We start from the raw sequence: 72,089 nt of genomic DNA on the forward strand, positions 1-72,089 counted from the left end.
ATATCATCTCACACCAGTCAGAATGGCCATCATCAAGAAATCTAGAAACAATAAATGCTGGAGAGGGTGTGGAGAAAAGGGAACACTCTTGCACTGCTGGTGGGAATGTGAATTGGTACAGCCACTATGGAGAACAGTATGGAGGTTCCTTAAAAAACTACAAATAGAACTACCGTATGACCCAGCAATCCCACTACTAGGCATATACCCTGAGAAAACCATAATTCAAAAAGAGACATGTACCAAAATGTTTATTGCTGCTCTATTCACAATAGCCCGGAGCTGGAAGCAACCTAAGTGTCCATCATCGTATGAATGGATAAAGAAGATGTGGCACATATATACAATGGAATATTACTCAGCCATAAAAAGAAACGAAACTGAGCTATTTGTAATGAGGTGGATAGACCTAGAGTGTGTCATACAGAGTGAAGTAAGTCAGAAAGAGAAAGACAAATACCGTATGCTAACACATATATATGGAATTAAAAAAAAAATGTCATGAAGAACCAAGGGTGAAAACGGGAATAAGGACACAGACCTACTTGAGAATGGACTTGAGGATATGGGGAGGGGGAAGGGTAAGCTGTAACAAAGCGAAAGAGAGGCATGGACATATATACACTACCAAACGTAAGGTAGATAGATAGTGGGAAGCAGCTGCAGAGCACAGGGAGATCAGCTCGGTGCTTTGTGACCGCCTGGAGTGGTGGGATGGGGAGGGTGGGAGGGAGGGAGATGCATGAGGGAAGGGATGTGGGAACAGATGTATATGTATGACTGATTCATTTTTTTATAAAGCAGAAACTAATAAAAAAATATATATATAGAGAAAAATAAATAAATAAATAAATAAATAAAAATTAAAAACAAAGAAAATTTGAAGACATGAGAAAAGACGTATCAGCATCATATGTTAGTTCAAAAGGGATGATGAAAAATACATACACAATATGATGCCAAATTAGGATTAAAAATTAGAAATACTGAAGACTTAAAATATAGACCAAAATATCAACTACTGGTTTTCTGAAGGTGGCACTATTATAGATGATTACTTTCTGTTTTTTACGTATTTGCATTTTTCTAATGTTGTACAATGAACATACATTACTTATGTAATCAGAAAGCAACCCTAGTGAATGTCACTACAATAAAAAGAAAGAGTGAGAGCAAAAAAATTAAAAAATAAAAAAAAATAAAACTATGTTCAATGACCATTGTTTTTATCCTTTTACTTCAAAAGTGTCCAAGTATTCGAATTATTTATTAATTAACTTGATTTAATATTGGTCCAAAGTCTTAATTGACTAAAGATCTAAATATTCAATTTCAGTATAGCATTTATAATATTCACAGTATTAAACACTTCAAAAAGTTACCCATTATTTTACATTTAGTCAGTTAAACCTAATTTGATGTTTTTGTAATAATCTCTGGAAATGATGTTAACACCATAGAACTGGATTAGTTTAAAAATATAAATTACGAGAAGTTAAACTGAAGTCTTCTATTAACTAACTAAAATATTGTGATAACATTACAGTAGCATGGTGATAAAATTAGTGAAATATCATAGAGTTAATTTAAAGCTAATAACACCCTAATCTTTCCAGAGTCATCTATTTATCAAAGATAAAACATGAAAAGTTTTAAAATAAATAAACATTTCTATTCATATATCAGAAATTATGATCAGGTAATCTCGAAATTTTCCCAGGAGTAAGGAAAATTGGAATGGGATGAATGACAGTAGATGTGAGATGGATTTCAGACAGATAGGAAATTATCACTATAATTTAATTATCTTTCCTGTATAAGGAAGTGCTTAGATGCAGAAAAACACATTTCCACATGCATATATGCGAGAGGGAGAGAGTCATGATAGCTGGTACAAAATATAATTTATTCTCTTGACAATTCCATCAAGTCATATGAGTATAAAGCTAGTGTTCTTTAATCCACAAAATATGGAAATAAGATTTTCTCACATTTAAAAGAATGATCTCTCAGATAATATAGAGTATTTCCTCGTGAGGGTTTTTTCTTTCATTTCTAAAGCATTATTTCTTAAAAACATCCACCTTCATTGGGTGGTGGTTAATAAAAAACAATATGGGTTTTTCTCATTTTGTACTCTTATTCTAAGTTTGCTCAGTACTAGTTGATTCCCCATTAAGAAAAATGAGAGAAAGTGAAAGCTCTCACGTTGGCTTGCTTATAAGGGTCAAAATATCCTGAACCCTCTCTTACTTATTCCCTCTTGGTTCTCTCCACCTCAGTCTCATGAACTTTATGTCATGAATTCAGCGAGGGCCTGTTTTTGTTTTGGCTTTTCCTTTTGACGTTTGCTTTTCCTTCAAATTTATAAATGGCTTACTCTCTTCCTTCTTAAAAGTCTTTGCTCAATCAGCACCTTCTCTGTGAGGCTACCCAGAACAGTCTCTCATCCCCACCCATCCATCCATCACCACCTGCAATTAGTCCCTTTGTGCCTTTTCTCCTTTATTTCACTCTGGGGAACTTGTCATTTCTAACATACCATAAAATTTACTAATTTGTTTTGTTCATTGTCTTTATCTGCTCTCCCAGCCCCCAAACACAAGAATGAAAGCTACTTAAAGTCAATGATCTCAACTGTATTCCCTGTAAAAAAGGGTCCTCTGCATAGCAGGTGCTAATTAACCTTTATTAAGTTAATGAATTGAAGAGCACACTTAATTTTCCCCATACCACACAAGTATAAAGGGTGAGGCGTATGCTTATAATTCATCCCCTGTTACTGTACATTTTTGCTCTGAAATAATAATTCCCACAATTTTTCCTTACTTGTATATTTGAGAACATTTACTATTTATAACAATTTTAATCAATCATTTATTTTAAATAATTAAATATTCTGGATTCTAGAGTTCTTTATTTTTGGGTTAGCAGAATTTAGTCCACTAGTTTTTCTCCTAAAAATCTTACCGTATTTTATCTACTTATTTTTTCATGTTCCAGAAAGACAGTATGGTCAGATATAAAATTTTGGAGTCATGCCCTTTATAAGAAAACATGGTGGGGAGTTCCCTGGTGGTCTAGTGGTTAGGATTCGGTGCTTTCACTGCCATGGCCCAGGTTCAGTCCCTGGTCAGGGAACTGAAATCCCACAAGCCTCACAGTGTGGCCAAAAAACAAATAACCAAAATCAGTTGTGGTTATGTCAATTATACCTCAATAAAAAATAAATACATAAAAAGAAAAGAACGTGAATAGTGCAGCACTGTCTCTTAGCTTAGCTCTCTTTGTTTTTCATTGCAAAAATCTGAAGAAAAACTGTTTCTCCTTTTCTTTTTTTGATGTCTGATCTTATTTATTTGTTACATGTATAATATCTCATTTTTCACTGGACTCCATTTCTCCTATTTTTTTCTTACTAATTTTCTTTTCTTTCCCAGAAGCTATGCATTCCTTCTTTAAGATAACTAATATCATAAGGAAAATTCTTGGTGTTAATCTTTCTACATTAATTTGTCTTTTTATAAGGTGTGCTCTTACAGTCTTCAGATTCATATCTGTTTTAGAATAATTATCTTTCATTTTTTTCACTTCATCATGCTTTTCTGTCTCATTTTTTCTCTTATCTCATGATTATTATTTATGCACATTTGGATCTTCCTTTGACATATTTATCATTTTCTCTAATACTGAGTTTACATCTTTGTCCTTTCCAATTTATTTATTTATATTTTTCAACTTACTCAATTTCTACTCCATGCTCACTAAATTTTTGGGTGTATTGCTAATTATACTGGACTATTGTTTCTAATATGCCTTATTTTTATTGTATTTTCCCATAATTTTATTTTCTAAGTTCTGTAAGCTCTATTTTTAAATTGCATCTGTCTCCTAATATTTATTTTAGACACTTCAGTATATTTTTTCTGCAATCTCCTTTATTAAATGGAAATTACATCAATCATGATTTGTGACCACTCTGGTGCACTATTAGTGTAAATATTTTCTTTGTTTCCTGGATAATTTTTTCTGCATTATTACTCCTTCCTGTTTCTGTGGGTAGGTGTTACGAGCAGAAGGTCCTCCCACTTAAACATTGTACAATCAAAGAGAAATGGGGAAAGTGAACAATTAGTCATCATCCTCAGTTGGATTGAATAGTGTGACTTCATCAATATTATCATTTTATTTTGTGGCAGACGTTAAGATAGCCTGACCCAGGTATTCCGTTAAGCATTCTTTTTTGTTTTCACTCCTTCCTCCTACTCCTTTGGGCCATCAACATTTATTGCCTCAGAAAATGTTTGAAACAGTCAAAAGGAGTTTAAAATTTACCCAATATAACTGAATATCAAATAATCTCCTGAGTATAAGAGAGAAGAGGAGGAGAGTGGGAGAGAGCTCCAATCTGAAGATTTACCCAAAAGAGATTTCCAAACTGGAAAAGACTGAGTTACTAGAGTTTTTGCATGGCCAGATAGGCACACAATGGAGAAAACATGGTGAATCTGATGGTCAAGTTATGTTAAGTTACAGAGAAGTGAAGAAGATTACAGTTGTATATTCATGAGGCTTTTGACCTGTAATGTTTACACCTTTGCCCTGTTTTCACATTTTCTCTTATTTATCTGCACCCAGCAGTTGGGTGGCACCTAACAGAAAGTAAATGACATGTGGAAATGCATCCTCCTTCCCTGCCCCTCACTGCATCCCTGTGGGCTACTTTGGGCAGGATTCAGGGCTATGGATTTATTAACATAGCCAGTCATCCTGCTTCCCCTTCTACTTCTTGCGTTGGTCATTACTTGGTGATGATTTGGTTTTCTATAGGAACATTCTCCTTCTCCAGACCCACCCAGCCTCCTGGACTTCATTGCTGTAACCAAAGAGGTCATGGAAAGGCCATCTAGTACTTAAACTGTAGTTTAACTGAGGGGAGATCTAAGAGTTTAGGATTCCTCCCCAGGTTTGACAAAGACTAGATGATATTTGACTGGCATGCTTCAGTGGTGTGGTTTGGTATTACAACCAGTTTCCTTTTTCATTGAAATTGATCTGTAGTTTTCAATGTGATTATATTTTCTCAGACAATTTTGAGAAAAAAGAATAAGGGGAAAAATATATACTGACATCTTGAAACTGAATTCTTGTAAAATTATATAAGGTCTCCTTCCCAATTCTTTCATCTTACCTCTTATCACTACCCTTTTTACTTTTTTTTGTGTGTGTGGTATACGGGCCTCTCACTGCTGTGGCCTCTCCCATTGCGGAGCACAGGCTCCAGACGTGCAGGCTCAGCGGCCATGGCTCACAGGCACAGCAGCTCCGTGGCATGTGGGATCTTCCCGGACCGGGGCACGAACCCATGTCCCCCGCATCGGTAGGCGGACTCTCAATGACTGTGTCACCAGGGAAGCCCCCTTTTTAATTTTGATTAACACTGAGTACTCTCTGTGGTAATTGCCACTTCTGCTACTGCTCTTATTCCTCTTCCACTTTCACCCTCTTCCATCATACTTCTAATATCTGTACTCAGTTTGCAGTATTTCATATTTTGTGTCATGATAGTATTTCGTTTGTTTTGATTTTATGATCTATTTCATTCACTTCAAGTTGGAAATTATTTAGAATAATTTATCTAGCTCTGAGGAAACTATTGTATTTGGGAAAAATACTAGTATCTATAACTAGTCTCCAGTCAGGTGTAATACAAGAGACTGAAAATGCAAACAGATAATGGCTGAACCGGATATGACAATAGAACTCTGACCTACATTGTCTGCAGCACCAGCCAACAAGCCAACCCACAGTCTTTACAGCAATTCACCCAGAAGAGTCAGAACCTGATCAGTGACTGCCAGATTCCCAATTTTTACCCTTGCTTATAACTCAGGACCAAACAGAGCGGGCCAAATCTGCTTCCAGACAAATCATGTAAGATACCTCACTTCTATTTACCCTCCCTCCAGCTTCCCCCTCCCAACCCCTTCCATTCAGAGCATGTCAAAGCCTTTTTCTATCCTCACTGTAAAGTTCTCAAACCCTCCTGCCAGCCAAAAGCAGGTGATGGTTGCTGACTCTCTTTCTCTTGCAAGCTCTGAATAAAGAGCTTTTGCTTGTTCTCATGGGGGTAGTCTTTGTTTATTTCTACAAATAGAAAACAGGGAGACTGAAAAACAAAACAAACCTATGTTTTGCACAGTTTCTTGACACTGAAGAACTTCTCTAAGTACATGACACAAATAGCTGTTTTTAATTCTTTATTACCTACTTAAGTGTGTTTCAACTTTCTTTGATCATATGCTGATTTATCTTCTTAGAGGCTGTCAGTATACATCTGTCCTTTTCAAACTTTAGTCTTCTAAATAAATTGTACTCAGCAATGAGCACAAAAAGACTCATTGAGGTATGTCTGAGCTATCAAAATATTACTGCAAAACTGTTTAATGATATTTCTAAGAAAAATGAGAGATTAAGATATTTAGTATCTTTTATAATTTAATTTAACATTATTTTATATATTCTAATATTATTCATGTGTGATTATTTGTACAACTGTAAGCACTTGAAGCATCTTACATAAATACAACTTATAAATTTTTTCTGTGGTTATACCGTTTACTTATTTACATAGAACTTTGCCAAGAGCAACTTTTCTTGTCAAATTTAAAGACAAAGTTATTCCCACATAAACCTAAAAATGAAACTTTACAAATGATATTGTACATGTATAACATTTACGATATCATGAAGCAAAAACTATATTTTTTCATGTACACACTTGATTTCTGTTTTTCTTGTAAACTTTCCACAATTTTTCTAGGAGAAATTCAAGAAATACAAAATATGTGGTAAAATGTGTTAATTTACAATAGTTAGACAATTAAAATTGCTGCTAATTTTGAATGCTAAACATGTCTGTATTCAGTCAATTTCCAATTATCTTTCCTGAGAAAGGTCAAGGTGACACTGCAAACCAAAGCAACCTATAATCAGATAATCACTTACAATGCACTTTTGGAGAGTATGTTATTGTGTAATATATATCACTACATTTTATTACAGTTTTATCTAGGCAAATATTAAGGCTACTGTTTACCCTGACTGATGAGACTAAATCCCCAAAGCGGGGGGCGCTGTATATCTCTCAGAATATACAAATGATCTGTTTATCAAAAATATTTACTAAACATGCTCAGGTTTTTCTATGAAGCAGGAAGAAATCCAACCTGGAATAATATGAAAATAAGACACTATTGTATTATATAAAATAAAATAAATACATGATTAACTAGGCAGAAATTAAGTTAGGAAGAATAAGGAGATTGGACATTATGATAACTGGAGTCCAAAATTTAAGTAAAAACCCATCTATAGTTGTTACAAAGATGAATCCCCTTACCTAAAATTTTCCTGTGTGAAAGTTAGAAGTAAACTTAACACGTGCATAATTCAGTTTCCTGGTGCTCAGGAAATCAATACATGAAAAATGATGAAAATTTTAAATATACTCAGTTTACCAAAACCTTTTTAGACTAAAAATAAAGCACTGACTATACCTAAGTATTATAAGAAAAAATTAGACAGGTTTTATAATGTTAATTCTCTGTAGAACCCAAGCCAGCAGGAAGTATTAAAAAAAATAAAATATTGTATATAACTTCGGTCTACATTAAACCTGCATATATACTTAAATTTACAAAGAGTTGTCCCATGTAAATAAAATAAATATTACTTTGAAGTCCTTTGATAATTTTGTGAAAGGATCTACTTGCTTTCCCTTAAAATACCTCAAAATGTTAAGGGTACCTCACAACTTAGCATTTTGTGGTCCCCAAAGTATTCTTAGTTTGAGAAGAGCTGAATTATAGAAGAGCTGAAATGTGTTGAGTGCTCAATATGTACAAGGTGTTGAGCTGTGCCTTTTTCATGCTCTCATTACTCACTTACAGGAATTCTATGAAGTTAGAAATGTTAAATGATTTTATGAATATGGAAAAGCACAGCATAGACAGTAAAGCAATTTGCCCAGAATCAGGCAGCTACTGAATTGCAGGTTTAGAATTTGACCTCAAACTCCAGACTGTTAATCACTAAGTAACTTGCAGTCTGCATCTATGCTCTTACTTACCTTCCTCTTGAACTAATATTTATACAGTGTGTTCATGATAGCCTTACTCCATCCACTTGGACTTAAAGGTATTTTGTTATCATATCTCCATTTTCTCTTTTTCTTTATTACTTGATTATTTACCTAAAGTGTTCTCAACTCTTTACACTAAAGCTGAATGGTGAAACTGAAATAAACCTGTACCTGGAGTTCGAGAACTAAACCATGGCATTTTCAGGGTCTCTTATTCTGGAAATTCACATGTAATCTCTTTGGCTATGACCTATAAGAAAAAGGAAATATTTAAAATTCATTACCATTGAGGTCCATGAACATGCCATGATTTCTAGTAGTGATATACCAGAATGATTGACATTAATTTATAGTCTTTTGATCATAAAAACTAGCCTGGGGGGATGTTTGCATATTATGAGTCCAAATTATTATCTATCAAAAATATTGATCTATCAGTCTTTAGCAGGAAGTAATTATTGCATCACTACTTAAAGTTCTCTCAGATAAGTTCGAGCATACAGAAAAAGACGTTTGCAGTTTGCATATGGAAACAACATTCTAGTATTCTCCTTAGACATTTTAGAGACATTGAATCTATTTGTGGAGAAGATAACATGAATGTTAGAATACAAAGAAGACCCATTAAAGCATTAAAGAAAGCCTAAATAAAAATTAAAACTTTTTATTTCCAGAGTAAGCATGGTTTGTTTTGTCTTGAATGCTTTGTTTTTAGCTGTAGAGTTTCATATTATTTCAAAAACAAATTACCATGACATTTCCACCCAGAGCTTTATAACTTCAATTAACTTTCAGAAAAACTGTGATTTTTTTTGTGGGGGGAATCTAAGGCATAACTACAAGTAAAAATATAAGAATCATAGAAGGATGTGGGAAAGTATTTTTTGTCCGGAACTAGGATGTAATTTGTATTATGGATGCATTACAAGCTATTTGTGAATTACATAAGCCAACACACAGGTCATAGAATATCAGCAATCCAAAACTTTGAGCTCTTACAAAAGACTATTTTTACAAAGAAATAATTCTTAATGATGCAATTACCTATTTAAAATATTTAAGTAGAAATAATTTCTTTATTTAGACTTGACAGTTTTGATACTTTACTGTTAAAACATTCAGTACCCAGTACTAGCCATATGATCATGGCCAATTTACTAAAATCTGCTATCTCATCATCTTTAAAAATAAATATAATGTTATCTTTTAGAGTCGTTTGTTTATTTTCCAGAGTAGGTGTAGAATACTATTAGCTAAACTTGGGAGATATGGAGTCAGTATTTAGTAATGCAAATTATCCTTTCAAGAGGTAATGTTGAGATATAAATGTATGGAAAACAGTTTGCCACTGAAATTAACTTATGAAAGTTAAAACTACTTTTAGTTTGTTACATTACTTTGGCATATAGATGCCACTTAATAAATATTTCTATGAGAAGTTATGTTTTCAGACAACGTCTTCCTCTCTCAATGATGTCTTAGATTTACGTAAATGTGATTTTTATTTAGAAATTATGAACAGCTAATTTTATTATTTCCCTTTCAAGTAATAATTTTAATTTAGCAAAGTACATTCAAACATACATACATGCACACACAGCATATCGACTGCCTATATCCCATCAACGGCAAACATTTAAATTCTAAATCCAGCATACATGTTGTTTGTTTTGAGTATTTTAGGGAAGAAATAGTTTTGATAGATGGCAAGCCATCAGAAAGGTATCTCATAATGTTTGTGATACCATCCTTTTCTCTAAATTTTGAAAGCTTCCATGATGAAGTAAGATTCAAAGGATCCAAATTCCCTGCACGTGACACCATGCTTAACATAGTGAAAGACTGGCTCACCTTGTCAGAAGAAATGTCTTAAAAGGATACATGAAAATGCTTCAAGTGGTTCATCTCGAGCGAAAGCATTTTTAACAGGATTGTACTATTGTACATGTGTATGTATAGACCTAGTTAAAACACTATTACAGACTTCAATATTTTAAGCCGTACATAGGTATTTAAATACAGATAAAAGTATTTTCAATGTCTATCAAATGTTTAGAATCGCATTAATTATTTTATAGCTCTAGGATATGTCTTTTGAAATTATACTAACATGTTGAAATTTGAAAAGGATAAAAATATCTTTTCTCTGAAACAAAATATATGACATTTTTAGAAGTGCAAGGTATAAAAGAGAAATGGCATCCATGGAAATGACAGGCAGGACAGCCAATCAGCCCATGAGAGATATGCCATTGCTAAATGCAATGTCAGACTCACTGAAGAGCTTGAGTAGAGGGCTACAGTATCTCATGTGAGGATTGACGTTAGAATCTTGAATTGAGGTTGAAGAAATCTATGAAAATTAAACAAGTTTTATTTATGTTTATGCTATCAAAATCTGAAATGTTGTCATGTGATTTAAAATATTGCACAATATTTAATAAAATAGTACATATATGATACAATTCATAATTCCATGCTCATAACTGTCTAATATATAATTGAAACAAATAATGCAAACATTGTGAAGTTTCCTTAGGATATATATTTCCACACTTTGAAATTAAATAAGCCTTTTGATATCCTGTGGCTACATAATGATCTTAGATATAATGAACTTCCAAATGCTAAAATCTAATAATTTATGAACATGAAGAGAGTATAACTAAGTATATATCTATATCTATATCTCTATATTTATTTCTATATCTATCTCTCTATATATATAGATAGAGTTATATACTTTGTTTTCTAAAATAATTACATTTCTTATCACCCATAAAACAAATGTTACTGATCTAGCCCTATGATGCCAATATTTCTCCCCAAGAAATTGTAAATAAATTCTTAAACCTATTAATATGGTTGAAAAATATTTATGTGCATCAGGAATCACAGTATAGGAAACAGAAAACTCTGTGTTTTGCATTTATTTTAAGAATGGATGAACAAACAGGAAATTCGGTGTATCCACATCCCTGGAAGGTTAGAGGAGAAAACTCAGGCCTGCTATGGGAATGCAATACTTGGTTTCCGGGCCCTGCTACCACAATGAGGATCCAGAGGTTTGGAAAACAGCAGTGGTTTCAGCCAGTGGTGCCTCTGCAGCAGCTGCCTGCCGCTCAGAGCTCCTGCACCGTCAGAATGTGGGTTTGAGCCCTGCAAGGAGTCCTGTCTGTTGCAGCTTGGCCCTTGGCTGCAGCCACTCCAAGAAGAGCATCCTCTGCCTCCTTGGCATCCCTGCAGGTTTCCTGTCAATGAAGCTCATGAAGAAAAAACACATTTTGTCTAGAATCCAAGTAACAGAATCTAGCAATGCAGTTCTTAGCTTTCTAGTCTCTGAGATACTAAAGTTAACTAGAAGGGATTGAAAAGGTTGCCAAAATCTAGTAGACAACATCTAGTACAATCCACCTCTTTACTATTAAAATCAATACACACCCCTTTGATATATATTTAAATGTGAAAATAGAAACAGGAAAAACAACACGTTCCCATTTAATGCAATGAAGTTTCATGCATGTTAATAAGAACATACTAATCCCTTGTCAAAAAAAACTGATATCAAATCCATCAGTTGCTTTTTTAACTCTAGATAACATTCATTCTCATTCTAATTTGATCACCATACCACTTTAATAACCATACACCTGAACATTAAATCATAAAGATGTTTACTCTCACAAAAGGCAAACAAGATGGAGTAAAATTTATGTAAAATAAATGTAAAAGTGTAGATGTAATATATAATATTATTTATATTTAATATATAAGTGAAGCATATACTGTTGTATAGTCTTTGTTTCAGCCATTGTTTACAAGACCAGAGTTAGTATTTATAACTTATTTATTCACCTTTCCATATCATATTCCTTTTGCTCTTGGATATCATTAAACTTTTCCAGGATATTTGACTTGATGAAATGACTGAGAACTTCAGTCTTGAAGATCAGGGTCCTTATTAGTCTTATCTGTTTTAGGTTTATCTAGTTTTCCATTCATACTTACAATAAGACCTGAGTCAATCCCATAGGTTCCAGGAACATTCTTCTCTGTACTCACGATGGTACGGCAATGTACTTTCCCCTTGATAATCAGGAACACTCAGCCAAAACAGCAAACCCCTTGGTCTGTAGGTTCAGTGGCAAGAGGACTCTGAATGGCCCAGTGGAGCCTATTGCATCACTTCCTTTGATTAAGACTCTTTCATGTGTGTTGCCAGTAAAACTTATAGTAGTATTTTACTACTTACTAGAAAACGCTATAGAGCAGTATTTTTTTCATATACTTTCTCTGTGTGCCATGAAATTACTACTTCATTTCTTATATTAACAATAGCATCTCTTCCCTACAACATATCACATTTTTGTTTCCACAACTTATCCTCAATTAATCTCTGAAAACATAAAGAGATGTATTTAAACAGAAAGCAAAGTAAATTTTTCCATCAGTAAACCTGAAAAGCCAGATAGATTCAGCATCATATCACATTACTTCTATAGATAGACATAGATAGAAGAATTGAAAGAGGGGGCATACAAATTAAAAAAAAAAACAAATCTTGAGAGGTTGAATTGATTTGAAATAGAAATTAATTAGTTGGGTGAACTTTGTTTATAAAAACATATATACATAAGAATACGTACATTTAAATGCACACACTATATACACACATGCAGACCATTTACACATTTATTTTTCACCATCATTTAAAAGATTTTAGACTTCCATATAATGTATTTTTAAAAACACTGTAAATCATATTTGTCACATTACTTTGCATTACATTATGAGAAGTAATAAGAAATCATTGATCAGCTTTGTATTTATCACTAAGGTAAATTTAAAATGTATTGCAATAAAGATATTATACATATATATTATAGATAGATGCTTGTTTCTTGAAATTTAACATACTAAGCAACACTTAAAATAGAAATTCTAATCTATAATATTTGAATACCCACTCTACAAATTGTCACTATTCATGGAAATAGTAAGCAATTTCAGGTAATATGTGCGTGGTGTTAGTATTTGTATATGTGAGTTTGAAAAGAAAATTTAGTAAATAAGATTGCAATAAAATATGAAAATATAAGCATTTGGAACTAACAAAACATGAAAGATCAAATTCATGAAGATGATTAAATTTTTTAATTTATAAATCTCACTTTGACCAACATAGAAGAAATTTGACTAGTATGATAAATTTTGTCCTTCAAAAATATTAGCCATGTATACCCAAAGTCATGTGCATTGATTTTTGGTGTGATACAGTTGATGCAATAATTTAGAGAATATTAAAAGGAAGAAACAAGTAAGTGCATTATCAAGAAACATTTTTAAACTGATATAATCATTCTCTCAAAACTCACAGAACCAGATTTTGAAACTACTAATGCTGTGCATGTACTAACAGTGTGTTTATATGTGAGTTAGGAGAATTCAAAGAAAATAAAACCTTGGTTATCATAATGGAAATAATATTATATGGTACCCATCTTTTAAAATGTTCTGTATTTTTAAAGATTTTCTGATAATAAACAATGAGTTTCTTCATGTTTATATAATTTTTAATTTCTTTTTAAAATATAAAGTATTGCTATTCCATTAGAGTAATTTTGTCATCAAGATGTCAGACAGTTCTTGGCATTTCCTAATAAGTTATGTGGAGTAATTGGATCAGAGATATAACAAAGACTGGATCTATTTGAAAATCTTTCTGTATGTTGGGATTTCTGAAATTAGAAATTGTGTTTTATAGCACAAAAAATATAAATATTTACCTCTTGTCAATTAGATAGGATGCTTTCAGTTATTATTTGATTTTGTTAATTTCATATTGAAACTGTGAATTTTAAAAATAGAATATATTCTACAAGTAGTTATTTTATTAACAAAAAGTGAAAGTGGTCTAGCGGTTAGGACTCACACTTTCACTGCCGTGGCCTCTGTTCAATCCCTGGTCAGGTAACTAGTTCCCGCAAGCCACATGGTGCGGCCAAAAAAAAAAAAAAAAAAAAAAAGAATCACTTCTTTCAATTAGTAATATTTATAATTGAAGTGTCCTTTTGTAGAGGAAGGTGGACTCTCTAAGTCCTCAAATTGATAAAACCAAGGAACAGCATATTTTAATTAAATAACAAAATAATAAAAATACTTGTTATTAATTTAAACGTATTTGAATATACATCCTTAATGTTTAATGAGTATTTACTGTGTCAACACTCTTTGGCACCCAGTCTCATTGATCTTGGCCCTATGCCTACATGATGGTTTAAGCAATCTACTGACCTTTATTTTTGGCTCCATGCAATGTCACTTCTATGTTCCCGTCCTTATTGGGATTTAAATTGTGCCCAGTGTCATATTCAGGAAAGATAACTGGCCTTCTGCCCCTTTTGTTAGAAATGAGTTAATTATTTGAATGACAAGCAATCATTACACACATGTCATCTTGAATGGAAGGCTCACAGAATAAAAATTTTATTAACTCAAGCCACCAGTCAACCTTAAAACACTGGTATAGTAGTAGTGACAGACTGAGAAGAGAGTCAGGAAAGAGAAAATGAGAGAGATAGAAATTAACAGCTGGGGGTCACAAAGTGCCTGAGGCTTGAAATAAAGGAGATAATGAAATAGACCAGATACTGCTAACAAGTGGGTAGAAACACTCATTTCCTTCCACCTATCCCTTTTAGCTTCCAGTGGACTGTTTGCCATGTGTCAGAATCACACCTTAGCAACAGTCTCCCATTTGAAATCTGTCCATCATTTGATCCTTTCAAAGGTTTATCTTACTGTTTTTTCCCAGTAGGGGAATTCTGTTCCCTAAGGTTTCTAACTGCACCCTCCCTCCCTCTAAAAGCAATCCACTGGACACTAGCGGAAAAACTACTATAACATCCCTAAACTACTGTAACTACAATAAAATGAAATATAAAGCAGAAGCAAACACAGGGAAAGTTAAACAATCAGTTTGTAAGCTAATATATTTGAAAATCTCTGTGAATAGAATGATATGAATTTAAAAACAGTGATTAAGAAATAGAAAACTTAAACAAAATGGTAATCTTGAAATATAAATTTAAATTGCTAAAACATTTCTATGCAGACAGATGCCTAGTAATAGTTTTACATTAAAGTTATTTAATTAAAAAATCTCAATCAATAGAAGCTTTTAATGTGAGAAAAAGAGAACTTTACAATTTATGTAATATTATTATTATAATACCATAAGAAGCTATAAAATGGCAGCACAGAATATTCTAAATGTGTAATATGGTTGCAGAAATCCTTATTATAATAATAGAAAATCAAGTGTTTCTTAAAAGAATATAAAAAGTACATTTAATAGCTATAATAATTGGAATCCATTCCTTGGAAATGAAGAACTCCAAGTCAATTCGTTTAAGCAAAACTGGATCATATAATCCAGAAATACAGTTCTAAACTAAGCTCCAAGTATTGCTGAAATCAATTGTTCAAAATCTTCTTAAAAATATGACTAGTCTACTTTATATTCTGTTTTCCTTTATGTTGTTTTTTTCAGGCAGTTTTTCCATGTGGTGACAGTGATGGCCAACATCAGTCTAAAAATTGCCTTCTGTTAAATAAATAAGTCCAGTGAACATAGGTCAGCTCAGTAAAATTTATAGGGTGGGAACTAATTGACCTGACATGGTAACATGCTGAACTCTCAACTAATCACTGTGTTCAGTAGAATGTGCATATTTTTAAGGCCAGTCACTAGTAACATCCTTACTGATAGGAACAGAATTTGAGATTTCAAGTCTGTTTAAATTACACGGACTAAAAGTGGGTCAAGAATTTCTCTCGAAAGGAAATTTAGAATTCTGTTAGCAGAAAGTAGCTGAGATTACTTATTAGTTGACACTTCTCATGGTATTCTTCTAAAGTATTCTCCTGAGAGACATGTGATTTGCGGACAGCTGGAATCATTATGACGACTTGCATGACTCCAGATACATCTAAATTTTCTTAGTGGTCTATGTGATGTTCAGTACTTCAACCATCCTAATGGTTATATAAGCTTCTAATACTCTGTATTAAATATATTTCTGTCTGAAATACCCATTATATGTCCTTTTTTTCCTGTTTGTACCTTGAATAATATAATAGGCAAAAGCTAAAGATATTCACTAGAACAGGGGAAAACTAGAGGCAATCTTAGGAAAAATAAAGAGGTTTATTCTCATTGTGCTTATATATAATTATTATATAAATTTACATTATTATCTACCTAGACTATTCAAATTAGAAAATTGAAAACCTTTTAGAACTTACAATTACAACAAATACACAACACATACCCTCCAAAATCAATAACTTTCCTACGTAAAGCAGTGGAAATTCTAATACAAAAAAAGTTACCAAGGGCTTCCCTGGTGGCGCAGTGGTTGAGAGTCCACCTGCCGATGCAGGGGACACGGGTTCGTGCCCCGGTCCAGGAAGATCCCTCATGCCGTGGAGCGTCTGGGCCCGTGAGCCATGGCTGCTGAGCCTGCGTGTCCAAAGCCTGTGCGCCGCAAAGGGAGAGGCCACAACAGTGAGAGGCCCTCATACCACAAAAAAAAAAAAAAAAGGTATCAAAATATGTGTTCATGAATATATCTTATACCAATTGGATCATATCACTTCTCTGCCTAAAGCCTGTTATCATTCACTTTCCTTACTCCTGTTATAAACACTGAAACCCTTATCTTGACTGATGAAGGCTGGAATCATCTAGTCTCCATTTCCCCTCCAGAGTCATCTCAATCAGTGATTGTCTAATGCAGGGGTCCCCAGCCCCTGGGCTGCAGACCTGTACTGGTCCGCGGCCTGTTAGAAGCCGGGCCGCACGGCAGGAGGTGAGTGGCGGGAGAGTGAGTAAAGCTTCATCTGCCGCCCCCATCGCTCCCATTACTGCCTCAACCATCCCCCCCCAGTCCCCCATTCATGGACAAATCATCTTCCATGAAACTGGTCCCTGGTGCCAAAAAGGTTGGGGACCGCTGGTCTAATGCTTGTCCTCCTCCTAGACATCAACTATCTGTGGTCCAGGAGGGTGTCAGTCCTGCTCTTGTTTCTATTCATCCACTCCCCTGACAAAGGCCTGGCACATCATAGGAACTCGATAAATGTTTGGTGCATCTTTGATGACACAGGCATGGATTCTTACACAATGCAACTCTAAAATCTAATACAGGAACTGTTTTTTTTTTTTTTTTGTATTCAATATAAAATATTGCAAAAATCTTCAGTCTTACTGAATTATTTTACACATTAGAATATAATCAGAATCTTCATGGATTTTGTTTTAATTTTGCAAAAATGATAAAATGATATAGAAGTTCTCCTGTAAATATATATATGTGTATATATATATATATATATATATATATGTACTATATATTATATAGAGATACATGTATACGAATATTCATAGGAAAATATGATGATGACTTCTCATGCTAGCTATTCAAACGTACTGAGAAGTATGTCACTTAAGCTAATGTGGTCCTGCTGTAAGAACAAATAGAGCACAATAAATGGGAATAAAAATCCAAAAAAATACACTTTAGTATAACTGACTGAGTCTTCATCAGAGATAATTTTGTTGCAAACAAAATAATACATAGTGTTCAGTGAAAAAGAATAATTTATTGGAATGACAAAAGGGTACCTCTCAGCAAACACTGCATCTCCTCTCAATAAATTACAAATGTCCTGAACATCCACCAGGAGCCATAGCAGCTGCTTTCCCTGATTTACTTTCTCTCCTTGAGGCATAAAATCTGTCACCACTCCTTTTAGACATTTATTTTATTCTTTTATTTTTCTCTCTGTAGGTCAACCTCTTCATGTAGAAAATGATTTCTCCAGTCCTATGGTTTCAAGACCAATATTAAATGAATTGACTAAGTCTCCAAAAGCCAGTTCCTAAGTTCCAGGAATAAGAATTGATTGACCAGCAAAGGCCAGGTGCAGGGTACCATGTATACTTCCCTCTCAGAAAGACAAAGAAAACTAAATCTCTAAGAAATAAGTTAGCAAGAATCAGGTATCAGCTTAGAAAAAGTGATTGGAATTCCTAGTGGAGATAAAATTGCCAACAGTAACTAAAATTTATTAACGATTAGAGCTGGAAGAGTTACTTAAACCTACTTAGATCCAAAATATTAGCTCTTGGTCTAATATTTCAAAGGTAAACACGTTCTGGTTGGAACAAAGAAATAAATGTAAAAGTCATAAGAATACTAGAAGGAAATATAATTATTTCAATCTTGTTTTAGCATTAAGAAGATTTTTCTAAGCACAAAAATAAGATACCAAAAAGATCTGGCTAAATAAAAATTAAATTCTCCATTTCATAAATTGGCATGGGTGACAATTAAAGCACAACAATGCTTTTACAAACTTGGAGGATGAAAAGATTAACAAATTATGTGGCAAGCCAAAAGATACTATTCTTAGTATTAAACAGCATTTACAAATCATCAAAGTTTGAGACAAATAAAACAAAAAAAGGAACAGCACATTACAAAAGCAGGAAAGAACATAAATGGCATATAATCTTATGCATGATGTTTCCTCTCACTATTGATCTGAAACAAGTAAGTTTATCTGATATTGAGATGCTATTATCAAAATTATCAAGTACAAACACAATTCCAGCAAAAATAAGTAATAATACCTAGTTGTGGGACAAATTATAGAAAATAAGAAATCATGAACTGTTCTTGAAACTGGCAACTGATGCATTTTAGGTGACACTTTAGGAATTTATTTAGAAAGCCAGAGAGACATGCATTGACTGATAAAATGAATTTTAATTGTATAAATTTATTCTAAGAACATGATAAGAAATTCATGTGAAGTGAACAAAGTTATCTTCAAGTACAAGAAAAATCAGTCACAGCACTATTTATAATAGTAAAATAGGAAAAAAAAGAGGGAATTAGTGAAGGTATGGCACATTCAGTTAATGGAATGACATAAGAAAATACCTATATTAACTATAAAAGTGCTGTCATAAAATAATACCTTAAGTATTATCATAATATTATAAATTATACAAAATCAAACAAATTTTGAAAGATGTACATTGAAATGTCAACAGTTTGCCTTATTTAGCATGGGTTACTTTTTTTCTTTTTAGTATTTTCTTTGTTTTCTAATCAGTATCTTCAATACAGTTGTATTAAATATAATAAGACATTAAGAACATAAAGATCCTTTACCACTGGATAGTCTTATGTTTGAATCTCATCTTTACAACTCATTATATATAGAAGCTTAAGAGAATTAATATTTTAATTTTTATTTTCTTTACTATAAGCTTGTAATATTGATGCCTATTCATAACTCTTGTATGAATTATTGTGTGGCTTAAATGGGTTTATATATGCTGACTACCATGTTTTATAAAATAACAAATGTTTAACACATGGTATTACCTATTTAAAAATAGTATATAGATTACTTAAAATAAAAATTCATTTCTAAAGAATGGTACAGACAATAAAAAGTGAAGAGCCAGATGTAAAAATTTGGTTAGGTATACTGCACGTATATATATGTGTGTATCAAAAAAAATCCCACATCATATAACAAAATGGTGCAAATAATATTGCATGTTGATAAGCTCTAATAACAGTTAAGTAACTCAGTCATCACAATTAAGTCAAGTATAACACGCTGGTCAAAGGTGAGGTTTAAACTTTTCTAATTGTCAAGGACAAACACTCACCTTCTATTAGTTTTTGGTGATTCTTAGTCAAATACGGTGTAGAGTATAACTGCCAAACATAATCATTTCCAAATTGAATCCACAATCATATTCACTTATATCTCTCCTTTTTTAATTAATAAAATTTATTTTTAGAGCACTTTTGAGCTCAGCAAAATTGAGTGGAATGTATAGAGTTCTCATTACCCCCTGTTCCCACAAATGCACAGTGTCCCACCCACAGAAACCCTACCCAGAGTCAGACATATGTCAAAATCGATTAACCTAAACAGGCATATCATTATCATCCAAAGTCCATAGTTTACATTAGTCTCTTTTTCTTTCAAATAAGAAACTTTATGACAAAACTCAAAGACAGAATCTCATTAGTATGAACTGTACATGTAATATAAATAATTAAAAAAATATGTCTGAACACTAATCATCTGACTTCTACAACTCATCCCCTTAAAGTTTATCATTAAAGATGGTTATGATGATTTTTGTCTTTATTACTGAGGTATCATATAACATATGTCTAGATTTATTTTTTAAGGTAAAAAAATCTTAAAATATATAAACTAGAGGACATCAGGAAAATAATAAAGATATTAGATTAAAGATGACTTGCTCACATTATAGTTGCAGGGGCCAGAATAATGTCTGATACAGACTCCAATTCAAGTTTTTTATTTTTATTGAGTATCTACTATGAGTATTTTTATTGAGTATCTACTATGTGCCTAGAACTAGTCTAGGGGCTTGAGAAGGTACAGCAGTGAACAAAACAGAAAAAACCTCCCTGCTTTCAATGAAATTACAATCTAGAAAGTAAGAGAGTTCATAAATGTAATGTAATATGGGGAAAAGTATTAAGTGCTGAGGAGAAAAATAAAGCAAGGCAGGTGGGAGTCCTTGCAGAGAGATACAATCCTACACAGTTTGGTCAGAAGAGGCCTCACTGTGAATGTGATGTTTGAGTGACAGCTTGAAGGAGATGAAGGATTAAATTTTGTAAATATCTTGGAGGGCTTCCCTGGTGGTGCAGCGGTTGAGAGTCCGCCTGCCGATACAGGGGACACGGGTTTGTGCCCCAGTCCGGGAAGATCCCACATGCTGCGGAGCGGCTGGGCCCATGAGCCATGGGCATGTCCGGAGCCTGTGCTCCGCAACGGGAGAGGCCACAACAGTGAGAGGCCCGTGTACCACAAAAAAATAAATAAATAAATAAATAAATAAATAAATAAATAAATAAATAAATATCTTGGAAACAAAGAAATAAATTAGAGAAAACAGTATTATAGACCTATGATAAGAGATAGAGTTAGTAAGTTTGAGAGAAAGAAAATTAAATCTGAGAGGTAATGAAGCTATTAATTCTTTGCAATGATTATAAATAAAGACTGTTTTTTACTCTGAGTGACATGGAAAACAATTGAGAACTGAGAACAGAAAAGTAACTTAATGGATGGGTATATTAAAATAATTACTGTGGCTTATGGTGAATACCCTTGAAATGTGGCATGGATGGAAACAGGGAGACCAGCTAAGAAGCTACTGCCATAATTCAAGTTCAGTAGGATGGTGGCTTGGACCATGGTGGTATGATGGCAATGAAAAGGAATGAGGAGTGATTGGATCACACACACAGAGGGTACTATTTGTGAAGCTGTGTTTACAGGAAGAGAGAGCTATCAACTTGTCCAATATACATTAAGTTCCGAGAACCGGCCTTACTTTTATCATTAGAAAATGATGATGACCTCACTAAAAAATATTATCAGTGGAGTGGAAAAGGAGAATGGCCACTTAGAGTGGTTTTAAGAGAGATGGGGAAAGCAGAATTAGAAAGAGTATAAAAAACTCTTAGAATAATTTTAGCTTCAATGGGGAAAATAGAAATGTAAGGGAGCCAAAAGGAGGGGTGCATCAAGAGAGATTATATTTTTAGGGTAGAATAAATAACAGCAGGATAGGAGTGACCTAGTAGAGAGAGGAAATTGATGGCATGAGAGAGAGAGTACAGGAATACCAGATAGATGTTCCTGAGTAGGCAGGCGGCCCGTTCCCTACTTAGAATCGTGTAGTACGTGAGGGTACTGAGTCCAGGAGGCAAGGGGAACTGTCATCTAGCTCAGGCTTATTGTCAGCACTTGTATCTCAACAGAGGGCTAAGTCCACTCAGAGGAGGAGCACTTTTCTTTGCAAAGAAGTCTCATATAGAGATCAAGACCCTGGAGAGAGGCCTTTGCCAACGTTACATAAGTGGAGGTGCTGGCCTTAGACACACTAATAGGAGTGAAGGCAGAGTATGCAGGTACAAATTCTATCAAGAACACAGGTGTGAGGACAGGTGATTGGACCTCATTCCTCAGCAAATTAGGAAACAAGTCCATCAACTTCATTTGAGTGTGAGGGAGGAGATGATGAATGTCTGAGGAGAGCAGGGAAGGTATAGTATAGAATAGTCATTTAAAAGGGTAGGAGAGAAAAGAATAGAAAATTGAATTTCCTTAAGGTTTAAGGAGAATGTAAAACGAGATCAGGAAGCAGAGTTATGTGTTTTTCTCCAGTTATGTCAGTGCTCAGATTCAGGACTGTATTGGTAAAGAATTATTTAATTAGAGTCAGGGTACAGCCAAGTTGCATGACAAAATTGAAGAATAGTGTAGTCGAGAGTATAGGCAGGGGAGTCATTAAAACAACTGACTGTGGAATTTAAGCTTGGTTTTTATGGAACAGAAAAATATAAGTTTGATGAGGGAAAGTGAAAATAATGTGGGATCAATAAATGTACGTCCCAGTGGCATAATGGCTTCTTGGAGTGGGGTTGCTTGAGGCAGTGAGTACAAGCAAGAAGTCAGGAAGTCGAGGTGACAGAGTGTGATGTGTGAAATTGAGGTTATGAAGGAGTTGCTATTATAGGTAATGCCAAGGACTAGGTCATGACTACGGAACTGAGTGGCCCGGGGAATATGCAAGACAAGTTCACAATGGTTCAGGATGCTGAGAAGCCACAGTATGGCTAGATTTTCTGTTCACTCTGAGTATTAAAATCATCAAAAATTCTGACAGCCAAAGTAATGGTGAAGTGGGAACTAGAGACATCAAGGATCAGTGAGAGCCCAGGGTATCGGTAGATGATGCAGTGATGAGAGGTCCTAAGAGATAATACCTGATAACATGGGATTCAAGTCTCTGTGTAAGACTGAGAATAGACTGGAAAGAAAAAGGAACAGCAAATATTGATACAAACCCCATTTGACTTACAGGCTCAGTGTTAAGAGAAATACAGAGGAAGCAAAAATAAAACATAACCAAAATCCTCTACCACTTTGAAGTCCTGCAGGGGAAGTTAGTAGTGTCCTCAAGGGAGATCCAGGCATCCACTGGAGCAAAACTGTAAAGGGCACTTTCAGTGAAAAGGTTGAAGAAAGAAAGATTTTTGTGGTGATGAAGCTTTACTTTTGCAAAAGTATATCTAATAGGAGCAACCTCTGGAGAATTGGGAGGGGCAGTGGCCAAGATGAGAGTCTTCTAATTTTTACTTCAATTAAATATTTGATTTTTGGTAGCATCTTTTTAGTTTTAGTTTTAAAAATATTTTTTGTGTTTTAAATATCAATACACACAAAAACGAATAGAACAAATGAGTTTTCCCAGAAAAATACAGCAGAACAGCAGTGCCTGTGATCTGTGATAATTGTGGATTGTTCACAATGTACAATTCAGATTGGGTATCATGTAAGGTAATGATCCTTCAATCCTTCTTATCACTCTACATCCCTATTACTATCTTTTCCTTTTTGTTTGGTGGTAAAAATCATTATTGTTTGCTGCCTGCTGCCAAATTGTTGCCACTATCACTGCTATATATTGTGTTGTGAAGAGAATAGAAAAGGGTAGTGATGATCTGCCTTTATCCAAGGAAAATATAGGTAGCTTTTGGAAATAATAATGTCTTCTTTAGGTTGACCAATTTCTAACAGTTGTGAATTCTTTGTCCAGCATTCCAATACAAGTTTCATACATATTGATAATGTATTTTACATTTACCCCTTTGATTTTATCATCCTGACTTGTATCGTTTACCACTTTTAGTTAGTTTTTCTATGGGCCCTACTTATCACAATAATTTAACCAACAGTTTTGCTATGAAGGCATAGTAAGTTCAACAGTCTCTGTATTGTGTTACTCATCCACCTCTGACATATTTAGTCAGTCTAGGTGTAAAGAACCATTATCTTATAAAATCATGGTTCGACAGAGGTTCTAAATTACATTTATGAAGGTTGTGAGAAAATCCTTTACAAGGGAGAAAACTTGACCAGTCGTTTCTGGGTAATAGAGAAAAAGCTTTTTAGAGAAAGTAGAGACATTTAAAATATGTAGATGTTTGCCAAATGGAAATTATCTAAAAGAGTGGAAAATAGCAAAACATGAAATGGAGATGTCAAAAAATACAAGATAATTAGCATCTTTCTTTATTTTTCTTTATTTATATATTTTAATTGAAATAATTGTGACATAACATTTTACAAATTTAAGGTATATAACATGTTACTTTGATGCATTTATATATTATAATTATAATACACATTATAATTATAGCAATACTTAGCACACTATCATGTTACATAATTATCCTTTCTGTTTAGTGGTTGGAATAATTAAATTTTAGTTTCTTAGCAAGTTTGGTGATTATAATACAATATTGTTGTCTATTTTCACTGTACTGTGCATTAGAGAGGGCTTATTTATTACTTGCTGCAAATTTGTATCCTCAAACAATATCCATCCCATTTCCCCAACCCCCATGCCCTGGTGATCACCATCTTACTCTCTGTTTTTATGAGTCTGGCTTTGCTAGATTCCACATATAAGTGTATTATACAGTACTTGCGTTTGTCTTACCTCACTTAATGTAATGTGCTCAGTTTCCATACACATTATAGTAAGTGTGTATATAAATGACTTGATTTTTTTTAATTACTGTTATATTTTTTAAGTAGAGGCAGCCATTTATGCCGTTCCTGACATTTAAGAATCATAGCAGATTATAGATGTTGTATAAAACATGTATGTTCAATAAAAGATGGGCCTTGCAATTGGAGATGGAAACTGTTGGTAACCACTGCTACCTTATGCACAGTAGCCAGATTGACTTACTTAATCCTTGACTCAAATAATCTTTAAGTAAACTGATTCTATTTTCCATTATTTTTGATGAACAACACTCAATTTTGTATATTTTTGAATCCATAAAACATTTCCAGGCTACCTGTAATTTTGACATGATCCATTTCACATTATCTCTGTCTTTTTCTTGCAGCAAGGCAATGTTACCTTTATTCCCCAACCATGATTTCAGAATATTTATTATGATATTTATGGATTGTTTTATGAGAGTTAGGAAAGTAGAACACATTCTCTTTCTCAAGTTACCATTAAGATTTTAAGTTTGCTAAAATAATAAGCCTGGTTCATTATCTGTCTGTGAGGACAAACAGGATGAAAGAGCAGAACAAAGACGCACATTCTCCTAAAAAACTCAAACTCCATGCCTCACATGGGATGTAATCAAGGAAAAGAATTCTATTAAGCTTAGAGTCACTTATGATGCATTGCTCCTTGTAATGAAAGGACAACTTGTAACAATCAGAGTGCCTGTGCATAGCTAGGATGAGATAAATAGTAAAATGTGGCTGTTACTCATAATCTCTGCTAAGAGCTTAATACAAAGACAGTTTAAGTGATTGGAGGAACAATGAAATTCTGAAATATAATGTAATTACTAATCCTTAGCCTGTATGTGTTTGTTTAAAAGTATGTAAAAGAGTTACTGGATATAAATATCTGGGAAATGATTTTATGATATCTAAAACATAATTTATATAGTCATAGAAAACTCAGATTCTAATAGCACTGCAAGTGTGCAAAATTTTATTGATTTTCTGAAAAGAACTTCCCAATTTCATATAACAATAGAAATCATATAAGGTACCTTTTGTTCCTGTAATATAAGTCATGGCCTAATAAATCAGTTTACTTTCAGTAATTGCTTGGAAATGATCTCCCTATTCTTGACGTTCATTAGTCACTGAAAATAAAAATGACAGAGCGACCAACAGTGTCTAATTTGAAGATTTTTAAATGTTTATAGATTTCTAAGCATGATTAGAAAATGGGAAATCTGCCTTCCCTTCAGGATGATCAATCCAGACATGTATTAGAAACCAGAAAATCAGACTTCTCAAGGGCAGTGATTTAACACCAGTGCAAATGTGATTGAAACCACTGCTTTCTTATATCTTTATTAGCAGGTTTGGAAACACAATTACAGATTTAAAATTAAAAGTGCATAATAAAATAGTAAATCTCCTGGTCTGCACAGTTTGTCACCTTAATTAACAATTGATGGCGACTGAAAGCGCGGAGTCCAGTGACGGGCGTGGGACGCTGGGGCTGCTGCTGCTGCCACCAAGAAGCCTGTGTGCTAGCGCAGGTCACTGTCCACACCGCCCTTCCGGGAGCCTGTGCAGCCCGCCACTGCTGGGGTCCCGGGATCCAGGGGCGGCTTCCCTGGGAGAACGCACGGCGCGCCTTGGGCTGGTGCAACGTCACGCCGACCTCTGCCGCTGCAGGCTCGCCCCGCACTACATGCCCCTCCCTCCCGCCCGGCCTGAGTGAGCCAGAGTCCCCGAAGCGGCTGCTCCTTTAACCCTGTCCTGTCTGAGCGAAGAACAGACGCCCTCTGGCAACCTACACGCAGAGGCGGGGCCAAATCCAAAGCTGAGACCCAGGAGCTGTGAGAACAAAGAAAAGAAAGGGAAACCTCTCCCAGCAGCCTCAGAAGCAGCGGATTAAAGCTCCACAATCAACTTGATGTACCCTGCATCTGTGGAATACATGAATAGACAACACATCATCCCAAATTGAGGAGCCCGGAGTCAGTGCTGTGCCTCTGAGGTGGGAGAGCCAACTTCAGGACACTGGTCCACAAGAGAACTCCCAGCTCCACATAATATCAAACGGCAAAAATCTTCCAGAGATCTCCATCTCAACACCAGCACCCAGCTTCACTCAACGACCAGCAAGCTACAGTGCTGGACACCCTATGCCAAACAACTAGCAAGACGGGAACACAACGCCACCCATTAGCAGAGAGGTGGCCTAAAATCATAAAAAGTCCGCAGACACCCCAAAACACACCACCAGACGTGGACCTGCCCACCAGAAAGACAAGATCCAGCCTCATCCACCAGAACACAGGCACTAGTCCCCTCCACCAGGAAGCCTACACAACCCACTAAACCAACCTTAGCCACTGGGGACAGACACCAAAAACAACGGGAACTACGAACCGGCAGCCTGCAAAAAGGAGACCCCAAACACAGTAACATAAGCAAAATGAGAAGACAGAAAAACACACAGCAGGAGAAGGAGCAAGATAAAAACCCACCAGATCTAACAAATGAAGAGGTAATAGGCAGTCTACCTGAAAAAGAATTCAGAATAATGATGGTAAAGATGATCCAAGATTCTATTTCCCAGATCCAAAATCTTGGAAATAGAATAGACAAAATGCAAGAAACAGTTAACAAGGACCTAGAAGAACTAAAGATGAATCAAGCATCAATTAAAAACACAATACATGAAATAAAAAATACTCTAGACGGGATCAATAGCAGAATAACTGAGGCAGAAGAACGGATAAGTGAGGTGGAAGATAAAATAGTGGAAATAACTGCTGCAGAGCAAAATAAAGAAAAAAGAATGAAAAGAACAGAGGACAGTCTCAGAGACCTCTGGGACAACATTAAACGCACTAACATTCGAATTATAGGGGTTCCAGAAGAAAAAGAGAAAAAGAAAGGGACTGAGAAAATATTTGAAGAGATTATAGTTGAAAACTTCCCTAATATGGGAAAGGAAATAGTTAATCAAGTCCAGGAGGCACAGAGAGTCCCATACAGAATAAATCCAAGGAGAAATACGCCAAGACACATAGTAATCAAACTGTCAAAAATTAAACACAAAGAAATCATATTAAAAGCAGCAAGGCAAAAACAACAAATAACACACAAGGGAATCCCCATCAGGATAACAGCTGATCTCTCAGCAGAAACTCTACAAGCCAGAAGGGAGTGGCAGGAAATAATTAAAGTGATGAAGGAGAAAAACCTTCAACCAAGATTACTCTACCCAGCAAGGATCTCATTCAGATTTGATGGAGAAATTAAAACGTTTACAGACAAGCAAAAGCTGAGAGAGTTCAGCACCACCAAACCAGCTTTACAACAAATGCTAAAGGAACTTCTCTAGGCAAGAAACACAACAGAAGTAAAAGACCTACAATAACAAACCCAAAACAATTAAGAAAATGGGAATAGGAACATACATATCGATAATTACCTTAAATGTAAATGGACTAAATGCTCCCACCAAAAGACACAGAGTGGCTGAATGGATACAAAAACAAGACCCATATATATGCTGTCTACAAGAGACCCACTTCAGACCTAGAGACACATACAGACTGAAAGTAAGGGGATGGAAAAAGATATTCCATGCAAATGGAAACCAAAAGAAAGCTGGAGTAGCAATTCTCATATCAGACAAAATAGACTTTAAAATAAAGACTACTAGAAGAGACAAAGAAGGACACTACCTAATGATCAAGGGATCGATCCAAGAAGAAGATATAACAATTGTAAATATTTATGCACCAAACATAGGAGCACCTCAATACATAAGGCAAATACTAACAGCCATAAAAGGAGAAATCGACAGTAACACACTCATAGTAGGGGACTTTAACACCCCACTTTCACCAATGGACAGATCATCCAAAATGAAAATAAATAAGGAAACACAAGCTTTAAATGATACATTAAACAAGATGGACTTAATTGATATTTATAGGACATTCCATCCCAAAACAACAGACTACACATTTTTCTCAAGTGCTCATGGAACATTCTACAGGATAGATCATATCTTGGGTCACAAATCAAGCCTTGGTAAATTTAAGAAAATTGAAATTGTATCAAGTATCTTTTCCGACCACAATGCTATGAGACTAGATATCAATTACAGGAAAAGAGCTGTAAAAAATACAAACACATGGAGGCTAAACAATACACTACTGAATAACGAAGTGATCACTGAAGAAATCAAAGAGGAAATTAAAAAAATACCTAGAAACAAATGACAATGGAGACACGACGACCCAAAACCTATGGGATGCAGCAAAAGCAGTTCTAAGGGGGAAGTTTATAGCAATACAATCCCACCTTAAGAAACAGGAAACATCTCAAATAAACAACCTAACCTTGCACCTAAAGCAATTAGAGAAAGAAGAACAAAAACATCCCAAAGTTAGCAGAAGGAAAGAAATCATAAAAATCAGATCAGAAATAAATGAAACAGAAATGAAGGAAACGATAGCAAAGATCAATAAAACTAAAAGCTGGTTCTTTGAGAAGATACACAAAATTGATAAACCATTAGCCAGACTCATCAAGAAAAAAAGGGAGAAGACTCAAATCAATAGAATTAGAAATGAAAAAGGAGAAGTAACAACTGACACTGCAGAAATACAAAAGATCATGAGAGATTACTATAAGCAACTCTATGCAAATAAAATGGACAATCTGGAAGAAATGGACAAATTCTTAGAAACGCACAACCTGCCGAGACTGAACCAGGAAGAAATAGAAAATATGAACAGACCAATCACAAGCACTGAAATTGAAACTGTGATAAAAAATCTTCCATCAAACAAAAGCCCAGGACCAGATGGCTTCACAGGCGAATTCTATCAAGCATTTAGAGAAGAGCTAACACCTATCCTTCTGAAACTCTTCCAAAATATAGCAGAGGGAGGAACACTCCCAAACTCATTCTACGAGGCCACCATCACCTTGATACCAAAACCAGACAAGGATGTCACAAAGAAAGAAAACTACAGGCCAATATCACTGATGAACATAGATGCAAAAATCCTCAACAAAATACTAGCAAACAGAATCCAACAGCACATTAAAAGGATCATACACCATGATCAAGTGGGGTATATTCCAGGAATGCAAGGCTTCTTCAATATATGCAAATCAATCAACGTGATACACCATATTAAAAAATTGAAGGAGAAAAACCATATGATCATCTCAATAGATGCAGAGAAAGCTTTCGACAAAATTCAACACCCATTTATGATAAAAACCCTGCAGAAAGTAGGCCTAGAGTGAACTTTCCTCAACATAATAAAGGCCATATATGACAAACCCACAGCCAGCATCGTCCTCAATGGTGAAAAACTGAAACCATTTCCACTAAGATCAGGAACAAGAGAAGGTTGCCCACTCTCACCACTCTTATTCAACCTAGTTTTGGAAGTTTTAGCCACAGCAATCAGAGAAGAAAAGGAAATAAAAGGAATCCAAATTGGAAAAGAAGAAGTAAAGCTGTCACTGTTTGCAGATGACATGATACTATACATAGAGAATCCTAAAGATGCTACCAGAAAACTACTAGAGCTAATCAATGAATTTGGTAAAGTTGCAGGATACAAAATTAATGCACAGAAATCTCTGGCATTCCTATATACTAATGATGAAAAATCTGAAAGTGAAATCAAGGAAACACTCCCATTTACCATTGCAACAAAAAGAATAAAATATCTAGGAATAAACCTACCTAAGGAGACAAAAGACCTGTATGCAGAAAATTATAAGACACTGATGAAAGAAATTAAAGATGATACAAATAGATGGAGAGATGTACCATGCTCTTGGATTGGAAGAATCAACATTGTGAAAATGACGCTACTACCCAAAGCAATCTACAGATTCAATGCAATCCCTATCAAACTACCACTGGCATTTTTCACAGAACTAGAACAAAAAATTTCACAATTTGTATGGAAACACAAAAGACCCCGAATAGCCAAAGCAATCTTGAGAAAGGAAAATGGAGGTGGAGGAATCAGGCTCCCTGACTTCAGACTACACTACAAAGTTGCAGTAATCAAGACAGTACAGGCACAAAAACAGAGATATAGATAAATGGAACAGGATAGAAAGCCAGGAGATAAACCCACACACATATGGTCACCTTATCTTTGATAAAGGAGGCAGGAATGTACAGTGGAGAAAGGACAGTCTCTTCAATAAGTGGTGCTGGGAAAGCTGCATAGTGACATGTAAAAGTATGAGATTAGATCACTCCCTAACACCATACACAAAAATAAGCTCAAAATGGATTAAAGACCTAAATGTAAGGCCAGACACTATCAAACTCTTAGAGGAAAACATAGGCAGAACACTCTATGACATAAATCACAGCAAGATCCTTTTTGACCCACCTCCTAGAGAAATGGAAATAAAGACAAAAATAAACACATGGGACCTAATGAAACTTAAAAGCTTTTGCACAGCAAAGGAAACCATAAACAAGACCAAAAGACAACCCTCAGAATGGGAGAAAATATTTGCAAATGAAGCAACTGACAAAGGATTAATCTCCAAAATTTATAAGCAGCTCATGCAGCTCAATAGCAAAAAAACAAACAACCCAATCCAAAAATGGGCAGAAGACCTAAATAGACATTTCTCCACAGAAGATATACAGACTGGCAACAAACACATGAAAGGATGCTCAACATCTTTACTCATTAGAGAAATGCAAATCAAAACTTCAATGAGATATCATCTCACACCAGTCAGAATGACCATCATCAAAAAATCTAGAAACAATAAATGCTGGAGAGGGTGTGGAGAAAAGGGAACACTCTTGCACTGCTGGTGGGAATGTGAATTGGTACAGCCGCTATGGGGAACGGTATGGAGGTTCCTTAAAAAACTACAAATAGAACTACCATATGACCCAGCAATCCCACTACTAGGCATATACCCTGAGAAAACCATAATTCAAAAAGAGACATGTACCAAAATGTTCATAGCAGCCCTATTTACAATAGCCCGGAGCTGGAAACAACCTAAGTGTCCATCATCGGATGAATGGATAAAGAAGATGTGGCACATATATACAATGGAATATTACTCAGTCATAAAAAGAAATGAAATTGAGCTATTTGTAATGAGGTGGATAGACCTAGAGTCTGTCATACAGAGTGAAGTAAGTCAGAAAGAGAAAGACAAATACCGTATGCTAACACATATATATGGAATTTAAGAAAAAAAATGTCATGAAGAACATAGGGGTAAGACAGGAATAAAGACACAGACCTACTTGAGAAGGGACTTGAGGATATGGGGAGGGGGAAGGGTAAGCTGTGACAAAGTGAAAGAGCGGCATGGACATATATACACTACCAAACGTAAGGTAGATAGCTAGTGGGAAGCAGCTGCATAGCACAGGGAGATCAACTCGGTGCTTTGTGACCGCCTGGAGGGGTGGGATAGGGAGGGTGGGAGGGAGACGCAAAAGGGAGGGGATATGGAGACATATGTATATGTATAACTGATTAAATATGTTATAAAGCAAAAATTTTTAAAAAAAACTGGATTCTCTAGCATACTGTGCTAGCAGTTGTATGTTTGTGTGGTTTTCATAATGCAGTTGTGAAAGAATCACGAAAAAAAAATTGATTTTTTAAATTATTGCTTCAAGCTTTAATTCCTCAAGTACATTGTATTCTGCACTTTATATTATATGAGACTTATAAAGACTATATTTGAATTTATGTTAATGCAATATTAGAACTAAAATATAATTCAAGACATTAAAACCTAATACAGTATAATCGTTTCTGAGAAAAATAATTATGATCTGAATATCAACATTATGTTTACTCAGATTGCTTAAACATAACAGTAGCCATAACTTGGTATGTTAGTAGAACAGTATTAAAATGTTTATCAAAATACATTTATTGAAAGAGCCCTTATAATATTTCATTTACTCATAAGAGTCTATAAAAGTATTTCATGCTAATCAATCACACTAATCAGTATTATGATTTTTTAAAATTTCTCTATATTCAATATAAGCGTTAATATAAAATTTTGATAATATAACTTGAAATGTCATTTACTCTTAAAATTTCAATTCAATTTATTTCTTTAACAACAGAGTTCTATGCTTATACACCATTCTGGAATACAACATTTTTGCATTATTACCTATATTTGCAGTCTTCTGTAAAAGAAAGACAAGGGAACATAAGGCAATTTTTGTTGTTGATGGAGGTGACTGTTTGTAAATGTCATTCATGATGTTGATTATGCAGTTGTTATGATCCACAGCTGTTACTGCTTCCTTCTGAATTTTTCTGTAGTCTCCAGAATGTACAGGTCATCCCTTCTTCATTTTATCTTCAGTTTTCAATTAATTGATTCCTCTCTTTATACCTGTAAGCATCAACACTGGGTTTAACTAATTCCTGTGAAAGACAGTAAATAAATTAAACTCTGTTTGAGTTTTTGGTTTGCTTATTTGTTTTTTTGCTATACGATGTTTTCTGCTGTTTAATATCATGACCTGGAAAGTAGCCATTGCTTTATCTATCGTGTTCACAAAAGCAGGAGACAAAATCAGTCTGATCATGAACAGGTTTTTTTGGGCAAAAACCAATACTACAGAAAATATTTAGATGTGTTAAACCAAGGAGTTGTTAACCTTTGCTATGTTTTAAACACTGTATCTACCCTTGTAGTTTTGCTCTGTAGCATGTAACTCCATGGGAAGATGATCTTGTGGAAATGAAAATGAGGTCATCCTTAAGTTTCAAATAGAGTTTTAGGCAGAAACATTGTAGTCATATTCTTAAAAACAATTTACATGGAACCAGAAAACTTAGTTCAAATCTTGGTTACATCCTTTTACTTGTACAAGTCACTTTCTCTCCTGTGTCTCAGTTTCCTCATCAATGCAAAATTGATTTGTTGGAGGAGGTAGTTGAGAGGATGTGACCACCAGCTGCCTGGCGAGGTGGACATGGGCAATCACAAGCTACTCACCCATTCCCCTGTCCTTGGATTGTATGCTCTGCCCCCTGGTCCTACCACAGGATCTGTTCGAAGGACAAAGCCTTGAGAGAGTAAGGTGTTGTTGAGACCATCTTGATAGCGACTGAGCCCAGGTAAGGTCTCTATATAAGCTTTAAGATTCTGGTGGACAGGGAAGAGATTTACTCGTCTTGCAGCCGCTCAAGACAAGTCTCTTATGTAAGTTCCCTTGCTGAGTAAACATGCCATGTACAAATCTGGAGTAGTCTGCCTCTTTCTTAGGTCTCTCCTTGCTTTCTGTGTATGGAGGTTGGCTTTAGTTTTCACCTGGGAAAGTCTCGAGATTGCAAACCAACAGGACTATAATAGTGTATACTGCAGAGCATTATTCTGATGATTGATTAATGCAAACAAAACCCTTGAATAGTGACAGGTAACATTCACAAAACTATGACCATTATTTTGATTGTTATTATTATATCCACTCCTGGGAAATACTCTAAAAGCCAGAGTTAATTAATTTGCAAATGCTGAATTCTGTTGCTAGAGAAATGGAATTACAAAAACCAGAATTCAGATCTCAAGAATAAGATTTAGAGGACTGAACATAGAGGTATACATAGAATAGGTAATACATACTATGGTTAATAGCCTAGCACAATACTATCTCTCTTTTCCCTACCTAATGAAGTTTTCAATCATGGAAGTCTAAAATATCAAATATAGGTCTTCCTATTTAGAATGAAACCTGACTATAATCAAAATATATTCTTTTTCATATAATCGAAGAGTATAATCTGCCTACAAAGTCATGTGCAACAAAAATGTTGGCTGTCAGTATGCACATGTGCCAAGTTCACGGGGTGCCTTGGTCTCTCCACATACTATGTTTTATTCCACATGATAGTCAATGTATTCATGATTAATATTTTAGAGAATAACACCCTGGTTCATTTTAAAGGACCAGGGACCTGGGTGATGAGGAGAGACTGAGGTTGTCTCCTTCTCCCTTCTGAGGCACAAGTGAAGTAGAGAATACACCCGAAAGATATTTAACTAAAGCCTCAAACTATTTAACTGCTAGAAAGTGACCCCAAACCCCTGATGATGAGAATTCTCAGTTAAAGCTCAATTTAATAAAGTCTTAGAACTAGTGCCAAAGTAACTCTCTTATTCTTATGTTTTGCCCATCAATCACCTCTAAATGGAATATAGCAGGTCTCCATTTCAGAACCCTCATGTCAGCCTCTTCAGTCACCAAACTGTTCACACCAACAGTTTCCTGCCTATGGAAATCATGTCCAGAACCTATCCATACATGGATGCTCAGTGCTTAAAGGCAGGAAGCTTAGGACAGGGCAAGGATGTTCCCTATGTGACATACAGGAAAAGAAGATGAGGCCATGTCATGGTGGAGGGATGGATAACTCTCTCCATTAGTGTGATGTATCCCAGTGGATTCCAAGCTCTCACCTGTCAGATTTGTTTCTATTACTTGTTCTGGAGAGCAGAGAGTGCTCCCTCCTCTAGAGAAAGAGAGGAGACATGTAGATTCTTGTGTGTAATATGATATTACAGATAATTACTATTTTTAAGGAACTATATTTCCTGTTGTGGAAGGTAACCATGAAAATGAAAACAAAGGTATACCCACTAAAAACCTGTAGTACAGGAAACTCTCTTGTGAGTGTGAAAGGCCTATCTTGAGCAAACCTACCTCATGGATCAACTGAATTCCCTTTTTTTCCAGAAGAATTTATCCATCACCTTCAAGTGCAAGACACTCTGCCTAGCCTTGGAAAACATATACACGAATGTGACAAGGTCCCTGTTATCGTGTGTTTAGTTTATTTGTTTTGTCTGAGTATCATTGCAGGCATGTACTCAAATGTATAAACTTACTTTTAGTGAATTGAATTTTCTGAAATAAATCAACAGTAGGAACAGTGTAGCGTCCCTCAGGTGTTTTACATACACACACACGTACATATTTATGTGAATATAGACATCATTTTGAAAGTAAAATCACCACATTTCACTTTTTAAATCTTATGCAAAAATGAGAACAATATTTATATTGATATTTTGGGGAGGAATGTGTTATAATATTAATTAACAATTTTGAGAACAAGCTATTAGTATTTACATTTTTCCTCTCCCAAATACTGCAGAGGAATTTCTTGTAAAAATCAAAATTAAATATTTCCAAAAATGTGTTCTCTTTGAAATAGAAATTTAGGTGAATGTAGAAGAATAGTCATACCATTTATTCAGAGTTCAAATATTCACATTCAGCTTTTGAAATGAATTTATAAATGAATAATACAATTCATAAAATAATAGAAGCCACCATTTATTAAGCACTTATTAAATACATACTTAATCTATTTCATTTCTTATAAAAGACTTAAAAACTACTATAGGTTATGTTAGCATATAAAACACATAGCTTTTTCCTTATAACTTCAATTTTAAGATACTTTTCAATATGTCTTTTTAAATTTTCTATTCATAACAATTTTAAGGTAATTTTCTCAGTTAACTGGGATGGAAAGATGGGCATTTCTTTTCTTTCTTTCTTCTTTTCCCTATTATATCCAATCAGAAGCTGTATGTTCCTTTTGCAATGTTTCCTCTGTAAACTCCCTTCCCATTGTCACTGTGCTAGGCAAAGCCTACCTTTCCTAAAAATTGTTAACCAACCTGTTAGTTTCCAGTCTTTTGTCCACCGTTGTCTTGCATTCACACTGCCTCTGAATTAATCATCTTAAGGCATTGCTTATAGTAAACTGATGAATTACTGGCTTGCTGTCACATTTCTTAGACTTGGAGACCCCTCAAACTCTTAAAAAAGGGCAAGAACAGCATTTCAAAGCGTCACAAACCATAAACCCAGTGATGTTTAAATGAGTCCACATCCAGCCCATACTCCATCATTTGAAACAGAATGACATAGTGGTTAAAGGCACAGCTCTGTATCCACACAAGCTGGCTTCAGGTATAGCCTTTGTCATTAACTACCTGTGTAGCACTGGGTGAGTTATTTAATTTCTTTGTGTTCATTTTCTCATCTGTAAAATGGGAATACTATCAGTACCAGCCTTTTGGGATTTGGGGAGCACTGAATGAGTGGAAACATGTAAAGGTCTGAGAACAGTGCTTGGCACATAGAAAACACTCAATGAATATCATCTGCAATATGTCTCCTTTGCAAGTTAAAATGTTTGGATATCAGCAGGTTTTTATGGCTCAACATGAAAATTGTCTATCCTCTTTTTAACATGGCACATTTCCTTTCTTCTACCCTGAAAGTCAAAACTTTAAAGTATTCTTTTACAAAATAAGAACATGTAACAATATTCCAATAGCTTGAATTTTTGATCTGTTTTGCTTTGAGATCCAACTTTTAAATCAGGTATCATTGTTCCATTTTTCAAGTCTGAAATCTGCTTGCACTTAAAAGTAGACTTGTTCTCACTCTCTTACAACAGTAATATTATTTTAAGTGCTTTAAACATTACAAATGTATTGTGTGCATAATGACAGAACGTGTACACATCATTGTGTAGAACTCATCTAAATGTCAAAACATATCAGTTTTGCCAATGTCAACCTGGCATTCATGAAAACTCAGTTGTCTCATGAAGGATCCTCCTCTAATTCATAATAAAAGCTACAGCAGTTACCTTTACTGCCTTCTCTACTAGAGAAAATCTTAGCAGCTGCATTCTTCATTAGACATTCAGTTTGGTATTGCAGAGGCATTATCTGCAAATACATGTATTTTAATGATAAAATAATATGGTATTTATGCCATTTTGTATGTGTTGAAAGTGTTTCCTTAAATATTGATATATATCTTTCTAGTCTCTTAAATAATTCAAGAAATGATAGATATAAAATTCATTATTAAACCTCCACATATACCATTTTTCCTCTTGAGAGAGTTATTGAATTTTAGATTTTTCTGCCAATTTTTTTCCTCTGAGATTTTACATTTGTGCTAATATTGAACTGTGATAACCTATAACAAAAGATCATAAGCATGCTATGTGAGCCTACCCCATTTTAGTAGAAGAGTGTTTGTCACAATAGACCATGAAGAGCAGTTATTCTTGTAAGTTTTAATTTGGTTCTTATATTTGAGATGATCTCTGTTGCTTGGTTGCTTGCTTGCTCTTTGGCCTATGATGTCCTAATGTGATGGGAACTTCTGTCCTAAACAGCAGTCACCCAAAGCCCTCATTATACCTTAAATTCAGCTCCTCTGAGGGTGACTATATTTATAGATGGTCTACAGTCACCCCAACATGAATTTTATGTGTATCTTATATTCAGTATTTTACATCAGGACATTCCTTATATTGCTCCAAATGTTTGGGGCAAATTAGTCCAAACTTGTCCAAGTATCAGAATCAGGTATCAGAAAGAGGAAAACCGAATCATATTTACATGGATGAAGTAGTAAGTAAAGCAAAATGATAGCAGCTGAATGGTTGCTTTTCCTTGGTGATTTCTAGTTTGTACGTTTTCAATTTGTCCTTCTAGATCTGCTCTGTACCCCACCTCTCTCCTCTCTGCCCTTGGAGCCTGTTCTATATTGATAACATCAATAGGAACGCTTGAATTTGTTTCAGATTGGGTTTGGCCAAAAGGGAGCTACTAAAGGTCAAAAGGAGGGAGCAGAATGAGATTCATATATTTACTACTTGTGTTCTTTCCCATTAAGGTCAACACAGGCTAGCTGTGTCCAATGACGAAAGGTTACTGCAACCATCTCTATATCCAAATCTCTTTTCTGGGTTCTGGTAACTATTCTCCTTTGTTCTTTGGAGTTAATATGGTAAAAACTTGTTTATTACTAGTTGCAAGATACTACACTACCCCTTCCCACACTTTTGTAAATAGTCCTTTTATTAAACTTTTCTCAAGTTATACTAATTTGAGTGTGCCATCTGATTCTTGCTAAGTCAGGGCTCTCACTAACATGCCTGTAATAAATGAACAAGTCACTTTTCGTAGTCTATTGCCAAGACTTATTCAATAGTTTGATAGAACTATTATTATACTAATTAACCATATATAGGGACTATCATTATATTTTCATACTTGGAGATTTATTTGTTTTTGAGATTATATGTCAGGCCCTAATAAATGCTAAGGCTTTTTATTTATTGGACAAATATTCTGAATATTGGGTGCTTGGCATCCTTTTCCATGACATTTTGAGCTATAATAGAGATGCTATTTTCCAAATATCACAATACTACTAGGTTGCTTGAAACATCTAAAACAATCTAAAATCCTTCCATATTTTTCAATGTGTATATCAAATTGCAGTCTCACACCTCTCTGAAACTTATCATTTAGGAGGACTGTTGAAAGCAGAAAAGCCTGGAAATAGGAGAAAATGATGTCACCTTTATTTGAAGAAAACATATAGTAGGATGATACATATATTTATGTATTGCTTGGCAAAAATTATATGTCCATATCTTCCCAAAACAAACTTCTTTGGCTATTGAATGAGAATCTGATGGTCTTTTGCTGGTATTTAATGAGAGTAACTTTATATTACAATTATAGATTGATGTGTCTAAGTTGTGACATTACTACAGAATCTATCCAGACATTTAAACTGATGAGGACTGCGTTTTCTTTATCTTGCATCTGAAAGTCTTGTGCAGTTCATGGAGCACAGTAGCGTTCAATGTGCAGTGACTAACTGAAAATACTCATCTAAATGATGTTCACTGACAGTCTGGCAATTTTGATGATGGTATGTCTTTTTATCAAAGTTTAACCAATATAATGTATTTAATTATATAAGATATATAATATGAAAAATGCATTAGGCACAAGTATCCATTTAAGTTTTCAAAAGATATACATTTGTTGTTTAAAGTTCAATGGAAATATTAAAGCTCAGCTCCAAAGTTGGCCATTTGATAACTCAAATTTCTATCACAGCAATAGAAGAGAGGCAGACCCAGGGTTTGTATGGCCTGCAGCTTGTATAATTTGGTGGTGGTGTTGGGGTGTTGTTTTATTGTAGGATGACAGTAAAAAACTCAGAAGCCTAGTTACATTTGAATTTCAGATAACAACTTTTTTCATCATAAGTATGTCCCAATATTGTGTAGATTATACTTACACTCAAAATTTATCTGCTATTTATGTGAAATTCAAATGCAACTGAGTATCTTGTATTTTCCTTTGCTAAATATGGCAACCCTAGCTGCATATTAAATAAAAAGAATGTAAAATTTTAAATTCAAATGCATGAGCTTGTAATAAATTAAACAACCAAGGGAACCTGGAGCTTAAGTTTGATTAGGTTTTCAGTAAATCCACCTTTGCATTATAATATAATTTGCACTAGCAACAGGTAAGTAAGCTGATTTAATCTAGTTACCTGCAATAAATATGGCTTACAACTTTTTTTCATGTGTGAATGTAGCTAAATACATAAATCAAACATTTCAATTGCAGAAATCTATTTATATGTTTGTTACTACTTATTGTGTGCCACATATTGAAGCTAATAATGATCTGAACAGGCATGATCCACCTTATTCTTAATTATTCTTGAGGGTCACCAAGAAGTAAACAGGTGTGATGTGTAAGGAATATATAGGAGAAGCAGGTAGTTCATACTTGGAAGGCCTAGGTAAAGCTTTCTGGATCATGTAACTAACCTAAAGTCTGAAACATAGAGAGAAGTTTACCAAGGGTAGGATGTGGTAGGAAAAGGGATCCAGTGAGAAGATACAGTATTAAAATGACCAGGAGGCAAAAGAGGGCATGACTATTCAATTACATAGAAGTAAGGTAAAGGGTAAAATTTAAGAGAAAAAAAAGTGACGAGGCTGGAGAGAGAAAGATTCTCTAAATTTCCCCTCCAGCTTTTACGAATGTGACAATAAAAAGAAAGAATAATTAATTTGAGTACCAGAATATCAAAATGTTAACAAATATATATAATGGACAAATATAAATATCTAATAAAAATTTGAGAAAACGTCCGCAACTCTCATTATAAAGCTGAGGAGGAAAAACATTTCTAGGATGGCAATCCTTCTTTATTAAAACAACAACAACAACAGCAATAACAAAACCAAAACCAAAACCAAGCAAATAAAAACCTAAAGGAGCTTATTTCAGGCTGAAATCAAAGTATCCTAGACAGTAATTCAAATACAAATGAAGAAATGCAGAGCACCAGCAAAGCCAACTATATGAAAGTACAAAATGAAGGATAATATAAATGTATTTTTATTTCTGACTATTCTTAACCTGAGTAACTTAACTGCATAATAAATATAAAACTATGATGATGGGTTTTCAATTTACAGAGATGTCATTTGTATGACAATAATAGCACAAGGGAGGAGACAGAAGAGAGTTATATCAGAGTAGTTTTATCTACTATTGAAATTAAGTTCCATTAATTTCAACCCACATTTTGTTGTTTTAATTTAAGATGTCTACAAGACTTACACTTTAGATTCAAAGACACAAATAGTTTGAAAGTTAAAAGATGGAAAATGTTATACAAGCAGGAACCAAAAGAGAGTTGGAGTGGCTATACTAATATTAGATACAATAGACAATATTAGGCAAATAGATTAATATTAGACAAAATAGTATTTAAGACCAAGGTTGTTACTAGAAACAAAGGGGCATTTTACAATGATAAAATGATAAATCTGAAAGGAAGACATAGCAATTGTTCAGCTAACATCAAAGCCTCAAAATACATAAAGCAAAAATGAAAATAATTGAAGTGGAAATGGATGATTCAATTATAATAGTTAAGATTCCTCTGCCAGTAATTGATGGAACACCACGGGAGAGGATCAAAAAGAACATAGACTTGAACAATGCTATATACTTACTAAACCAAGTAGAATGGCACCTGTAGAATGCCAAAGCCAGCAATAATAGAATGCATGTTCTTCTCAAGCATACATGGAACATTGTCCAGGAAAGACCATGTGTTAGAACGTAGAATAAGCAATAAATTAAAAAAAAATGAAATCATACATCAGCAAAGTATATTCTCTAACAAAAATGGAGCTAAATAAGAAATCAGTTACTGGGAAATTCACAAATTAGATACCCTTCAATAACCAAGGACCAAAGAAGAAATCACAAGGTAATGAAATGCATCAAGATGAATAAAGAAGAAACACAATTTATGAGATACAGTTAGAAAGGTTTTTAGAGAGAAATTTGCAGATATTAATACCTGTAGGAAGAAGAAGAATCTCAAGTAAACATCCCAATATGCCACCTTAAGTAACTATAAAATGAAGAAATATTCAAAATGCAGAATCTCAGGACCCATTCTGAACTTACATAATCTGCATTTAAACAAGAACCCCAGGTGATTCATGTGCAAATTAGAGCTTGAGGAACCTTGGTAGATTGTGGGAAAACAGGCATTAGTCTATAATAAGTGGTAGGGCAAATTTTAAAAGGCAATTTAAGAATATTCACAGAATTAACTAATTCTCATGCAATTTGATGCAGATATTATGGTTCTAAGAATATATCTTCTAGTAATATTATCCATATATCACACAATATGTTCTAAAACAACACTATGGAATTTTTTTAAAAAAAATATTAAATATGATAAAGTTCCCTAATCTAGGATACTGGTTGAACAAATTATGGTATATCCAAACAATGGAGAATTATGTATTATTTTTGGAAAAATGGATGGCTATTATAAAGTAAAAAACGAAGGATAAAAAGTACCAGCAAGGGAGAAAAGGGAGCCCTTGTACACTGTTGGTGGTAATACAGATTGGTGTCAACCACTATGGAAAATAGTATGGAGATTGCTAAAATATTAAAAGTAGAATCATATGATCAAATCATACAATCCAGCAATCTAACTTCTGAGTATATATCCAAAGAATTAAAATCAGGATCTCAAAGAGATATCTGTATTCCCATGTTCATTGTAGCATTGCCACATACTCAAGACATAAAAGCAACCTAAATCTCCATTGGAGGATGAGTGGATAAAGAAAATGAGGTATTAATATGCAGGGAAATATTATTCAACCTTTAAAAAGAAGAAACTTCTGACATTTGTAACAGCATAGGTGAACCTGGAGGACATTACTAACACAGGGAAGAACAAATACTATATGATCCCACTTATATGAAGACTCTAAAATAGTCAAACTTACAGAAACAGAGACTAGAATGGTGGTTACCAGTGGTCAAAGGTTACAAAGTTTCAGTTATGAAAGATGAGTAATTCCTAGAGATGTGCTATATAGTGCCTCTATAGTTCACAGTAATGTATTGTATACTTAAAATTTTGCTAGAAGAAACTTTTCAAGGTGATGGATATGTTTATGGCATTGATTTTGGTGATTGTTTCAGGGGTGTATAATTATCTCTAAACTCATTAAATTGTTGTATGTTAAATATATACAGCTTTTTGTATGTCACCCATACCTCAATAAATGGTCTTAAAAAATGGAAATTTGGAAAAATCTCAAATGTCCTTTTTTAAATAAAAAGTTGCAAATTACATTATAGTATAGACGGGGGCTTCTCAACATTACACAAAAGCATTACCTAGAGAGCTTTTAAATTACAATATCCCAGTTACATCCAAGATTAATTAAATTGGAATCTTTGAGGATGGAGCCCAAGCATCGAGATATATATGTGTATATATATATATATATATATATATATATATATATATATATATACATATATATATATATCATTTTTTAAAAATTATATATATATATTTTTTGGCGGTACACGGGCCTCTCACTGTTGTGGCCTCTCCCGTTGTGGAGCACAGGCTCCAGACGTGCAGGCTCAGCGGCCATGGCTCACAGGCCCAGCCACTCTGCGGCATGTGGTATCTTCCCTGACCGGGGCATGAACCTGTGTCCCCTGCATCGGCAGGCGGATTCTCAACCACTGCACCACCAGGGAAGCCCGATATATATATTTTTATATCTATCCTAATGATTGTAACATACAGCCAAGTTTAAGAATCATTGAGATAGATATAGGTATTTGTTTTCGTATGCACTGATTCTCCTTGTAAGAACAGGGATTCCTAACAATGCTTTCAAGGAGCTGCTACCCACTATCCCCACCCCCACTCAGCAGAAATGTTTTGGATTTTGTACTATGTGACTGTACTTTGTACACACATAGTATGTGTATATGATGTGCATCTCTTTTTATTTTCCTTTTTGTGATGAGTGGTCATATATCTCAGGGGAAAATAGGATTAAGTTTATTCTAGGAGTTCTGGGCAGAAAAATCAGAAATTCCCTCTTAGCAAATATTTTTATGCATATAATGTAGAATGTTAAGCAAAATGTTATTGGTAAGTACATGTGACTTACTAGAAGTTGTTTTAGCATCCCTTTTAACCTTTCTTTAGACCACATTCTTACCACAACATAAAAAGGACAATGACAAAATCTTCATGACCAATGTGTAGAACATTTGTTGATCAATACTTAGAAACTGTGAAGATAAGTTTCCTAAAATGTTTTAATCTATTTGTTATCTCAATTTGAAATTTTACAAGTCTAAAATAATTTTATTGTCTATTACAAATTTTAGTTATTAACTTTTGTGTCCAATAGCTCAATAATTCTTTCCCAGATTCTAAAAAAACCTCTGTTTCCAAGGAAAAAGTTATACCTGATATTTGCTTCCAAAAAAACAAAGCAAAACAAAACAAAAAACAAGAAAACAAACAAAAAAAAAAACCCAGAAAACAGGTACTGTATAAAATGAGATGCTGTTAATGATAGAAATTAGATTTTTATTTCAGGGAGGATATATAAGCCAGGCATGAGACATAAGTTAGTAATTAAATTGAAAAATCAAGTTAACAAAAGAAGGCATATTTTATCAAGATTTTAATATGCAAACGAATTCATGGTATCATAAATTTACTCCAGTCTACTCAAGCCCATGAAGTAGTGACCAGAAAATCATCCATAATTTCTCTCAGTAAATGTTAGGTATTCTTTTAGATCTATGTAAGAAGAAACTCTCCTTGGCCTTTCACACATGCTTGTTATTCATGTGTTCAAGAGAGCTGTCTCAGTGCCAGATATCAGATCTAAGTGTAGGGTAATAAATAGGAAGGGCTTTGCTGGCTGCACCTATTCATTTTTCATTATTGTGATTGTTGTTTTGATTAATTAGAAAAGTAAAAGCTTTTCATAAGTTCTCCCCTGCGACTCTCTCCCTTCTATCCCCTGCAAATTTCTGCTTATACTCTCTAGAAATGGATCACATGCCTTTTCTAGCTATTAAGGAGTCTATAAAAATAAGTAGTGTATTTGTCTTCCCAGCATCAGTTAGGAAGAAGAGGAGCAAATGTTTGGGACCAGAGTCTGATAAGTATCAGGCAGGATCCCAACAGAAATATTTTGGGGTAAACATTATTATTATTATTTTTTTTTATGATCTGAGATGCATAACTCTCTGGATAAAGATGGGTTTCACTCACAATTCATTCTTCTTTTAAGCAAAATAATTTCCTTGGCTGTAGCTAATAACTTTTTATAAAATTAAAGAAAATTCATATCAGATAAAATAGACTTTAAAATAAAGACTATTACAAGAGACAAGGAAGGACACTACAGAATGATGAAGGGATCAATCCAAGAAGAAGATATAAGAATTGTAAATATTTATGCACCCAACAGAGAAGCACCTCAATACATAAGGCAAATGTTTACAGCCATAAAAGGGGAAATTGACAGTAACACAATAATAATAGGGGACTTTAACACCCCAGTTACACCAATGGACAGATCAACCAATCAGAAAATAAATAAGGAGACACAAGCTTTAAGTGACACATTAGACCAGATGGACTTAATTGATATTCATAGTACATTCCATTGAAAAACAACAGAATACACTTTCTTCTCAAGTACACATGGAACATTCTCCAGGAGAGATCACATCTCAAGTCTCGGTAAGTTTAACAAATTGAAGTCATATCAAGCATCTTTTCTGACCACAATACTATGAGACTAGATATCAATTATAGGAAAAAACTAAAAAAATACAAACACATGGAGGCTAAACAGTACACTACTAAGCAACCAAGAAATCACTGAAGAAATCAGAAAGGAAATAAAAAAATACCTAGAAACAAATGACGATGAAAACACGATGACCCAAAACCTATGGGATGCAGCAAAAGCAGTTCTAAGGGGGAGTTTATTGCAATAAAATCCTACCTCAAGAAACAACAAAAATAAAGAACCTAACCTTACACATATAGCAATTAGAGAAAGAAGAACAAAAAAACCCAAAGTTAGCAGAAGGAAATAAATCATAAACATCAGATCAGAAATAAATGAAAAAGAAATGAAGAAAATGATAGCACAGATCAATAAAACTAAAAGCTAGTTCTTTGAGAAGATAAACAAAATAGGTAAAACATTAGCCAGACTCATCAGGAAAAAAGGGAGAAGACTCAAGTCAACAGAACTAGAAATGAAAAAGGAGAAGTAACAACTGACACCACAGAAATACAAAGGATCATGAGAGACTAATACAAGCAACTATATGCCAATAAATGGACAACCTGGTAACAATGGACAAATTCTTAGAAAAGGACAACCTTCTGAGATGGAATCAGGAAGAAATAGAAAATATAAACAGAACAATCACAAGTACTGAAATTGAAACTGTGATTTAAAATCTTCCAACAAACAAAAGCCAATGGCAAAGTGGCTTCACAGGTGAATTGTCAGACATTTAGAGAAGAGCTAACATCTATACTTCTCAAACTCTTTCAAAATACAGCAGAGGGAGGAACACTCCCAAACTCATTTTATGAGGCCACCATCACCCTAATACCAAAACCAGACAAAGATGTCACAAAAAATGGAAATTACAGGCCAATATCACTGATGAACATAGATGCAAAAATCCTCAACAAAATACTAGCAAACAGAATCCAACAGCACATTAAAAGGATCATGCACCATGATTGAATGGGGTTTATCCCAGCAAGGATTCTTCAGTATATGCAAATCAATCAATGTGATACACCATATTAACAAATTGAAGGATAAAAAGGATATGATCATCTCAAAAGATGCAGAAAAGGCTTTTGAAAAATTCAACACCCGGGCTTCCCTGGTGGTGCAGTGGTTGAGAGTCTGACTGCCGATGCAGGGGACGTGGGTTCGTGCCCCAATCTGGGAAGATCCCACATGCTGCGGAGCGGCTACACCCGTGAGCCATGGCCGCTGAGCCTACACATCCAGAGCCTGTGCTCCACAATGGGAGAGGCCACAACAGTGAGAGGCCCGAGTACCGCAAAAAATAAAACCCTAAAGAAACCCAAAAAAATTTTCAACACACATTTATGATAAAAACTCACCAGAAAGTAGGCAGAGAGGGAAGGTACCTCAACATAATAAAAGCCATATACGACAAACCCACAGGCAACATCATTCTCAATGGTGAAAAAGTGAAACCATTTCCTCTAAGATTATGAACAAGACAAGGTTGCTCACTCTCACCACTATTTTTCAGCATAGTTTTGGAAGTATTAGCCATAGCAATCAGAGAAGAAAAAGAAATCAAAGGAATCCAAAGTGGAAAAGAAACAAAGCTGTCACTGTTTGACGATGACATTATAGTATATATAGAAAATCCTACAGATGCCACCAGAAATTTACTAGAGCTAATCAATGAATCTGGTAAGTAGCAGGATACAAGATTAATGTGTAGAAATCTCTTGCATTCCTATAGACTAACAAAGAAAAATCAGAAAGAGAAATCAAGGAAATGCTTCCACTTACCATTGCAAAAAAAAAGAATAAAATACCTAGGAGTAAACCTACCTAAGGAGACAAAAGACCTGTATGCAGAAAACCATCAGACACTGATGAAAGGAATCAAAGAAGATAAAATCAGATGGAAACATACACCATGTTCTTGGATTCAAAGAATCAACATTGTGAAAATGACTATACTGCCCAAAGCAATCTACAGATTCAATGCAGTCCCTATCAAATTACCAATGGCATTTTTCACAGAACTAGAACAAAAAATTTTACAATTTGTATGGAAACACAAAAGACCCCGAATAGCCAAAGCAATCTTGAGAAAGAAAAATGGAGCTGGAGGAATCAGGCTCCCTGACTTCAGACTACACTACAAAGCTACAGTAATCAAGACAGTATGGTACTGGCACAAAAATAGAAACATAGATCAATGGAACTATAGGATAGAAAGCCCAGAGATAAACCCACACACATATGGTCACCTTATCTTTGACAAAGTAGGCAAGGATATGCAATGGAGAAGACAGCCTCTTCAATAAGTGGAGCTGGGAAAACTGGACAGCTATATGTAAAATAATGAAATTAGATCATCCCTAACACCATACACAAAAATAAATTTTAAAAAATTATTATTAAAGACCTAAATGTAAAGCCAGACACTATGAAACTCTTAGAGGAAAACCTAGGCAGAACGCTCTTTGATATAAATCAGAGCAAGATCTTTTTTGACCCACCTCCTAGAGAAATGGAAATAAAATAAAAAATAAACAGATGGTACCTAATGAAACTTAAAAGCTTTTGCATAGCAAAGGAAACCATAAACAAGATGAAAGACAACCCTCAGGATGGGAGAACATATTTGCAAATAAAGCAACTGACAAGAATTAATCTTCAAAATATACAAACAGCTCATTCAGCTCAATATCAAAAAAAAAAAAAAAACAATTCAAAAATGGGTGGAAGACCCAAATAGACATTTCTCCAAAGAAGACATACAGATTGCCAACAAACACATGAAAAGATGCTCAACATCACTAAACATTAGAGAAATGCAAATCAAAACCACAATGTGGTATCACCTCACACCAATCAGAATGACCATCATCAAAAAATCTAGAAACAATAAATGCTGGAGATGGTGTGGAGAAAAGGGAACCCTCCTGTACTGTTGGTGGGAATGTAAATTGATGCAGCCACTATGGAGAACAGCATGAAGGTTCCTTAAAAAACTAAGAATAGAACTACCATATGACCCAGCAATCCCACTACTGGGCATATATGCTGAGAAAACCATAATTCAAAAAGATACATGTACCGCAGTGTTCATTGCAGCACTATTTACAATTACCAGGACATAGAACCAACCTAAATGTCCATTGACAGATGAATAGATAAAGATGATGTGGCACATATATACAATGGAATATTACTCAGCTATAAAAAAGGAACAAATTGAATTATTTGTTATGAGGTGGATGGACCTAGAGTCTGTCATACAGAGTGAAGTAAGCCAGAAAGAGAAAAACAAATACCATATGCTAATGCACACATATGGAACCTAAAAAAAAAAAAATCTGTACTGCTGGACCTACTGGCAGGGCAGGAATAGAGATACAGACATAGAGGGTGGACTTGAGGACATGAGGGGAAGGGGAAGTTGGGACGAAGTGAGAGAGTAGCGTTGACATATATACACTACCGAATGTAAAATGGATGGCTAGTGGGAAGCTGCTGCATCGCACAGGGAGATCAACTTGACGCTTTGTGATGGCCTAGGAATGTGGGATAGGGAGGATGAGCGGAAGGCTCAGAGGGAGGATTTGTGGAGATACATGTATACATATAGCTGATTCACTTTGTTGTACAACAGATACTAACAACATTGTAAAGCAATTACATTCCAATAAAAATATTAAAAATAAAATAAAATTAAAGGAAATTAACTTTCCAAATGTTTGCATAAATCAAAGAAAGCATATTTGTCCTTTAAGCATGCCTAAAGGACAGTACAATTGTATGTACAAATTTATATTTGGTACATTTTCTTTGATATATAGATATTTTAAAGTAAGATATTTCCAACATAAAGCTTAAAGTAGACTTGAAAAAACCCTAAAACACTCATGTTTACTTTCAAACTAACATGTGAATGAATAGAAGGAAAACATTTTTAAATGGTATTGTACAATACTTTTTGTTCTTTTAGTCATGTTTTTTAAGGGAAATTAAACTTGATAAAAATGGAATAAAATAAAAGAAACTGGAGTACCAACAGTGTTGGTGGGGAGAGTTGTGTTGATAAGTTTGTTGAATGAAGAAAGAAGAAGTAAAAGAGGACATTGATGAACAATGAATACTGGACCCTACTCTTTGATCAGTGAGCCAATTCCAGTGAAGAGACCCAACAAAAGAAAATCAAGTAGGAACTACTTACAGGGCCATAATCTGCAGTACACCCATCCACCTGTCCCACTCTTCAAAGGCCTATCAGTTCCCTTCACAATTTTCCTAATTATTTTCTCAGGTCAAGTGAAATGGATTTATTATCAGCTTCCTAGGGCTGCTGGAAGATCTCTTCTCATTTAGTCAACTTATCCTGAACAATTGTAACCATGTCCATTGTGTCTTCTACCATCTCTATGTATAGACTCCAAGGAAATATCACCTTTCTGGAAAGTACAATAGGATCATTATATTGTTCACTTCTGCTTATTATGATGTTTTGTGAGTAGAAGATACAGGAGGATTAAAACTAAAGAAATAAGATGACCTCTAGGCATGCTATAATACTGCTTTCCTTGGGTTGTCCAGCCCTGGGAATTTGTCAATTTGACTTTGTCTTTATTTCTACAACTTACACAATTGAATTTTTATTTTCAGTGAAATAAAAAATTCTTCTAGAGACATGTAGAAAATCTCTTGCTCGGGCCTCCCTGGTGGCGCAGTCGTTGAGAGTCCGCCTGCCGATGCAGGGGATACGGGTTCGTGCCCCGGTCTGGGAGGATCCCATATGCCGCGGAGCGGCTGGGCCCGTGAGCCATGGCCGCTGGGCCTGCGCATCCGGAGCCTGTGCTCCGCAACGGGAGAGGCCACAACAGTGAGAGGCCCGCATACCGCAAAAAAAAAAAAAAAAAAAAAAAAAAAAGAAAATCTCTTGCTCTTTATCTGTCAATGGAGCTAAGATTGTAAAGCCTTGAGCTTGTCATTTGTTTTCTTCCTGCTCTCAGTACAGTAAGAATATATCCTCTCCCATGTGCATCAAGAGTAGGTGCTCGGTTCCACAGTGTCTTTAGACATTTGATCACAGGTGACAATGTAATTAATCATGATGCATGGAATGCCAAAATTTACTGATTTCTTATTTCCCATTGATAAGGAGCTCAACACATTTTTTGAGGTCGAGGATACAACTAATCAATTCATGAATCTCATTTATGAGGTTTTTTCCCTGAGAATATACTTGGTACCAATATAGTATCAGACTCAGGGTCCAGTTAGGAAGAGATAAATCATTCTAAATATGGCAACAGAAAGAATTTAGTATATTGAATTGGGTAAAGAGGTGTTGGAAAATAGAAAGATCAAAAGAAGACACTAAGGTACAACAGAGTTACACCCCTAAGGCTTAAGGCACAAAGGGAAGATCATGGAGCTTTCAGAATATGGAAACTTAGAGAAGATGTCCTAGAGAGTTGAGACTCAGATCTCTAAGAAGTGAGTGTCATGCAGATGCAGCTAATAGCACAGGAGCTTAGAGTTGGGGTTTTCAGAGCTAGACTCCAAACTTTGAAGAGGAGGCACTGCTTGGCTACTCTTAATAACCTCAGGAGATCACAGGTGGGACCCCAAAGAGTTTGGGTCCAGACCTCTAGGAATGGGCCGTCCCCCAGCGAGTGCTAGAACCTCTGAAGGGAGACAGTGATGTTTGTTCCTGGGGAACCAAAGCTGCTGGAAACTGGGGATAACTGCTGCTGCTTGGTGAAAGATCACTGCTGGAGAGAGAATGAAGTGATGCTGACAGGAAGAACAGGCCAACAGGAAGGAACAAGCTTTTTCAACTCGCTCTTCCTTGCCTTCCAGCTTTAATCTAGTACTCCATATTGGTGGAGCTTAACTGGCAACCATGTGAAAAAATGAGAAATAGAGTTTTCAGAATTCCAACCACATAAAGTAGAGCATAGATGTGTCAATTTAGAGATGAGTGGTGTACCTTAAAATAAAGTTAATGCATCTTTTAAAGGGTATCTGTATATTAAATTGAAAGAGAGTCAGTTCAAGATTGAGGCAAGTCCCAAGGAATGAGTGAGGTTGGAATGTGGGAGAAAGAATCACCATTAAAATAATTATACGTAAGATGGAGACACACACACACACACAAACAGGGCATCAAAACACACATGCAAGGAACAAAGGGATGGAGGAGGAAGGAGAAATTTTAAAAGGAAGGAAAAAAGTGTAAATTAATAGAAAGAAAATGAAAGAAGCAAAAGAATTAGAAGGAAAAGCATTTCAGGATAACAAAGTTAAAAGCTAGAAGGAACTTCCAAATATCAACCTATTGGCCTATTTTCAACTGGAGATTAAGCCATCGCTATAAAACAAGTTGTAGAACTTTTAAAAATCTTCAGCTACAGGCAGGGAGTGTCTTCTGTTTTCTTAAGGTGATATATAAAAGACTGCATTGTAGGCAAATGTTAATTTACCTCCTTCTTGTTAATTTACTGCTCATCACACTTAAACCGTCATAAAATATTGGCGACCTTGTTCATAGAAGGGCAAATAACGGTTGTTGCACAATTCACCCAGACATTTTAATCCTTCTTTCATGTGCCTTTTTAAATTTTGGAAAAAGTCAAAGACAGTTATTTTATCTAATGTATTAATCAATATGAAAAACATTGCTAGGAACTAAAGTGCTCTGGATTAGTGCATTTTGTACATAATGGGAGACTGCCATTGAATTGGAATATATGGGGGAAAATAAGCATTTTTAATAAATATTTTTCTCAAAGGCTGCATGGGATTCTCCAACTTCTTTTAAAGTACAAAGCCTAAATGAACCTTTTCTTGGTGACTATGGACAAAAACTCCCTCCTTGACCAAACTGTATTTTCTGGTTCCCCTGAGCCCACTTTTCTACTAAGTCTCATTCTTGCCCCACCTCCCTTGTCTTAGCCCCGTGGTCTTGTCCAATTCTGGCAAAGAATCCTGCTAAACCAGGATTAGTCCCACCAGAATCCTCCCACCCTTGATATCCAGCCACACTCCCCTTCCCCCCATCCTTCATACTAACCAAGTTGCTCTTAATAATTTTCTATCTACCCTCTTACACTGTTTGTTGTCTGTCAATCCCCAGCTGTCCTTGTATTTGTAGGTGAGTTCAATCTCTCTCCTTATTTCAGTAGTCTTGAGCTCCATTAAAATAGTCTTTAATAAAGTCTTCTTTGACATTTTTAACAAATGGAAGGATAATTTTTCTTCTACACTCCAAATCATTATGGAGACAAAATATTATTTAGTGTCCATTTGTATCTGTCACATATACTATTTCTCTGCAGAGCTAGTTCTAGGGAACTGGCTCTACATGTTCCTTACAGCCTCCTTCCTTTTAATTTTCTTTTTCTAATCTGTAGTGTTTAAGAAACCAGATAATCAAAATTGTTAAGTAAAGAAATAAACTCTAATTGACGTTCTAACGTTTAGTCCTTATAACAGCGATTTCTGTAACTCAGAAGTCATTTTCTCCATTATTTTTAATTTGAGACTGTTTAAAAGTCAGGAACAGCAGAAAGCACTAATGTGAATGAAGAAAATGTTACTATATTAAAAGCAGTGTATAAAAGCACGAGGATTACACCGATTTGATTTATCTTGGAGAGAAACCTTAGATGTTCAACAAACCTTAATATTTGTGGCTCTGTCCGCAAATGACAGTTATACATAAATGAATAATACATCTTTACAACCAATGCTAGCTTTTTGCTGATGTATTTGTTAACAAACAAATGAAAAGTTCAGGTTTTACTTGACTGCCAGACTGGCTGCATCTCTACTTGTTTTTTTTTTTTTTTTTTTTTTTCATATCAAATAAAGCAATGGCCAAAAAAGGCTTAAATGGCCATATCTGATTCAGATGAGCCAACAATAGACTTAACTGTTGATGGTAAGGAAGAAAATTCCAGTGGATTCTATGTTACCTCACTGCCAACCTTAGATAATTTTTGAGTCTCACCACTTATTTCAGATATAACGTAGATGGAATCTTGTTAGAAGGTATAAATGCGTGCAGAAGAAATGTGATATTTCACCCAACTCTAATGTTTCTTAAACACTCTGATCAGAGAATAAACTTCTATTTATTGACTTATTTATTCACATACATTTATACATGCCTGGTAAGTGCTAGGCACTCTGCAGGAATGCATAAGGTAAATTATAGTACCTCAGTCAACTAGAAAAAAAGATTGAAATGAACACCAGCTCAGTTTACCTAGTGAGGTTCCCAGTCTTAGTAAATGAAGAGTTGCTGACTGTGTTTTATTTGAAAATGATCCTATTTTATTCTTAATGAATGAAGGCCTTCTCAAATGTATGTCTCCAATTTGAAAATATGAACTTAATAATAAATAAAAGTATGACACTGCTTCATTTATGCTTAATTAGATTAATACTCTTACAGGACTTGAGTTTGATAGTTACTATGCAGTTCTACTACACCAGCTTTATTTATTCATCTGCACTCAAGCCTGTCAGCACAGCACTTGAAATGAGTTTATTGGTACTTGTAAATGTCTACCAACTTTCTTTAAGTTGAAGGACCTTATGAATGGAGGAAGATTTTAATATCTATTATTTCAGATGTGGTCCCTTAAAGAGACATTTAATTCTATTTGAATCCTTTTCTTAAGGCTGTTTGTATCTTGTTTTTTTCTCCCAAAGGATCTTACCCTTGTATCCAAAAGTTTCATCCTATCTTAAACCTCTGATCCTGTATGCCTTTTCCTTTTTATTAAAATTAATCATGTGATTGCTCCCAGGTGCAGATTTTGCTTAAATCTCTAATTCAAACTGAATCCTGAGAATTTGTTTCCTTCATGTTACACAACTTGGGAGCCCTTGTAACAACAAAACAAAGTGCTGTACACAAATGCTGTGGCAACACAGATCAGTATTTTCTTGGTCTTTTTAATTAAATGAAGAAAATATTTAAATATACTACATGTAGGCTCCTTGCAAAACATAGTATTATTTAATGTTTAACTTAAGATGTATTTAAGTTCCAAAACTTTTAACCTACTTTTCTTATCTCTTGACCATCACAGATAAGGATATTAGTCTTTTTGAGATTTGTGTCTCATTTTTATTCAAGAAGATAAAAGCAAAACATGTAAAATGATTATGAAGGATTTCAAAAATCCTTGAAGCACTTTGTGTTAGATGTGTGTTTAAGCAATTCATTTAAAGTGCCCTATTGAATAGTCCACACAAGAAAAGCCATGCCATTCACTTACTTAAACAAACACTACACGATTTTCTGACAAAGATTCTTCACAACTTTCAAAATTTTGTTTCTGAACAAATAGATGGTTTTTATTAAGCAGCTAAAGTAATTCATGAGATCCTTAAAATACATTTGAGATTATAACAAGACTTGTTCCTGATACTAACATATTCAGTGTTATTACCCACATCACCAATAGACATGGTCAAATGTAATACTGGATAGGAACTCCTCAAGGGTCTATTATACAATTAGAAGTTCTTTCCTTGATTTATAAGGCCTAGCAATAAAGCAAGAGTACTAGATTATTAGAATTAGAAAGGGTTGTATATAAATTATAATCCAAATCTCTCCTGTTGCAGATAAGAAAATTGATGATTAGAGAGATTAACTGGAGAAAGAAACAAGATTAGAATTGAATTATCTCCATTCCCAAATATATTTTTCATTTTATAGAAAGTTAGTCTCATTTAGTGCTTAAGTTGGGAGTTTAAAATCTCATCCTTCTCACAATCCAACATATAATTCAAGCATTTACATTTATGGGAGAGAGAGAGGGATACAGAACAAAAGAGAGAGAGAGACAGAGACAGAGACTGAGAAAGACTATCTGATTCTAATCTTTTTTGAGAACGCTTCAGGACCTCAAGATCAACAATAGAATTTCCTGATTAAAATGTATCTACCAACTAGAGATAGGGAAATGAATACACAATTACCTAAAACATGAGGGAAACAGACAGATAGTATAAAAGCACAGAATGATATGGAGGAGGTAATATTTAAGAATTAAGCTGAGGGCTTCCCTGGTGTGGCAGTGGTTGAGAGTCTGCCTGCCAATGCAGGGGACACGGGTTCGTGCCCCGGTCCAGGAAGATCCCACATGCCATGGAGCGGCTGGGCCCATGAGCCATGGCCGCTGAGCCTGCATGTCCGGAGCCTGTGCTCCGCAGCATGGGTCGGGGGGAGACACAACAGTGAGAGGCCCGCCTTCCACAAAAAAAAAAAAAAAAAAAAAAAAAAAAAGAATTAAGCTGAAAGACGAGACCCATAATTTTAGATGGATTATTCTGAATTTCTGCTATTAGTGGTTTCTAAAGAGCAGGCCAATGTGTGCCTATGCAAATATTGACACCAACCACTGTCCCAAGGAAAATAATCCATAGACGTTTGTCATTCATTCTCAGTTAAATACCCTTGGAATCTTAAATAAATAAATAAATAAACAAACAATAAGCAACTATCCTTGAAGTGATCCTAGGACGTGTTACAGTGAGGTCAAGTTGAGGCTTTATTCAATCTGTGGCCAAGGAGTATGCCATGACTAAACATCACTGATAGTTTAAATTGTCATTGTATCCTGTTAAATGTAATTTGGGGATACCAAAAATATACTTCTACCATTTATGATAGTTGCTCCTCTTAAAGCAGGGACCTAAAATATTTTTAACTGGCCCATTTCCCCTTAGTTCCTTAGTCACTCTTATTTGCAAAAAATATATATATACATTTGGACTAACACTCATTTTGAAGGTAACTTAAAAAAAGAGCCCATAAGTTACCTTTTGGCACTGTCTGAATATTTGATCCGTTGAATCTGAATATTTGTCCACACTCATCTGACAGTTCATCAATTGCTGGCACTTTTATTTGGCATCATCATTATTTCTCCTATGACTTGCACTGTCAAAAGTTCAGCAAGCTGTTGGTTGGAGGTTTCTTTCCGGCAACAGTCAATAATGGCTAGACCAATTAAATCTAGGTAGGCAGCAAGTGCATTTTGCTTAGTTTAGTTGTGCTTGTTTTGTTTTGCTCTTATTCAGCAGTTTATGAGAAATGACATGTTCAGAGGAGGTGACAGTTATTTTTATGACATAACTTGCCTTTCAGCATAATTGAGCCTCCCAGGACCATCTGCCATCAGATTACACCATTTAATGTGGCACTGGATACAAGAGTAACTTATGTCCACAAATAATTCTCTATTTGAGCTGCAGATTTCCAGTATCTTCCATCTAAGAGAATATAATTTCTATGATTCTTGTATTAGGTAAGGTATTAGAGAGCTATTTCCTGTTAATACCATCTGCTTGCACTTAGTATCAACATATGTCAATATATACACCTCATTTGATTCTGTGTTTAAAAGTTTCAATTCTGTAGTACAAAATTATTGGTGCTAAATAGCCAAGCTAGTTTATGGCTAGGTTCCTCTCCTGTGTAGCTGTGATATTGGTTTCTAGGATGCCATAACATTGTTTTGCAGTGATGAACCAACCATGTTTCCTGGGCTACTGCATATACTCTTTCACTCAACAAGTACCATGGATCCCTATAATGCAGTCACTATTCTAGGTATTGGCAGCATAGCAATTAACAAGATAGATACAGTTTCTGCATTCATGGAGCTAATATTCAGCTCTGTTAAGATTTTGCATCGACTGTTTCTCTTCCTCTGGATGTGAAAACCTTATTTATTGCACCTAATCATTTTTTAAGGATGTTATGCATTTAGAAAGCCCCAGAAAAACATCACTTGATTGAATAGTACTGATGATAATTTAAGTTTGGAAATCTAAAATACTTGCAATTCTGGATTTGCTATTGATCTAAATAATCCTTTTATCTTTAGTTTTCTGATTTGCAATTTGTGATTCCCTGAAATCAAAATAGTAATGATAAAAATAGTCCTTGATATTTTGAAACTGAAAAAAGAGAATTCAGTACTTTTAGAGAATTATCTGGACTCTACTATACAGGTTATGAGTTTAGAATCAATAACCATCAATTTGGAATCGATGTGTAACAGTTTAGCTTTTTTTTCATATGAAACATATATTGTGCTATTTCATATCAAGATGAGATGATTTATTTTGATTGCTTTCTCTGTTTATAACTAATGCCATCTTTGGAACTAAATACACATGCACACAAATATAGATGCAAACACCTTAGGCCTTAATGGCATGATTCCTATGCCATTTTACACATACAAGAAAGCAAAGAAAGCACACAGCATGCAGACACACAATGATAGTGACAGTTTAATTTACATACTGGTTCTGGTGCTTCTTAAGTCAATATGAATGTGAAATCAATTACTTGTGGCTTTGTCGCTATTTCAATGTTAATTTCATCAACTATTTTCCACACAAATGACTGTACTACTTTTAAAGTTATCAAAAGTTTCTTTTGGCTTTGTAAATTGAGAAAATTGTACATTCTTGTCTATAAATTTACACAGAGAAACAAATTTGTAAAAAACAAAAAAGAAAGGAAAGAAAGTCTAGCCTTGTCAGACCCCTATTTTTGTCTTTTAGGGGATCTCCATTGTTAAGACTCAGAGGCTTGGCATAGGTGATATTTTTTGATATGCCCTGTCTAACTTTCCAGTCTGCTTCCCTCTCCATTTCCTGCAAAATGACACTCTGGAGATGCCTCAGATATATTAAACTCTTTCAGGACTCTGTGTCCTTGCACATTTGTGTTCTTTGCCTAGACTCTCTTTCTCAGGCCTTAATTTCATTTTAGCTGCTATCTTCTGCATGACTTCCTAAAACCATGTGACTCTGAAGTTATGTTTTCTCTGCACACACATGGAAGGATGTTTAGCCAGGCTGATGTCTACTCAATGAAGTTTGAACTAAACAAGACCTCATGAAATCTGTAAACAGAAATACCTGATTTTTCAGAAAACAGTATGCTTACTTCTCCTAAATTTTGGAGGCCAATACATTGGAGAACATCAGAGTATTACTGAAAATTAGTTGTTCTCAGCCATAGGTTTATAGATAGGTTGTTGACTCCAGCCTGGAGATTCATTCCTCAGTTCTGCCAAGCCAGAGAAAGATCCTGTAGAATGTCTGCCTGGTAATGATTCTCATTAAATCCGTCTTTGCTTTCCTTTTTATGTTTCATCATAAGAAGGAGATATCACATCCGTTTTAGGCAGAACGTCTGAAATGTATCTTGTCCCTCACAGGTAAACGTTCTAAGTCTCTTAAGACATGATCCGGGTGTGTTGATCACTCAACACATACTGCTTACCTTTTACCATATAGTCCCTGTCTTAGCTGTTGTACATACTACATACTCCAGATGGACTCTCTATCAGATTCTAACAATTTATTCCACTATCTTTCCCCAAAGTTGAAACTCTCAAGCTCAGATCATGTCACATTAATCTTACATCCCCTAGCATCTAATGCTGTGTCTGATTCAGTACTGAATTCTGACAGAATTCTCTAAACACATTTTTTGAATGAAAATCCTACAGTCCTTTTTAATGAATGAATAATTGAATTTGAGAATATGAATATGGATGATTGATTTCTTTTCATATTATGTATTTAGAAATTCATCATTTTTTCTAATAGAATATAATTAATGAGGAATATGAAACAGAAACAAAAATCTTATATGTATTTTAACAATATAAGAGCACTACTGAGTAGATAAAACACCTTTGAAAATTTTGACACTATTTACTCTATTCCTTTTTCAATAGACAGTGCCCTAATTTTGGAAATATTTCAGGAGGCGTATGCTAATTTTCAAGTATAATTTCCCATGTTATTTTTAATTATATGCAAGGCTGGGGATAACGTGTTGAATCTTGAATATTGCAAATATTCAGAGTAGAGTAAGTAAGATATGTAGATGGATTAGTTTAGGAATCACATTATTTTAAAAGTGTACATTTTACCTCAGATGATATTTTAGCAATACCATATTAACAGTGTCACAATTGTTAATGCAAAGTTAAATCAAACATAAAATGGAGTTGGATCTATTACAATATTTTCAGATTGTTGACTTCAATTGATTAAGCCTATAAAATCAATTTAATGACTTTACACTAATGCACTTTTAATAAACTAGAAATGACAAGAAGCTTAAAATAGTGCATTGCCTATTACAGTATGAAGTTTTGTTCTGAGTGTGTGTGTGTTATACATCTCAATTTTACTGTGGTTTCTGAGCAGATGAGTCTGAAGACTCTTGATTCAGAGGGGCTCTAAAATCCTTTCAAGACAGGAGTCCAGAATTTATGAAGAATATGTTGTTATTAAGTAGTTTGCAAGAATCTTCCAAAACACATACTTTCCCACAGCATGCCTTTGCTTTCCTATCAGGAAGATGAGATTTGTTGATGTGAAGTTGTTGACTACCAACAAATATTACAAGTATTTAGTTTTATGTGATAGTGCTGATAGGATATATCGACCTATCAATAACTTACCTAAGTCCCGTTTTGATCAAGTATGTATGTATTGCTAAAATTTAGGAGACACATACTAAAAAGAAGATTGAGTGTTGTGGTTCATTAACTGGAAAAAACAGAAACATATGCAACAAAGAGTTTTGATGTTTTATCACCATTAGTTGAATACTATTAATTAATTTTGGAAAAATTGAATATTTTTAAATGAGAAAGGAAACTGAAATGTATTTCACTACTTTCATTTTACAAATCATTTTGTATATTTTGTTTTTCAGTACTTCCACACATACAACCCTTAACAACACTTAATCTGATTGAAGGAATCAGGGTGCTCTAGAAAGACAATGCTAGTAGCAGAAACAGAAGTAGACTTGGATAAAAAGCACTGCTAAATAGGCAGAAGAGAATCAGACTAGAGCAATAGAAGATATACTGTAACAGCTTATTACTCACGTCAGTCTCTGAACGGAATTCAGGACAATTATTAAAAAATGAAACTTGAGCTATACTCTTTTCATCTCCTGTATTGACATTACATTGGCTCCCACCTTGTTTCAACTCTCCGATTCTTTACTGGTTAATTAGTTTCCTTAACCCCTCCTTGTTGGTGTGTAATATATTTACATAAGTATGGATTTATTATTATCATCTTGCCCATGTCTAAAAGAGGGTTTAAGGTAGAGCGATGTTGAATTCATGAATGGATCCCACAATTTATACCAGTTTAAAAACAAACTACAATAACTAGCCCTACTTGAGAAGAATATTAGGTATCAGTTTCCAAAGAAGTTTCTTGTGGATGTGTAGGCACTTGATGAATTATTTCCTATCTAAGTCTGCTACTCGTTTCTTCCATTTTCAAAGAGTGGTTCATGTTCCATAGATACAAAAGAACTCAGGCATGGTGGTTTTTTTTCAGCCTATGAAAATCTGATAATAAATTTATTCCTTGATCCATGTGAAAAAGGAAAGTTCTTGATTCATGTACGAGGACTATATACCAACATGCCCTTTTAGCCTATTTGACTTGTTAATGTGTCAATACCGTGATGATGGAATTAACAGCAATTTTAAATGTCACTGCAGATAAATGTTTATATTCATTTTAAAATGTCAAGAAATACCTTTTAAGTCTACTTATATTTCAAGTGAGATTTATATTTACCTTTCACCTTACATCTCTTAAAATTTTTATAGTCTATTATCTTTAAGCAGCTTGACACTGCAGCAGAATAAGAACATTTCATTGTGTGAATGTATTTATTAGGTACACAGGAATTTTTCAAATATATGTCAGTTTTACCTGTGAGTAATTGATATGTTTTCCCGTAAGACCATCATTTACTCTATTCTATTAATCCTTTTTCATGGAGCATGAATAAAACTCATCTTTATTCAAAAATCAAATTAGTAAAGTTATTTTTATGTACATAAAAGACAAGCTTTGAATTTCATTGCTTTTGGCAAAACATTCATTTATTTTAAGCTTATTAAGTTACAGAGCATTGGATTCAAATGACTACATTTTAAAATTAGTTTAATCTTGATGAAATTGGCAATATCAGTTTCCATTATAACCAGGGGACCATTCATAGAAAACACAGGGAAGAAACTCTATTATTCCATCTTTTCTGAAGTAAAAAGTCACTCTAACCATACATAAAAACATTAATTGCTCTAGCCATAAATTATTTATTTAGCAACTTGCCCTCTTAGAACATGAAACAATTTCTCTATAGTACAAAAGGAATGTTATTATTAATGTTTTTCTATATTATGTGATAAATTTTTAAGAGAAAAAGATTATTTTACTGTATTAAGTCACATATACTAATTAAGAACTAATTCTTTAAGGCTGTGAGCAGGAAGATATGGGATTACAAAAGGTATCTAATGCAAGACAATCTAGTCTTTATATTACATAGAAATATCTTCATTGTCATGTCCCCTTTAGTTCAACTATTTATTGTTGAGTCTTATTTGTATACATGATTTTCTACTAGAATGTTTTGATGTCTTGATGTAGCACACATATAAACAAGCAACCCTCTTTGTTTATCCATGAATTTATTAGCAATGGACTAAAGATAGATTTTATATCATCAGAAAGTATTTAATTTTCTTCATCTATATTTTTTTGCTACTCTGTGTTTAGGTTTATTTCCTGTTTAAATCATTATCATTGTGTTAGAATTCAAAAATTATTATTTTAATTCAAAATTAAGTATTACTTATGGAATAATATAGTATTTTACATTCCTATAAAGGTATAGTCACCTTCCTTAGTGGCATATTTTGGAGGTTATGTTGCCCCTCTGTTCCTTGGCATTACATTCTTAGAAACAAACAAAGGGAAAAAATCTGTTTATATTTTAAAGTCATAAAAAAATTAGAAGAAAAAAATTCAAGCAAGTTTGTGTCAAAAATAAATATATATATATATATCAATATATGTACATATATATTCAGTATATAATAATATTCACACACATATACATATATATTTTTAAATGAATATCTGTATTAAATATCAGTTTATTTTACTTTGGGCATTTGTGTTCAGGATCAAAAAGAATATAGTGAAACATCTACAGTGTGTCGTGTCAGTTTTACCAACCAGTTATGTTTAAAGATAATAGCCACATTTCTTTGAATTGAAACAGTGGAAATAAGCTGAATAAAGATAGGCTAAGAAGAGGTAAGCTTTTGGGTATACACAAGGGTGTAATAGTAGGAAGTTTTGTTTCAGTTTCAATTTAAGAATTCACGAATCAAATCATACCTCACTTTACAATGCAGAGGAGATGGGAAAGCATGCTGGATTCCCACAACAGAATGGAATAATCAGTGGAAGCAATTAACAAGTGTTTCTGGCAGTTTGAAATGTTACTTCATTTACTTGGAAGTGGAAAGACATGGATCTATTTCTTCTTCTTTCTCTGGCCTACAGTTATTTATGTTTATAAAATAGTATATAATAGTACATCAAAGATGGGGAATGATGATTTAAGCACCATAAACAGATATCATCAGATATTTGGGTTATGAGATGAAAAGCTGTTTGGACTATTGTAGACCACATGCTTCTACACATAATAGTTCATCTAGAATCTTTGAGATATAGTGGTATTTAGGTGAAACCTAACTAAAAGGCAGTATTAACAATGATGATAATAATGATGATGATAAAAATGGTTCACAAAAATGATCACTTATATAAATAAGTGATTCCCAAATAAATATGCTATTTGATGTTTTCTTTGACCAATTTTTTACCACTTATAAAAATTGTATTTATAGATATTTGTGATACTTTATTACCATAGAAAGTGTCTTTCTTATTTTTCTTCTCACTCTTGATATTTAATTTGCATTTATGGGAGTGGGGTGGCAGGCTGAGTCTGTCTTCTTCTAATGACCCTGTGTAAGGGTACACCATGGAGCGTGGCTATGCCCAGGTGTTCTATCAACATTCTCTCAGCTGGAATATCCATGTGGTTTGCCTGTTTGTAAGAGTGGTTCGGACTTGTTAGTCTTTGCAACAATATCAGATATAGGTTCTTCCTGAGCCATGCTTGAGCTTGCTAGTTCACACAGGGTAACTAGGGGTTTTCAAGCTAGAAGGTAGGGAACCAGTAAAAGTCACATTCCTTTATTAAACTAATTCTGCCAGAATGTCCCTGATGGACATGAGTTTTGGAAGTATTCACTCATTAACTCCTTCACTCATGTAACATGCATTTACTAACTGCTTTTTATATATCACATACCTACTGTTCTTAGCTTTGGGGATACAAAGGAGAGCAGTTGAAAGAAACAGGCACTGATATGTCAGCAGATGATAACATTCAGCCACTATGAATGTCAATATAATAGGCAAAAATGACATTTTTATTTGAACTGCCAATATACTCTTAGTTGCATACAACAGAATCAATTTTATTTGGCTTAAGCAAAAAATGACTTTCTTAAAGGGCCTTAGCTTGTTTGGAGAACCCCCGGGAGAGCCAGAGACAATCTGCAGAGGCTCTTCAGCAGGACCAATGGGCGCACTCTCTCTGGACTGCCTCCTACAGGATCCAACTGCTTCCAGCCCCACACCTGTCCTTCTCAGTAAGGAATGGGTACATAGATGCTCTACAGGGGCTTTTACTCTTGCTTCTCCTGAATGATGGAGGTTGCTCTGACATACCCTTCCTATTATATTTGATGCCTTTATATATTATATGATATATTATATTATATTATATTATAATATATTATATATATTGTATTATATCATATATGATACCCTTCCTAGTATATTTATTTCATGAAAATTATCTTTATTCATAGGGTTCTTCTCTGGCTTAAAGTCTCAAGCCAGTGGGTCTGCTTAGGAGTCACTAGGTAATCTGCTTATTCCCAGTAACCAGAGAAGACTTCTGCATATAAAACATATTGATAGTTCTTCCACCACTCCATTAACTTATGACATAAATCAGTGATCATTTATTAAATGTCCTCTATGTTCCAGGTAATCTGCTAGCTACTAGCTTTATTACCAAGTGTATCCTCCACATTACCAAGATACTCATATATCATAAGATGTTGTATTCAGTTTGCTGTTGAAGTCCATTCAGTCATGATTTCACTTATTACTTGTTAAGGCCTCCAACAGGGAATTTATTTTCAAGATGTTTCCCTCTTTTTGAAACCTTCTCTATTCACAGATGCTCAGACGCCCACCTTAACTTGATCTGAATTTTTTCTTCTAAGGTCCTATAATCTAGTATGTATCTGTCCTTAATAGTTCAATAATTCAATAAGACTGTTCTCTTCAAAGGTTTCAATCCACTGATTTAACCTTATTTATTGACCATTTCTTATGTGTCAGGCACTATTTTAGGTACTGAGAATATGAAAGTGCAAAAAAAAGGGGGGGGGGAGAAAAAAATCCTGTTCTCAGAGAGCTTACATCCTCATACTAATGATTGTGCAATGCAATGATTTAAGTTAATCTTCCATGAATTTTTACAACTTTTCTCATGTTTTTGCTCAACTTTCACATGACTCCTCCTTTCTAAATTATCTTTTTATTTATTCTGTTGTAATAGCAGAGTGCTATCTTGGGACCTCCAGGTTGGTCTTTCTAAAGTTCAGAATCTTCAGAATTCTATTCTCAGTTATTTTCCTCCACAGTTCTCCCTTGCGTACTTCATCTCAGGTAGACTTGCCAAACAAATTTTAGAGGATCAATCATAAATATATATTTATTTCCATCCTTTCTATATTTATAAATAGTGGTTAGATGTATCTAATTTCATGTTCCATCCGAAACCTAACATATCAAAGCTTGAAGTTATTAGCTCTGCTCCTCAAATAGCTCCTTTATTCTTTAAACTTAGAATTATGTTCCAACCTTCTTTTCCATTCCTTCATCATCTACTCTTCATCCTCTCAGACCATCTAATTCATCATTAAATCCTGATGATGCTTTCTTTAAAATGTCTTATATTTGCTACTCCCTTCTAGATCTACAGGGTTTGAGGTCCAGAAGGGGGAAAATTGGAATAAAATATTAGATAGAAAATAATGTTTGAGCTGGTTTTTGAAATACAAATAAGAATTCAGTGGTTAGATATATTGCTTGGATAGGCTAGAATGAACGAACATGTAGACCTGGATATATAATGTTTCAGCCACTATGGAACTATTTTTCTCAATCATGCTATAGTTGTGTGCTATCCAAGTGGATAGGCACCACTTCTCCCTGGGTAATTCAGAGACTCAGGCCCATCCCTCAGGTCTATACTATCTGAATCTGAGTGACAGAAGAGGACAAACCATTTCCTCAAAAAATCTTGACACAGAAATGGCCCTTATCATCTGTGCTCTCATTTCCTTGACTAGATTCAGGAATGTGTCTACATATAATTGCAAGAAAATCTGGGTAATACAGTCTCAAAAAAAAAAAAGATTTACAATTGTAAATACCAGCTTAGCAGCCTACCCTATGATGGAAATGGAAAGAGGCATTACAAGGTAGAAAAAAATGTGTTTAAATGAAAGCAGAAATTATAGCACAGGAGGGAAATAAGAGCATGGTCAGTGTTGTTACAATGTTAATGGGTGGTTGCCGATTGAGAAAGTTTCGGGAACTGAGAAGGTACCACAGGAGAAGGTGTTACTATACTGAGAGAAGTCGGACTAGTGAACCAGGACTTTAATCATTATGCTGAGGAGTGTGAAATTCATCTCTAAATGTTAGAAACACACTAAAGATATTTCAGGGAAGAAGAAGCATCATTAATTTGTGCTGTAGAAAAAAAAAATTTGATGGTATCTATAGGATGACCTGGTTTAAGAATAAGACACTTGTTCAAGACACAATTATTCAAGACACAATTTTTTGAAGGCAATTTTTTCTTCATTTTATCTTTGTTTCTAACATGGAACTTAGCATAATAACAGTTATGAGCTCAATTGTGTACCCCCCCAAAACTGATATGTTGAAGCCCTAGGCCCCAATACCTCAGAATCTACCTGTATTTGGAGATTAGGCTTTAAAGGAGGTAATTAAGTTAAAATAGGATTTTTAGTGTGGGCCATCATCCAATATGGTTGGTGTCCTCATAAGAAGAGGAGACAAGGACACAGACAACAGCATGGAAAGACCATGTGAAGAGAAAGGGAGGAGGGAGCTGTCTGCAACTCCAGGATCGAGGCCTCAGAAGGAAACCTGCAAAAACTTTGACCTCTGGCTTCCAGCCTCCAGAACTGTGAGAAAATACATTTCTGTTAAGCTACCTAGTCAGTTATATTTGTTATGATAGCCCTAGCAAAATAATACTGTGGCATTCACTTATTAGGAGTTCAATAAATATTAATTAAATTTAACCTAAATCCACTCTGTACTAACTAGCTTTTCCTCTGCTCCACCCCAAGTCCATCATCAACTACACTAACTCTCCTATCTGATTATCAAATTATCCATCATCAACTACCCTAACTCTCCTATCTGATTATCAAATTATCTCCTGGTCTCCATGTCAAATTAGTATTAGGTTCTGAATGAGGTCAAACACTGAGAAATAATTTGTAGTTTAGGAAAATTCAATGTTAGTAATTAAGGGACTCACACTTTAACTAATTACCTGTATAACCATCCATCTGATTCTTTTTCAACATGGTTCCATAAGCACCCTAACACTCATGGATGCACAATGAAATTAGAATGTATTCCCCAAAACTCTGGTGTCACAGAAAGAGTTCTGAGCCACTGCACCTAGTTTATAGTTAGCCTCTATTGCTTAATTGTTTCAAGTTTGAGAGCAATTTAGTTAGCCTTTGGAAGCATCTATTTTCTTTTTCAAAATATGGGAAAAATTTCATTACTTCACAGGGTTGGTAATAGGATTAAATAAAACAGGTCATTAGAAGTTTCTAGTGCAGTGCATGTTGTGTGAGAAACTGTCCTGTAGGCACCCTTTTCTCACTAAATTGTACAAAACTGGTTTTAAACATTACTCAATAAGAATTGTGAGAAAGTAGATTTCACTATAAAATAAAAGTGAAGAAGTACCTTGCATACATAGAAAGCCTTAAAACACATTTAATTCATTACTATGAACATACCAGGAGAAATAGATATATAAATAAATTTATTGACATTAAAAAAACAGTTTTACAACATTTAGTATTTCTCCATATATTATTTATAAATATAGACTTACTATATTACTTTTAGTTGAAAGCACTGAGTTATTGTAAAATAGAAAAAATTTAAATGTACATTAAAGTAGTTAGAAGCCAAGAGAGAAAAAAATAATTACTCAAGGTTGCTGCCTTAGTAGAGTTTAATCTCTAGAGGGTCTCCATTTATATTTTGGGTGTTGATTCTATTTGTTAATTTTATATTCACTTCTGGCTCTCCATCTGTTTCGCTTTGGTTTTTAATACCCTGAATGATAAAAAAAAAAAAATCAAAGGTTTTTCATTGCAGTTATATTAAGAAATAGTATCTTGCTTCTTCATAGGTATGTGATATGAATTAAATAGGGTGATAGAGTGATATATTTACACCTGAGGAACTCAAAGTATATCAGTGGTAATCAACTACACAAGGTCATAGAATGGGTAAAGGTGAAACTTGCCAAGACACGTGACTAATGTTTCCTCAGCCTCAGAGTCTTAGCGTGATGCACTCTTGTTTAGAAACTGGTGTTTGGAGATGGCAGCTGTGGGTTAGAATCTAGACTCAAAGACCCCAGAGTTGTATGATCACAGCTTATCCTCTTAAGTCATGTGAATGTCAGTTTGTTTACCCATCTGGAAATGACAATGTTGCACACCTCACGCTACAAAAACTGTATATGAGTCAATGTGTGTAATGTGTTTAATGTTACAGCTGCCACAGAAGAATTGCCTAATAAACTGAGTCTTCTATAACATGCCAGGGATTAAGTACTATTTTTCTCCATAGAGCACAAGTAATATTTGTTCAATTTTCAGCAAAATTATGTTTTTAAAACACCTGAACTTTTGATTTTACAACTGATTTATTGCATAGATTCTGTGCAACCTTTATTTACTAAAACAAACAAGCAAAAGTGTTTTAAAAAAGTCTTACATTCTCTATGTCTGCAACTTTATTCCTGTCCTGGCTCATTCGCAGATGTAGAGAATGAACTTGTGGACACAGGGAGGGGGAAGGGTGGGCTTGGATGAGGTGAGAGAGTGGCATGGACATGGGTGCACTACGAAATGTAAGGTAGATGGCTGGTGGAGGGCAGCCTCGTGGCACAGGGAGATCATCTCGGTGACAACCTGGTGGGGTGGGATAGGGAGGATAGGAGGGAGACAAGGGAGGGAGGAGATATGTGTGTGTGTGTGTGTGTGTGTGTGTGTGTGTGTGTATATATATATATATAGCTGATTCACTTTGTTGTAGAGCAGAAACTAACACACCATTGTGACGCAATTGTGCTCCAATAAAGATGTTAAAAATAAATAAATAAAATAGTGAAGATGGGGGAAAAAAAAAGTCTTACAGCATTTTTGCCTCCCTAGTTATTTTTGCCCCTCCACATAGGGATTCTAAATACTTGAACTCATTGATTTTTCAATAAAATTGTGTGAGAAATAAATGATACAAATATGGAGTTTTTAATAAGAAACATTCACATAAAAAATATTTGTAAAATAGGGGTTCATTTGGAATGAGATCTATTACTAAATGACTGCTGAATCAATTGATACTAGAATTGGCATAAACATTTCACCCATTAGCTTTTATTTAAAATTATAATAAAACATTTGTTATACAGTGACACTCATCTAAGGTTATCTAATGGTACCATTTCCTTTACTTTAATACTTGGATAAATATTACAGTTACTGCAAAAATACCCCATTATGTTAAAGTTTACTCAAAATGCACTCCCAAGTAGCTCAGTCTGTCTTCAGCATATCACTCTCGTAGAAAAACATAAAAGCTACATTTCCTTTTGTCTTCTACCTGTAGTTATGAAATTCATAAGACATTTCACAACCAGGGAAGAAAAAGGGCAAACAAAATACCAAAAGTCATTCAGCTTAGACCTGGATGGCGATAATTATTAATCATTTATCTCAGAAATTTCTGTGGTTGAACCAAATAAGTATACCAAATTAATGATTCAGGAAATAAGTGCTTCTCTTACAACCTGTGAAAACAGAATACATAGTGGGTTCATCCCTCTAAAATGAGGGAGTGCTGTAATTCTTCCCTCTGTCTCTACTCACCTCTTTTCTTAAATAGTAATTAAAAGGGTGTGATAATTTATTTGATCCACCTTCTCCTTAAGTTCTGACCCTCTGGATAGGAGAGGTGCTGGGAAGCAAAAGCGTGGCTTTTCCGCCTTTCAGAGAGGCAGGCTTCCACAGGAACTTTGAATCAAAACTGGGGTGGGTCAGAGACTGCAAAGGATAATATCACAGTCTCCCTTGAGGAGAGGAGAGGATAAGAACACATTCAGAGAAGAGAAGCAGAGCTGTCAGCGAAGCAATGGAAGAGCATTTGTGTTATTTTACACTCCCTCCAGAACATCAATATTGTATAAGCTTCTCCTTTGGGAAATGATAGAAGATTCTATCTCCACTAAGTAAAAACGTGTGTAGCTCCCTTTGAGGGATTGCTTGTTACCAGCTAGATGGTGAGAAAATTACTAATGCTTTCACTTTTCAAGGAAATTCTCTTATTACTTTCCTTGCTTTTCCCCCTCTACATCTGAGAAAAACAATCAAAAGTAAGGCAACAAATGAAGTATCAAATAATATATTTTATCTGTGGTCCGTTATGCTTATAAAAGTTCTGCATCACAGAACATTGGATAAAAAACAATTTGATAGTTTTCTAATTAGAACAGTGGCAACTTTCAATGAATGAATTTGCACCTCTAAAGAAATACTAAATATTGTGTTACTGCATACTGACATTTTTATTCCTGGAAGAGTAGGATTGGTTAAATAGTGGCAATAGATTTGTGTCATGACCTTGTACAGCCAATACTAAGCACTTCTGAAGAATTAACAAATATTATTCATATACTTCCTAAAAATAATGGGGCAGTGATAGTAAGTGTGAGAGGAACAACAGTAAAGGAAACAAGAGGAGGGAAATAGAAAAGAGCTAACTGGCTAAGGTCTAGATCTTGGGATTATGAATTAAAACCATATTGAGTCATATTATCATTTGGCAATCTAATTATGAACAAGGCATTTTACTTTAGATAAACAGGGGAGGGAACTAAGATAACTTAGTATGTTCAAATTTACAAGAAATGTTGTATGTTGGTTATTTTCTTAAAGAAGAGATAGCCAAAAACAAACATGTAAGGATTTTACAATTTTATAAAATAATAGACAAAATAAGCCTAATTTTCTTTTAATGGAAATTGTGTTATTTGACCATTTGTAGTGGAACATGGTCAAAATTTTATGATTTTAAAGTTAGATGGGGCCTTCTTGAGAAGTGTACAAACAAGGAAAAATATTAAGAATACTAGAACATCTGTTTAATATTCATAAGGGTATTTAAACTGTTATTTTTTTATGAAAATCATCCTTTGAAAACGTGTCTGTTGTTATGTAGATGTTCAAAGGTGAGGATTACATTGCATAGACCAACACTGAACAATTTTTTGAAGTTTTGATTCTAGTACATTTTTCTTTAACTTACACGATTTGAGAAAATCAAAAGGAAATGGAAGAGAAAATGCATGGAACTGAGGAATAGTTTTGCCAAGTTATATGCTATGATTTTTTTTAAAAAAACAGTTTCTTGCTGAATTATTGTATGAAAATTAAAGAGAAATTCAAAATCAAAAATCTCAGGCCCACTATAGCCATTTGTTTTAGTGATACTCTTCTCCAATGTTTTCTTCTATATTTTTCTGTCCACAAAAAGAAATCAATGCCAGGAAAAAGATCAGCTGGTAATTTTCTAGAACTGGTTGATCTGATCCTCATGATGAGTGAACATGTGTGCTAAAAGTACCCTTTTCCCTCAAGATACGTTTCTTCTGTCACAATTAAAATGTGGAATTATTAGTTTTACTACAACAAAAAAAAATAACACCATTCATTCAAGACTTTTTGTATTCTGCTGTAAACATTTCAGTTTCATCTCCATAAACTACTTTTCAATATAGTTTAGATGTTTTA

This window comes from Mesoplodon mirus (genome assembly GCF_964341445.2).
Source record: "Mesoplodon mirus genome assembly, chromosome: 5".
NCBI lineage: Eukaryota > Metazoa > Chordata > Mammalia > Artiodactyla > Ziphiidae > Mesoplodon > Mesoplodon mirus.